The sequence below is a fragment of the Pelmatolapia mariae genome, linkage group LG16_19 (genome assembly GCF_036321145.2).
Source record: "Pelmatolapia mariae isolate MD_Pm_ZW linkage group LG16_19, Pm_UMD_F_2, whole genome shotgun sequence".
Taxonomy (NCBI): domain Eukaryota; kingdom Metazoa; phylum Chordata; class Actinopteri; order Cichliformes; family Cichlidae; genus Pelmatolapia; species Pelmatolapia mariae.
Genome location: NC_086241.1, coordinates 53,711,438 through 53,769,951, shown reverse-complemented (window position 1 = coordinate 53,769,951; position 58,514 = coordinate 53,711,438). Strand labels below are relative to the sequence as shown.

General features: G+C 39.6%; 4 protein-coding genes across 4 annotated transcripts; 1 reads left to right on the top strand and 3 right to left on the bottom strand.

Moving 5' to 3' along the window:
• Window positions 1-20,770: 20,770 nt before the first annotated feature.
• Window positions 20,771-22,771, top strand: LOC134644442 (procathepsin L-like). Its single transcript, XM_063497499.1, has 7 exons — window positions 20,771-20,870; window positions 21,010-21,152; window positions 21,277-21,474; window positions 21,566-21,757; window positions 22,141-22,303; window positions 22,414-22,519; window positions 22,672-22,771. The coding sequence occupies exons 1-7, from the start codon at window positions 20,771-20,773 to the stop codon at window positions 22,769-22,771; spliced, it is 1,002 nt and encodes a 333-aa protein (XP_063353569.1).
• Window positions 22,772-36,053: 13,282 nt separating this feature from the next.
• On the bottom strand, window positions 36,054-38,148 carry LOC134646359 (procathepsin L-like). The gene is made up of 7 exons (XM_063500231.1): window positions 38,049-38,148; window positions 37,676-37,818; window positions 37,324-37,521; window positions 37,045-37,236; window positions 36,513-36,678; window positions 36,300-36,405; window positions 36,054-36,153 (listed from the first exon to the last, which is right to left on the bottom strand). The coding sequence occupies exons 1-7, from the start codon at window positions 38,146-38,148 to the stop codon at window positions 36,054-36,056; spliced, it is 1,005 nt and encodes a 334-aa protein (XP_063356301.1).
• A 6,709-nt stretch (window positions 38,149-44,857) lies between these two features.
• LOC134646360 (procathepsin L-like) lies at window positions 44,858-47,043 on the bottom strand. Its single transcript, XM_063500232.1, has 7 exons — window positions 46,944-47,043; window positions 46,551-46,693; window positions 46,198-46,395; window positions 45,918-46,109; window positions 45,384-45,549; window positions 45,163-45,268; window positions 44,858-44,957 (listed from the first exon to the last, which is right to left on the bottom strand). Exons 1-7 carry the CDS (start codon window positions 47,041-47,043, stop codon window positions 44,858-44,860), a joined length of 1,005 nt encoding a protein of 334 aa, XP_063356302.1.
• Window positions 47,044-54,359: 7,316 nt separating this feature from the next.
• Window positions 54,360-56,973, bottom strand: LOC134646357 (procathepsin L-like). The gene is made up of 8 exons (XM_063500228.1): window positions 56,872-56,973; window positions 56,477-56,581; window positions 56,084-56,226; window positions 55,767-55,964; window positions 55,482-55,673; window positions 55,029-55,191; window positions 54,817-54,922; window positions 54,360-54,588 (listed from the first exon to the last, which is right to left on the bottom strand). The coding sequence occupies exons 2-8, from the start codon at window positions 56,574-56,576 to the stop codon at window positions 54,489-54,491; spliced, it is 1,002 nt and encodes a 333-aa protein (XP_063356298.1). The 5' UTR covers window positions 56,577-56,581; window positions 56,872-56,973; the 3' UTR covers window positions 54,360-54,488.
• Between the last annotated feature and the right edge of the window lie 1,541 nt (window positions 56,974-58,514).

The following is a 58,514-nucleotide window of genomic DNA, read 5'->3' as shown; positions in this document are numbered from 1 at the left end:
GCTGAAAAGTGTATTAACACTCATCTATGTGTCTAGTTATCTGTGCCATAACTACTTACCTTTCTCGGTGTCTGTGTTTGTCGTGAAGACTGAAGTATAACCACCTATGGGTGATATAGGTCTGTGTTAGAGAGGAGCTCTTATATAGCTGACTACAGGACTGATTGCTACACTCCAATTAGGTACCTGCTCATAAACAAAGAGGAACAATGTCATAAAAAACAAAAGATGGAGCAACAAATAAAGAGGAGAATTACAGGACACAGTTTTTTTAAACAACATATTTTATGGAGCTGCAATAAAAAAAATAAATGTAAGTGTAATAGATAATTAGTTTAAAATTAAATTTCTTTTGAGGACATGATTAGTTCCTCTGCAGTTTGTTGTAGGATTTAATGAAGTTCCAAAGAGCTTTTGGACATTTTCTTGAATGCTTGCCTTTAACCATGTCACACAGTTGTTCATTTGAGTTGAGATCAGGTGGAGAAACACTAAAAACAGATAGTATTACTTGGACTTTTTAGTCTCACCTCACCACTGCGCCTCAGATTTTTTGCAGATCTCTGAGGTGTGGCCTGGGAAGATTGTCCCATTTGAGTATGAGTTGAGAATTGAGCTGATGTCAGACAGTGTGAGAGAAGCAGATAAGCAATCCTCAGCAAGTCCAGGCTTGTTAAGCTATGCACGAATATGATGATATGAATTTAACACTTCACAGTTGAAAACTGGTGAAACATTATTGTGTTATCGTATGTTGTTATGGAAGTTTCCAATTAATAAAGCCTGCAGACAAATGGTGAGTCGTAGCTAACATCCTTTAATAAAAATCTTACACAAACCTTTACAAACCAAGAGGAGACATTCATTTAAAAGATTTCTTTCCAGTTTGTCTCATTCTTCTGAGGTTTGCAAGCTGAAGGCCATATAAGCAGCCAATGTTTCACATGGCAACTGAGTCCACATTTTAGCGTTTTTACACAACAAAATTGTTCATTTTTAATTATTTTTTGTTAACTGAAACTAGTTTATGTCAGTCCAGATAAGTACAATCAAAATTCTTGTTATTAAGCCCCTAATAATATGAGGATAAATTCTGCTCTCACTCACGTTACCCCAAAAAACTCAACTTGTTTTGCAAAATATTCTTTAACCTGATGTCTATGAAAGCATGACTGTAATTAAAATTTAATTTAATATGTAATTAATACATTTATACCAATTGGATAGTAAAAATGCATTAATCACCTTTAAGGTATTTTGAGCAAAACAAAAATCACTGTTAAATAAATAAGCTATGTATGAAAGTAGGTAACTGAAGCTACTGAAACAAATGCTTAATCTGCAAACTTTAAGTAATTAAATAATTACAATTCATAATCTAAAATCATGGAAAAATACAGTGATCAAGTCAAGTTGTTTATTCATTCTCACATTAAGCACTGAGAATGAATAAACCCACGGGGTTAGAACACATCATGGTGAATTAAGATGTGCATTTTGTAGTAATCTTCTGCACACTGTATTTCATCACTGCGGACATCTGCCATCACAATGTTATAGAGAATGTTACATTTTTTATTTCATCTCTCCTTCAGATTCTCTCACATTAATGAACCTCTGTAATGCATTGCTGAAAAGTGTATTTGCACTTGTCTATATGTCTAGTTTTCTGTGCCATATCTAGGATTCAAGGATTCAAGGAAGCTTTACTGTCATTCTCATCGCATGTTTACATGCGGTGGAATGGAATTACGTACCCATGGTCCCGGTTTTCCATAAAAACAACAGAATGACAAGTAATAAAATAGTACCAAATAGTAATAAAATAATACAGATAAGTAATACAAATAATACAAATGAGTGAAGTGCAACAACCTGAGTAACAACCTGAGTAACAGTACGGAGTAGATATAGAAGTGTAGGTCTAAATATTTTAGTATTAGTAGTGATTAAGGTGCTACAGTAGCAGTTTCTTGTCCATTATGCATTGAGAACTCTCACGGCTTCTGGAATGAAGCTGTTTCTCAGTCTGGTGGTTTCGCATTTAATGCTCCTCAGCCTCCTGCCTGAGGGGAGCGGGACAAAAAGTGTGTGTGTTGGGTGAGTGGAGTCCTTGATGATACAGGTGGCCCTGTTCCTGCATCTGGAGATGTATATTTCTGTGACGGTTGGGAGGCTACCTCAGACAACTCTCTGTGCAGCCCTCAGCACCCTCTATAGGGCTTTCCTCTCTGCCACAGTGCAGTTTCCGTGCCACGCGTTGATGCCAGAGCACAGAACACTGTCCACCGCACATCGATAAAAGGAGATGAGGACTGAGCTCTCAAGTCCCGCACGCCTCAACTGCCTCAGGAAATAGAGCCTCTGGTGTGCCTTCCGGATCAGACTGGACGTGTTGTTTTTCCAGGTGCATACCAAGGTACTTGTAGCTGGGTACTACTTCAACAGCAGAACCTCCGACGTGCAGGGGTGTGTATGTGTGTCTTCCCCTCCTGAAGTCCACAATCATCTCCTTCGTCTTCTTCCCATTTAGGCAGAGATTGTTTTTCCTGTACCAGTCCTCCAATTGTTCCACCTCCTTCCTGTAGCCGGTCTTGCTGTTGTTTGTGATGCATCCCACCACATCTGTGTCATCCGCAAACTTTACAATATGACAGCCAGGGTGGTTAGGTGAGCAGTCATATGTCAGCAGCGTGAGCAGACGGGGACTTAGCACACAGCCTTGAGGGGAGCCAGCGCTGAGGACTATGGAGGATGAGGAGACATTGTTGATCCTCACAGACTGTGGCCTGTTAATCAAGAAGTCCAGAACCCAGTTACAAAGAGAAGAGCTGAGTCCAGAGGTAAGTAATTTATCAACTAGGGTCTGCGGGATCATTGTATTGAAAGCAGATGTGAAGTCCATGAAGAGTATACAGACGTAAGACTTCTTCTGCTCCAGGTGGGTAATGGTGGTGTGAGCCACAGAAGAGATGGCGTCTTCTGTGGATCGATTCTTCCGGTAGGCGTACTGGTGTGGGTCTGAAGTGACACTGATGGTAGCTTTAATGTGGGCCATAATCAGCCTCTCAAAGCATTTTGTGACAATTGGTGTGAGGGCTACTGGCCAATAGTCATTTAGAGCTGTCACTGGAGAGCTCTTGGGAACTGAGATGATGGTAGCGGTCTTCATGCAGGTGGGGACAGCTGCCTGGATGAGGGAGGAGTTAAAGATGTCTGCCAGGACCCGAGGGAGCTGATCAGCGCAGTTCCTCAACACCAGCCTGGGGATGTTGTCTGGGCTTTAAGTGAATTTAAGTGTAATGAGTCATTCGTTTAGAGTTGAAATGTTTTTGACAAAGTTCCAAAGTTTTTGAATGCTTGCTTTTTTCCACCTCACATGATTATTCACTAGAGTTGAGGTCAATTGGAGAAACATTAATGACAGTTAGTATTTCAATAAGGAGAGATGATTGAAAAGATAAAACACGATTTACTGATGAATAGAATTTCGATAGAGTTGTTTGGCAGTTAGATTCCAATGGACTAGACCGGTAATGACACAAACAACTTGACAGCGTGGGAAAGTGGGAGTGATATAACGTAGATGGCAACACCTGTAAGAGCATAGATCTCTCCTAATGAACTTACACATAAACATCATTACTTGATCTTCTTTAGGCTCAAGTATCTTTTGCAGATCTCTGAGGTATTTCTGGGGACATTGTTCCGTTTGAGTATGAGTTGAGCATTGAGCTGATGTTAGACAGTGTGAGAGAAGCAGATAAGCAGTGCTCAGCAAGCCCAGGCTTGTTAAACTATGCATAAACATGATGACATGAATTTAACAACTTCACAGTTGAAAACTGGTGACATATACTGACAGTAATTAAAGTCAAAATAGTTACCACTAAAATCCATACTCACTTGTTGACACAACACACAAGAGAGTCAACTGGAAAATTTCAGACTGAGGCTAATTATTGTATTATTGTTTATATTTGTTATTCAAAACATCTTTCATTTTTAATCTTTATTTTCTGTCTCCCTTCTTGCATTTGTTGAATGAATTTTATATAAACTTGTGTAAACCAAGAGGAGACATTCATTTAAGTCTTTATTTCCAGTTTGTCTCATTCCTCTAACATTGTTTCAGTGTTTCTCATAGCTACATTTCAATGTTTTTTTTTTAATATTTATGTTAAATAAAACTAGTTTATGTCAGCCGAAATAAGTACAACCAAATACTCCAGGTATGACATTAAGCCCCAGTAATATGAGGATAAATTCTGCTCTCACTCACATTATCCAGAAAAGCTCAACTTGTTTTGAAGCAATATTCTCCAACTTGATGTCTATGAATGACTGACTGTAATAAATAAAGTTTATTTATAACATTTATGAAGCCTGTTTGAGGCTAGGCAAAACTCTGGGTTAAATAAACATACTATGAATGAGAGTAGGTAAATGAAGCTACTTCTTGAAGCGCATGCTTAATCTGTATTCTTTAAAAATGTCATGTGGAGCAGGCAGGATGGAGGACCCACACGCAGGACTCGTAACCGAGAGGTTAACTTAAAGTGCGGTTTATTCACTGGGATGACTCATAAGAGAAATAAACATTACTGAAATACGACCAAAATCATGAACATGAAACCGGACACTGGAACCTAAACTAGAGAACCCACAGGAACAGAACCAAGAACTACGAGCATGAACAATTTCCAAACACAGCACAAGAAAGAAATGAACATCAACAACCTGACACAGAGCAGGAAAAACACAGGGCTTAAATACACACTGGGATAACGAGGGCATGAGACACAGAAGGGGAGCACAGCTGGGAGAAATTAGGGCTAACGAGACAGGGGGAAGTAAAACTGAATACACTGACATAGGACTGAGGCTATTAAAATAAAACAGGAAACAAGAAACAAAACACAAAGACACAAACTTGACCCTGAACTAAACCTATAATAATAATAATAATAATGATAATCAAAACAGCACAACTAAAGAATCAGAACATAAATCATAATACAGAAAAATACCAAAACATAAGAACTCAAAATGCTGGGTCAAAATGACCCAGAACCATGACAAGAAATAATTAAAATACATTAAATCCTTAAAAATAAATACAAATTATTTATTTAATTTCATTAGGCACTGATTTATTTTGTGACCGTGATTCCTCCATTTCCATGCCACTGTAACCACAGACTTGCATAACGCAACAATGATTATGCAACCCTGTGGGTTTCAAAGGGTGTGGGACAAATTTCTCCTGTTTGTCTACTTACGAAAACCATTTCGTTAATGCCACTAATCTCACATTAGCCTTTTCAGTAAAAAGGATTTTTCACCACCTGTTTCCACTCTTGATATGTGGTTTAGATGTGGTTTGAGCAAAGCTTAATGTATTGATCCTTTAATGACATATTCATATTTGATGTGCTTAATTGTACTTTGTCCAAAACACAGAAAAATAGTAAACATAACACAATATAAAACTACAACGTGACACAGGTAACATTAGGGGAGTTTTTTGTAATTTTCCCAATATATAAAAAACACAAAAAGAATCTCATGTTTAGTATTTTAGCATTCATGTTATACTTTACAGATAAAAATAAAACAAATACAATTACAGTACATTTAGACAAACGCGAAGGGTCATGAACGTTTTTTAGAGTCCCTCCCTGATAAAAGATCAAAATGTGATAAAAGACAAATGTGTTAAAGTTCAAAGAATGTTTCAGTGTAATGTTTCATTTTGTAACTACTCAATACCCGATGTCATTTGGTCATATTTATAATTCTTTAAATCTATTTTTAATGTGACATTGAAAATAAAAAATCAATGTCACTTTTACATTTCTGTGAAAATAAATGTTTGCATTTGAATTTAAAGATAGATGAGCTCTGCCTTGTCCAACCACAGAGCCGAAGAGTTGATTTCAGTTCTTTCATTGAACTGCTTTATGATGGCTGAACAAGCAAGCTTGGCAAAGTTAACTGTTTTCTGTATGATTACATGCTCAGTTTGCAAGCAGAAGACTCAAGTTGTATGTGCAACATAATACTGATATCTTAACACTGGAGATTTTGAAGTGTTATGTGGCAGGCTTATTACAGTGTAACTGAGTACAGCAACCTCAGTATTGCCTGAATTTAGAACAAGGAAGTTAGAGGTCATTCAGGTCTTTATGTCTCTAAGACTTTCCTGCTGTTTAACAAATTGGTCTGTGTTATTTGGCTTTATAGGTAAAGTTCTGCATAGCAGTGACAATGCATGCTATGCCTTCTGATGATACTGGCTAAAGGAAGCATGTGTAAAGTAAAACACTCGGTCCTAGCACAGAAAGCACTTTTATTCTTAATCAATAAATAAATATAAATTAAAACATAAGTCTGATCAATATATAAATAAGAAATGAAGTTTGAGTAGCAGAAAATAACTGATCTAATGTCTGGGTTTTGTGGTGGTGGTGGTGTGTGCACATGAGTCAGCTTCAACACTGGCAGGCCCATGAAAAATGATGGGAGAGACACCACTTAAACCATTGCTTAAACTAAAGTTTAAAGTAAAAACAAAAATTAAAAAAAAAAAATTTAGTTAATACAATAATTATAATAGTTGGATGGGTGATTGCATGATTAGTATGCATAGTGTTGTATAGTGTGAAATCTAAAGCAAGACCAAAGCCAACCAGACAAATAACACGTTGCATTGGTTATGCTTTATTGCAGAGTGTTGAAATCCATTACATTAAATTAGGTTCATGATATGTGCAATGATGTGACATAAAAGCAGTTTCCTCTTGTTGTTCATTTGATGTGAGTTAAAAAAAAAAACAGTTGTGTGACTTTACACAACTATGTTGTTGTGCTGCTTGTTAGTGTTTCATTAGAACTAACAAAAGGTAAATACATGTTAGCTACTGATGTTTTCTTTTTCTTTTCTACTCTGTTTATAGTTTAAAAAGCTGTGTCATTGTGGTATTTTAAAATGCTAGTTCATCATTAGGAAATGCTCCGGAACAACAATGACATCATCAAAGTTGCTTGCGTAAACCAGAAACGCAGCACAAACACTCACTTTCTCAAAGCGCCTTGCTTAAGCAAAGTTGTAATTTCTGTAAGCAAGGCATTTTGAGGAAGCTGGTATTACTTGTGTGTTTCTGGTCCAAGCAAGGTATGTATGTAAGTCATTGCATTTCTGGCTGATGAAATTGAATTTTAAAATACCTGTGGAATTAAAAGATGGTGGGATAAGTATCTCCCCTGTTTGTCTACTTTCATTGAATTGCCACTAAGCTCACATGTGCATTTTTCAGTAAAAAAAAAAAATTATTTTTCACCTCTTGTTTCTCCTCCTCAGACATTGTATAGAGGCTGCTCCTTGTTTGGGCAAAACTTTACGTATTGATCTTCCAGTGACATATTCAATTTTGGTGCACTAGTTTTTTGGATACTACTGATCCTGTTCCAAAACGGTTGTTTTATTCTGATGTATTTTGTTCCTCTATCACATGGATATGTATTGCACAACTTGATTTCACGACATGGAAACATTTTCTGCTAAAACATTTTGTGCCTTGTTAATGATTACCTCTGATCATCTTGTAAAATAGAAGAAAACTGATTGTTTTAGTTTTTCTCAAATGCTTTGGCACAATTCTCATAGTAAAGAAGTTACTCTCACTACCCTTAATTTTCAAATCAGTAAAATTAGCCTTTCTCATTGCATTTACACACACTGCAATTTTTCTAGGGATACTTTACTACTAAGGATATTTGCTAATGCGATAATGCACTTCTCAGTATCTCACAACTCTACTACTTTTGTAAGTGTAGCGGAGGATATTTCAAACTGTTCAGACTTGGAGATATCTTTTAATATATGTGGTAAATTATATATATATATATATATATATATATATGGCCTCAGGATGTCTACAGGCAAGAATCAGTCGCATCCAAAAGGAATAAGTGCAGCAGTGGTGATGTGCTCAGCACGCAGAGGGAGAGTGAGAGACTAAAGCCTTCCCTTTTTATTCAGTGAATACAAGCACCACCCATTGTAACACCCATATGGTCATAAAACGCTAAAACACTGTGTGTGTGTGTGTGTGTGTGTGTGTGTGTGTGTGTGTGTGTGTGTGTGTGTGTGTGTGTGTGTGCAATTTCAACTGCATAAACACACAAACATGCATCCCCAACCTGATGCACTCAGGAAACCTTATACCTCACTCCGCCCACTTATATGTGGTGTTGCTGCATGCTGTTCTACAGTGCATTTAAAACATGGGAGGGGCATGTACCTCCCATGTTTTAATCCTCAACTCTGTCAGATAGCAGCTAGTGTCAGCACGGCCCCTCCCTAGAATCCTCAATGTCTACATGCATTTTTTTTTTTTTTTTTTTTTTTTTTTTTTTTTTTAACCTGTCCCGTTTGGTTCTTTTGCCATCAGAATTATTGTCTAAAGGCGAAGAAAGATGCCCAACGGATTTACTTTACCAAATGGACCATCCCAGCCTTGCCGTAATGGTCCATTTGATTCAACTTTTTATTGTTTATTTTATTTTCACTTGCTGAATACGGGACAGACTTGACTGGAGGAGAGAATGTGGAGAAAGAAAGAGGGAAAGAAAAAAACCTGAGAAGAGGGACGGGGAAAAAGGGCAAAAAACAAAAACCAACAGAATAAGCAGACAAAAAATACATATATCGATCACCTGGATCACCTGTTGAGAAAGAAAAAAGAAAGCAAGCAGAAGAAAACGAGAGTAATAAACAAGATCACAATGATATATGAGAATATGACAGTAAATACTAAATATTAAACATTATTGTGCAGCACGTGAGATCGACAGCGCACAGTGTGCTTTGAGGTAGGAGCCAAAAAGGGTGTAATTTGTGTGTGTGATCACCCGTGTGTACACCTGTGAGCATGAACGCGCTTGTTTTTAAAAGGTTCCTTCATGTAATGATCTGCTAGAGGGTGTGGGGGGCCACAGCCCCGTCCTCCAGGGCATGAAGCAGGTATGGAGGAGATCAAGACTCCAGACATCCAGAGGCCCCCAGAACACAAGAGACCAAGGAAGACCAACAGAGGGGCAGCCGCGCCACTATCCCAGAAAGAGCTGAGGAGAGTCCCAGATGAGGGGTCACTCAGCAGCCGCGGAGCAGAAGCCAGGGGGGGTTGCAGTGACGTGCCCGTGAGCTCCGCCGGCAGCCAGCTGTGCCTGAGTGGCCGAGCCCCGGGCCGTGAGGCCGAGGGCACCCCATCCCCAAAGTGGCCCGAGCGAGCCCCAGGCTCCAGGCCCCAATAAGCAGCCGCCAAGGAGTGAGCCGGTGGGTACCTGGGCGCCCACCCCCGGAGGCAGAGAACCACCAACGCACCGATGTCTGAGGGCGTCCGCCACCGGCAGGGGAAGTGGTGGGGGGAGATGGGCCTCCAAACCTTGGAGGGCCTGAGATGTCCTCAGAGAGGTGGCGTCTGATACCCAACCTGACATATAGACACAGACAAACAGGCACACACAGATACAAACATCTATTCCCACCCTCATGCTCTCATATACAATTGCTCAACACTCACCCAACGTGGAGACAGACATAGAGAGACGCTGTACACACAATCACACTCCCCAAGCGTACTCTAAGCCCCGAGTCTAGGTACCCTTGCCCCTGGAGGGGGAAACTGCACCCAGACTCAGGTGGTGTAACCCTTTTCCCTGCGGTGGGGAGAAGCAGACCGCCCCGACTCCGCAGCAGCAGGGAGGCCCCATACACCAGACCCCAGTCGGACGGCCAACTCCTCCTCCTAGCCCCCCTGCTCCAGCAGGCCGCAGAGAACGGGGGTGTAGGAAGACTCCAAACCTCCCTCCACCCGCTCATATGTACTGTTGATGTATGTGTGTTCTAAGGTGCATTTAAAACCCAGGAGGGCATGGAGCCACCTGCCAGAGCAGCAGGTAAGCATATAGCCCCTCCTGCTAGCCCTCAATGTCTACATGTATTTAAAATTGAGAGGTGGGCAACGACGCCAGGGGTGAGGTGTACACCCTGATGGTAGTTTGGAATCCGTGTAGCGTGCCCACCCCCAAGATCCTATATGTATGTGTAATGAGAGTGTGAGTAATGTGAATGTCTAAGTTGTGGGATAAAATTGAGGCAGAGGCAGCCAGAAGGGGACAGAGGGGGGGGATGTCTCCTCTGCACCCTGGTGACACACCCCTACCCCAAGGCCCTGCATGTGTGGGTGATTGTGGTGGAGCGGGAAGAGGGAGGCCGCTGGAGATGGGGAGGGAAGGAAGGGAGGGGCAAGTGACCCCTCCCTGGGGCCAGCTCCCCCGCTGACCCCAGTAGGCACCCCCATGCTGTGCAACCCGCCAGGGAAAGGGGGCCCAGGCCCATCCGGACCGGGGCCCAGTGCAGCAGCGCCCCCCGGCCCCACAGAGCCCGGGACAATTCACCCGACCCCACCACAGAGAAAACTGCACCCACCCCATCATCCACTCATCTTCCAGACTACACAAGACAATAGACGCCCAGGCTGAGATCTTCCTCCACCACTCCTGTATCTCCCCCTCCTGCAGAGAGAGTTCCTGAAGAGAGGAAAGCTCCTGCAAGATGTGACAACCTCCCCCACCAGTTGAAGAGCCCCCCAGGTGGCTCGATGCACCGGCGGCACCCCGCGCCAGGGCCGGGCCCCCATACACCCACCCGCCCACAACCTCGGCAACACACCAACCAGGACCCAAGCCCCTGAGGCCCGGCCAGGGCCCCAGCCCAGAGACGGAGCGCCCCCAGAACCTCACACCCATCCCGGACCCACCCAGGGGCAGCCAGGCTACCAGGTCAGTAACCCACGTCCGTCAGCACAGACCCTCCCCTAGCCCCGCTGCACGCAGACACGAGGAAACCGTCACCTAAGAGCCAACAGAGCCCCTAATTGGCCATGACCGCTACCCCGGGTTGAGCCCCCCAAGGAAGATGCTCCTGGGGAACCCCCCGACGCCCTAAGCCTGTCCCTACCCCCACACCAATCACAACAGTGAAGGTGGGACCAAACTATGGCCCCCCACCCCCACTAGGTGATGGAGCTGATCAAAGGAGCCCAGAGCAATTGATCTGATGTGGTGGCAGAGGCTGTATCAAGACTAATGTAATCTAATAGATAATTTCTATATTGGTTAGAATTAAGATTATTTTTATTTTTCCAGTTCATGAGGACTGTTTTCTTGGCTATGCATAGGGCAGTGAAAACCATATGGGCTATATTCTTTTCCGTAGTGACATTATCTAAGCTGCCCAGCAAACACACTAAAGGAGAAGTTGGAATGTTACATTTCAGACACTTTGATAAGTCTTCACATATCTCACGCCAAAACTTCTGAACTGGTGGACAGAACCAAAGAGCGTGGATATAATTGTCCGGTGAATTGGTTTGGCAGTGTGAGCAGTTGTTGGTAGACGTAAAGCCCATCTTGAACATCCGATGACCTGTATAGTGCACTCTATGTAGTATTTTGTATTGAATTAATTGAAGACTGGGATTTCTAATTAAATGAAAGGTTTTTAAGCAAATCTGAGACCAGAAGTTTTGGTCTAAGTTAACTGATAAATCCGCTTCCCATTTTGCAATAGGAAGTGATATTGATTCATCTGTTTTAGAAAGCATTCTGTATATTTTGGATAGTAATTTGGGGGTTTTAAGAGTAAGAAACTGAACCACACTTGGTGGTGTTTGTAGTTCAACTTGACCCGGTTTAAATCTCTTTTTTACTATGGATTTAATTTGTTGATATTCTAAAAATCTTTTCTTGTTGATCCCATATTGTGTAACTAGTCTGTCAAATGAAATAAATTCTGTTCCTTCTAGTATATGTTCTAAATATTTGATTCCTTTACTACTCCAATCTGAAAAGTGTATCATATTATTGTTTTGTAATATGTCAGGGTTGTTCCAGATAGGTGTACGTTTGCATGGGATTAATGGAGACTCTGTCAACTTCATGTCTACATGCATTTAAAATTTAGAGGTTTGCACCAGCAACGGAGGTGAGGCTGAATAAACAGACTGTCCTCAGGACCCCATTTAGTGTGCCCACTCTCAAGGCCTTATATGTATGTGTCATGAGAATGTAAGTAATTTGAGTGTCTAAATTGTGGAATGAAATTGAGGCACAAGTGGGCAGGACAGGACACAGGAGGAATGCCCCCCCTGCACCTCAGTGAAGCACCTGTACCTCAATACCCTGAATGTGTGGTGGTGTGATTGCATGGGAGGAGGCAGGCAATTGGGGATGGGGAGGGAAGAACTGGGGACCAAAGTACCCGCTCCCTGAAGTCAGCTCCCCCCCCTGACCCCGGTAGGCACCCTCACTCCCCGGAATCCACCAAGGGCCTACGGCCCGTGCCCATCCAGACCGGGACCCACAGCAAGAGCACCGCTGAGCCCCACAGAGCCTGGGGAGGCCCAGGTGAACCCACCGCAAAAGAAAAACTACACCCACCCCAACATTCAGTCAACTCCCAGACTACATAAGACAATAGACACCCAGGTTGAGTTCATCCTCCACCAGCAGAAAAACCCCAGCCTGAACCTGCAAGTAAGGAAAACATAATCTCCAATGAACTTACCTTAGTTACCTGCACCTTACCCAACCAGTAACCTCTTCTCCCTCTGTTGCAGAATTCCCCTCATTCCCCTTTTCCTCGCTGCTACTCCCTTTGTGACCAATTGGAGAATGTCCTGTAATTTAGGGGTTTTGAGATTAAGGAATTGTACTACATTTGATGATGTTTGTAATTCAACTTGATTAAGTTTAAATTTCTTTTTTACTATAGATTTAGTTTGTTGATATTTCAAAAATCTGTTCTTGTTAATACCATATTATATAACTAGTCTGTCAAACAGAAGAAGTCTGTTCCTTTCAATATATGTTCCAAGCATTTAATTCATTTACATCTCCAATCTGGGAAGTTAATCATATTATCATTCTGTAGTATGTCAGGGTTGTTCCAAATGGGAACAACCGGTATCTTTGCATGGGATTAATGAAGACTAAGTCATTTTTAGAAACTCCCACCATGCTGTCACAGAGGAGCTGATGTGGCCTCCCACATCAAAACTATGATGTGGGAGGCCGAGAGCCACCAAACAAGCCTTGGAGGAGCGGCGCCATCTGTTGGAGGGAGCAGAACGCCCCTTCACCATTTTCACAGATCACAAAAACCTGACTTATCTGAAGTCAGTGTTGTGGAAAATTTAACAATAACCTGCAACACACCCAGTGAGCTTGCTTTGAAGTGGGTTTAATAAACACATTGCAATGTGGAGAGAGCATCCCAGTGAAACACTAGGACCATCTCTGAATTGTGGCCACCGCCCTTACATCTTATATACAGAGACACAGACAAAGAACATTCCACAACTCTCACATGTTGGCCCCTCTCACGGGGGGGCTATATCTTCTCCCTCACAGAGAGAATTATGACCTTGTTTTCTTGTGCTCTTACTATAGTAAAGTGAGAAAGTGATATTACTATAACTAATGTGATATGATTAAATATGTGATTAATACATGAGAGAAGAAATGTGCCTCCACATCAGCAAAATGACTAAACACTTGCCAAGCATGATGGTCATTATTTTTTGACCGTTTTAAGTTCTGCATTTCTTTTTGCCCAGGAACCAGGAATGCTAAGGCCGATCTCCTGTCCCGCTAGTCTGACGCAGACTCGGGTCCCCCAGAGCAAGCCACCATCATTCACCTGTACAGTTCACTTGAAACTTACTTGAAACTTATCCGTGGCAATTATCAGAGGGTATTTATGACCGGTTTCGCCATCTCTTCACTGCCAGTTCGTCAGCTTACCCATGTTGGTAACAGGCTCACTCTTCTTGCTCTATGTCCCACATTTGTGTGCACTCACCTTTGATTTCTCTATGCTACAGTTTCCTTGTCCCGCCACGCTCCAGTCTCCAGGAAGGATATCCTCACCACACTCACCTGCCTGCCTCCTGCTTCTGTTGTTCACAGGAAGTCGCCACTCGGACCTTCACCTCCCCTTCCAAGCCCAGTTCTCCATCTGCACAGTAAGCCACACTTATTAACAGCTTTTTTTTGTTTGGAAACAAAACACACTCCCTACATGCCTTTTTTTTTTTTTAATTTATTTATTTTTTCTGTTTTGCTTTTCTTTCTCTTATTTTTTTTTCTTCTTCTTTCATTTTTTTCGCATGCATATCTTAGTTGTTTAAATACAGAAAAAAGAAAAATACATGTAGTGACAAATTGCTGAAGTTGATGGTATTGTACAGTGATTCCAAAATGTTAATAAAAAAAAAAAAAACAGTTTTTTCCCCTGGACTATGAATCCACTAACCCCCTTCTAATCTTTCTCGGTGCAGCTCTAGATCACCATGCCACCAGCCACACTGAGCATGTCACTCTTAGTCCACACCACACTAGGTTACCTAGCCCCAAAACCCCTTGCCAACTTTAGCTTGGCGTTGTGTTACCAAATAAAGGGTTGCGTGAATTTAACTCAGCACAAAAGTTTTTATTACTTAAAGTTCTTCAGGTCAGTCAAAATGGCCTCTTGACTCAGTTGCTTCAAGTCGCTTTATATAGTTACGTAAAGATCCTACTGTATTACATATTTTACAATATTACAGAGAAAACCCAAACAATCAGAAAAACCCCATGTGCAAGCACTTGGTGACAGTTGGAAGGAAAACAAATGTTACATTATTAAGCATTACTAAGGTATTAGTGAATGCTTAATTCAAAATTTATAAAGCATTACTATGGTATTTGGTATACGTGATAACTTGGTATGTAATTTGCAGAAAAAATATAAATCTTTATTCTTGAATAATAAGCTTATATGTAACATGTCTGTGGTATCATTTATGGAGTCCTAGTAAGTGATTATTAAACTGTTTAGATACACATTTATATATGTAATATTTCTAATATGAGTGCGTTGTTTGAGATGTGCTAATAGAGGTTTTACTACTATTTAATTCTGCTATACTTATTTCTTATAATTAGTATGTTCTGCATCTCTTCGTGCTTTGTCAGTGTCATTTTTCTGTTGTGAAGAGAGGTGAAACTTGTTTGAGATATGAAGTACATTTAATTTTCATTTATAAACGTTTTACAAGTCAAAAATAGTCCTCACTAGATGATGTAATTCAAAATACTTAACTAACAACTATTAAATGCCTAAATTAACTATAAATTACAATATGAAATAAGCATTAATAAAACCTCTGTTAGCGTAGTCACAGTTAGCTCATATCTTAAACATTACATATATAAATGTGCAGTTTGGTAATTGCTTACATAGACTTTTTAAATGATACCATGAACAATTTATAAATTATATTATTAATCAAGAATAAATGTTTACATCTGCATTTATAAATTACATACTGTGTACAGTCATATGAAACCATTTATGAACTTCTCTTAATTTTTGTTAATCATTGGCTGAACTTTCAAAATATATATTACAACTTCCTTTTCATATATGTAATGCCTTAACAAAATTGGACAAGAGCATACATTTGGGCCCCAATCAGAGACCTTACATCAATACTTAATTGAGCCACCTTTTCCAAATATAACAGCCTCTAGATGCCTCCTATAGCATTTCATGAGTGTCTGGATGTCTGGATGGAGGTATGTTTGACCATTCTTCTATACAAAAACTCTCCAGTTCAGTCAAAGCTTCAGTCAAACATCCCGTACTTTTTCAATGACATTCAAGTCAGGGGACTTTGATGGCCATTCCAGAACATTGTACTTCTCCTTCTGCATGAATGCCTTTGTAGACTTCGAATTGTGTTTTGGGTCATTGTCTTGTTGGAATATCCAAAACCTCCAGAACTTCAACTTTGTGACTGATGCTTGAACATTGTATTGAAGAACTTGTTGATATTGGATTGAATTCATCTGACTCTCGATGTTAACAAGGGGCCCAGTCCCTAAACTAGCAACACAGCCCCACAGCATGATGGAACCTCCACCTATTGGCCACCTTAAATACCTTTTACCATGATTGAACACATGTGTCTATGAAGTTCAAGGCTTAACAAGCTAATCCAACCAATTTGGGGTCGCAAGTAATCAGTTTTGAACAGTTACATGCATTCAAATCAAAGAAAATTACAAGGTTGCCCAAATTTTTGTTTGTTGGTTTGCTGCCTGGTTTCTCATTAGCTTAACAAGAGCCAAATAAATACACTGAATGTAAATGACTGTATAACTGACTACCTAGATATATTTTCCCTTCATATTATTATTATTATTATTATTATTATTATTATTATTATTATTATTATTATTATTATTATTATTATTATTATTATTTTAGTTTACAAGCAGAGTCATTGTGCCATATTAAAATGCTCTTTTATTAGCCAAAAAAAGCTGCACTTTCCTTACTGGTTTTCTCACCAGCTCATTTGAGGAACACAACCAAGGCATTTGAGGAAGGCAGTGTGTTTCAGGTTAATGAAATAGCATTTCATGGTAATGTCATGAAAATAGCATTTCATCAGCCTTGTTTAAGCAAGGCATTTTGTTCACTTCACTTGTACTCAGCCAACTCCACTGACTTCCCACGTTACTGTTTTATTGTCAACAAGTAATCATACAGGAATATACAATTACAAATACACGTGTCAGTCTTAAGCAGGCATATCTGAGCAACATCAGTGCCTGTATTCTGTGTGGGTGCATGTCTGTGTGCGTTTTCAGCCATACCATACATAGACATATGACCTTATCAACCTTTGCAGTTGCACCAAACAGGATGTATGTGACCTCCCAATGAACTTAACAAGCATATGAAGTATGCTGAGGTATGCATCTCGCTAAACTATGAAATCAGGAACTTGCAATAGGTCATATCTCAAATGAACATTTAAAGGTGTGAAGTCTTAAAAGAACAGAACAGTCTGGTTTCTAAATGGAATATTATAACGTTGAGGCTCATGGTGCACAGAGTACACACAGAACCTAATAAGGCAAAACATTTTATCATCACACATGGACAATGATTATATATGTCTAAGCACAAATGATTATATGTTTCTAAGCACAAATGACATTCATTACATTATCACTCTCACAATTCAGCTTCTCCTTTTCTTTTGCTGAAGTATACTTGGGCAAAATGTTAACACCCGAGTTGCCGTAAGAATTTAAAAGCCATCACTGTAGTGTTTGAGTCCAACCTGCGGCCCTTTGCCGCATGTCTTCCCCCTTCCCTATCTGCCCTCGCTTTCCTGTCCTTTCTTCACTGTGTCTGTCAAATAAAGGTGAAAAAGGCCAAAAAAAAATTTTTTTAATGCTCTTTCATCTGTTTCTTCACTGGCTTCCTGAAAGCAAGAGAGTTTGAGAAAGCCAACGATGAAAAGCTATTTTATCAGCCTTGTTTGGTCAAGGTTTAAGCTTGGTTTTGCCTCAGTACCAGAAAGGTTGAAAACTCTACAGTGCAGAACATAGCAAGTCAACATCCCTTGTGTTTTACTGAAAAAAAAACCTGTAATTGTTTTAGCTTTTAAACAGAATGTCATGTTATATAGGTTTCTAGCCTCCAATGACCTTCCAGAAACCACTGTTTTCCATTGCTTCTTCTCATTCTTCCTATATCAAAGGCAAATAAAACACCAGCAAACATTGCGGCACACAAATATCCCAGTGACATTTTTTTTATTCATATGCAAACTCAAACCAGAACACAACAGAATTAACAAAATGTTCTTATTAACTATAGTTATTTGCATATGTATATATGCATTTTTATTTTTACAGTTTAGTTATTTCTTTGCTTTCTTGTTTTGCTATTGCCAAATCACAACCACAGTCACCTCAAGGTACTTTACATTGTAAGGTAAAGACTTTACAACAAATCAGAGAAAATCCCACCAATAAAGTGACCTCGTGTGACCTTGTCCCATGTGTTGACAAGGAATAACACCTTTTATCAGGAATAAACCTCTGGCAAAACTGGACTCAGAGAGAAACACCCATCTGTCATGACTGGTTGGGGGTGAGGGGAGGAAGACAGGATAAAGACACACAGTGGGAGATAGCCAGAGATGAATAACAACTAATGATTAAATACAGTAAAAGAAGCAGTAAGTGAAGAAGAAATGTTTCAGATCATCATAGGCAGGCCCAGGCTGCTGTGGGCCAGCCCTAACTGTAAGCTTTGTTAATCGTAAAAGTACAGACGGTGTCTGTCTCCCACACCCATAATGGGAGCTAGATCCATTGGAAGGCTCTGCCCCTCATTCTCCTTTTACACTTTATAATCTGAGAACTACAAATAAGCTAGCAATCTGAAAGCAAAATCTTACACACCCCCAATAGAATACACACTCTTCCATGTCAGTACTCTCGCTGCAAAATTGTGGTATCGATTCTCATTGGGTTCTCACTGGCTCCACTTTAAGAGTCACCACTGTCTCTAAGCAGCATATCAAAGACATTACTTCCATGTTGTGTAGTCAAATATTTGGACATGCTGGAGGTATTTCCCCTCTTTATTGTGGTCAGTGTTGAGGTTGTTACTTAAAAAAATATTGTATTGCATATAATACACAGAACACTTCTTTTAAAAGTAATGCAATATGTTACTCAATAACTCCCAGGAAAAAATTATTAAATATAAAGGTTGGTAAATTACTTCCACATTACTCTGTAAAGTGCCCTAAAACCCACTCCCATGTAGCACGCAGGTCTGGGCTGGATCTGGACTGCACTGCTGGCTGACTTCTGGCATGGTATGTCATCCAGATATGTGCCAGGCCTGGCATAGATGGCACTGTTTATGTGATGGCATGCCATGTATGGCTCAATTATGGTTTGGTTTATGTGGCCCAGGCTCATGGAAAATGGGTCTGGCCGGGATCCAGCATCAAGCTGGCACATCTGACTGGCTGGTGTCATGGCGGGGTGTATGTCAACCAGATGTGGGTCGGGTCTGGCAATGATGGCACTATTTATGTTCCTATTTTCCTATATTAGTTAGAAGACCCAAATGCCATGGTACAATATTATACTACTATGGTAACCAACGAATGCAGGTTTGACAGGTTTGTGAGTGTACACTTTATCCAAAACCTAGTGAGGGTTTACTCATGTTTACCACCGAGTGGCAGTAGCTCAGGACGTAGAGCAGGTCACCTACTGATCAGAAGGTTAGTGGTTTGATCCCTGGGTCCTCCAGTCTGCATGTCAAGTATCCTTGGGCAAGATACTAACCCAAGTTGCTCTCCGATGCATCAATCGGAATGTGTATATGAATGTAGTTAAGAAATACTCAGTTTAGAGAAAGTGACTGGGTGAATCTGGCATGTTGTATAGAGCGCTTTGAGTACTCTGGGAGAGTAGAAAAGCACTATATAAGAATCAGTCCATTCACTGTCTGAACAGAGTTTTGTCATGTTACTTTTGCACTATTATGTTCCGGCACATGTTGTTATTACATGGCTTGATTAAGGTACACATTAGGCTGACATCTGGGGCCAGAGCTGAAACTGTTCTGGGCCAGCACAGGACCACCAGTGTGTCTGTAACTGGCAGATATGGCTTTGCTTCAAATTACTAGCTGAACATTGGAGGAACACATGGCATCAGAATTAAGCAAAAATGTTGTACATAATCTGTTGCGTCTAAAGCACAGTTAAGCAGACCAAAAGTGAATATGTCATTGTAAGATCAATATACCAAACTTTGCTCAAATAAGCCAGGGTCTCTAAGCCATCTCTCTGGAGGGTAAACAAGGGATGAACAGTTTCTTTCACTGAAAAATACAACTGGCATTAACAGAATGGTGCTTGTAAGTACAACAACATAAGAAAGAATTTTCCCAGAACTTTTGAAACCCATGTTACGTAATCATGATTGCATTATTCAACTTTGTGGTTACAGTGGCTTGCAAAAGTACAGAAGGAATCAAGTTACAAAACAGGTTGGTGGTCAAAGTCAAACTAAATAACTTGACTTGACCATGTCTCTAAAGTGTGTATTTTTATTATTTTAGATTATGCATTTTAATTATTTCAAAACATTGCAGATTAAACTTGTTCCATTGGATTAATATACCAAATGAAATTGTTTGTACTCAGCTGACTTAAACTATTTTCATTTGACATAAAGTAATTCAAAATCAACAATGGAGCATCCAGTGATATCTCTAAAAGCTCTGTACAACTATGTCAAATCATACAATAAATTGCAGATTTAGTGATTATCCCACAAAAAAATTTCAAAAGAATGACTCATGATACTTAAATTAACTAGTTCTCCTGTTTTTGTTAAATAAAATGTTATTATGCGATCTTCTTCTAAATGTATAGCTCCACCTCTTTCTATATCTGACATTCTTTCTGTTTGTTTACGAGCAGCTGGAATAGCTGTAGTCAGCTATATAAGCACTCCTCCCATGTGCTTATACTTCAGTCTTCAGGACAGACGCAGACACTGAGACAGGTAAGTAGCTACAACACATAACATGCAGGCAAATGTAAATACACTTTTTAGTATTGTACGTGAGAAAGGAAAAAAACAGAGATTTATTCATTTGAAAAACATTTAGAGAGCGAGAATTTAAAAAAAAAAAGAAAGCAGGAAATAGAGTGCATACTGCAGTAATGGAAAGCGACATCCAACATCATGACAGAAAGCATTTTAAAGCTGATGTTGCACGTCACAAAGGATCTGTGTCTGTTTCACCTTGTTTTTAGTCAAGATGAAGTTGCTGTTTGTTGTTGCTGCTGTTCTGGCTGTATCCAGCTGTGCCAGCATCTCTCTGGAAGACATGGAGTTTCATGCCTGGAAACTCAAATTTGGTGAGAGAGTAGACTCTTCCTTTCCTCTTCTATTTTAGCCTTTTACCAAATGCTTTTAATCATGTTTGGCAGGAAATCTGTTACCTGATTGATTTTATTAGTTAATGATGACATTTAATTTTCCTTTTTCAATTGACAGAAAAATCCTACGATTCTCCATCAGAGGAGACTCAAAGGAAGCAGATCTGGCTCAGCAATCGTAAACTTGTCCTAAAGCACAATACTTTGGCTGACCAGGGTTTGAAGTCCTACCGCCTTGGGATGACCTACTTTGCTGATATGGTATGTGCAGAAAAAAGATGTTTTGGTTTTACCCTTCAGCATTTAAATTTTCATCAATATGGTTAGCTGTAATTCTAGATGCCATTTGTAAAACAAAAACATCATAAATGTCGTCCCTCTACAGGAAAATGAAGAGTACAAAAAGCTGGTTTCCCAGGGCTGCCTTGGCTCATTCAATGCTTCTCTACCTCACCATGGCTCTACCTTCAATCGGCTGCCTGAAGGTACAGTCTTGCCCGACACTGTTGACTGGAGGGATAAGGGATACGTCACTAAAGTCAAGAATCAGCAGCAGTGTGGCTCCTGCTGGGCTTTCAGTGCAGTAAGTGCATCTAACTTAGTGTGTGCTACTTTTGTAACGTGGAAAACTTTGCTCAGCTGTTGTCTGGTTTAAAACTGACTCATCCATGCAGACTGGTGCACTGGAGGGTCAGCACTTCAAGAAGACAAGAAGGCTGGTGTATCTGAGTGAGCAGCAGTTGGTTGATTGCAGTCACAACTTTGGCAACCATGGCTGCAATGGAGGCTGGATGAACAATGCCTTCTGGTACATCAGATACAATGGAGGAATTCAAACTGAGGCATCATACCCTTATCAAGCTATGGTAAATCAATATTTCAAAAACATGTCAGACCACATTTCTTGTTCATATAAATCACAATAGTTGAATGTACACTATCACGTATTTATCACTTGACCTTCCTATCTCTTCCTAGATATCAAGGTTGGAGCTGCAGTTTAGCTCATTTAGAAAGTTTTATTAATCACGAAAGTATATGAAGTGGTGTACAATACTGCCAAAATACATAGTAGCTCCAAGTCCTGTATAGCCCACAGTACAAGCTATTTTATTAATGTCTTAAAAATCCATCTTCTACAACATAGTACTTTGTAAATACTCTGTTTCCTATATAACTTTGATCACCACTTCATAATGTCTCACAGTAACAAAATGTAATGAATTATGAGATATATTCTCCCAATTAGGATGGACTATGCCATTACAACCCCAATTCTGTTAGTGCCAAATGCAATGGTTATGTTGATGTGAGTCCGGATGAAGAAGCCTTGAAGGAGGCAGTGGCCACCATCGGACCAATATCTATAGCCATGGATGCTTCTCATGAGTCCTTCCAACTCTACCAATCAGGTGCAGTCATTGACACCCTTTAAGAAAAGTGCCAACAAAAATGTCTTCTAAAAGAAAAAGACAGTGTTTCTTTTTTTGTACTTCTCAGTCTGACTGACATGTATTTCCAGGAGTGTATGATGAGCATAGGTGCAGCGACTATTACTTGAGCCATGCTATGTTGGCTGTGGGTTATGGTACTGAAAATGGACATGACTACTGGCTGATCAAGAACAGGTAAATACCCACATGTGATGGTAACTTTTTAATTGATGTGCTTCACTCTTTTGAAAATTGGTGATCATTGTGTCTCTACATGATATTGAATCATAGTGTGAACATTATTCATTCTTAGCTGCTAAATGTTGTTAATTTGTTTCTTTCTGTAGCTGGGGTCTTGGATGGGGAGAGATGGGATACATTAAGATGGTCAGGAACAAACGCAACCAGTGTGGGATTGCTACTGCAGCAAGCTACCCTCTGGTGTGAAGAGGTGGAAAGTCCGATGTAGTTTTTTCCTTCTGCTTTCACCAAAATGTGTTTAAAGTCCCACTGAAACTTAATAAACTTCTGAGCATTTAAAAATGTGTGTGCACATGTGTGAATCTCTCTTTTCTCTGGTTCGTAATTCAATAAATACTTTTTATTAATACGATATGTTGAAATGTGTTTTAACAGTGCTTGTAGTGTATAGCTTAATAACTATTCTGTGCTTTTGGCATTAGAAACTGTAGACCACAGCTTTCCTTGTGGATGTTGTGTATGATTCTCATATGGACAGTTCTTACAACAGCATCTTCCCCTTTGCTGTGGTATTGAAAAAGTTTGAATTTTGATTTATTCACACTTGAAACCTTATGGATTACTAAGTCCATATAAGTCCGCTATGTCGCTCTTAAATCTATTTTCACCTGTTTAGCAGGAGTGGAGCAGTTGGAAATTTGCAGACCTTGCAGAGCTTTGAGTTCAAGTTGGATGATGAGAGCAGCACATTAGTTACGCTTGACAATCCCAGGTTTGTCAAAATATGCTTAATTATGACAATATGAATTAGCACACTTAAAAGTTGAAAGTTGGTCAAATATATTGAACATAATAAAACTTAAAACCTGCACCACTGAGATATTTCTCTAAAATCTATATTGGCTTGTTAACACAACAGACACGAGAGTCAACCAGTCTTAGGCGCTATTATTATGTTAATATGTTCATATTTGTCAGTTAAATCACCTTTTATTTTCCCCTCTTTTTCCCCACATTTGACAAATGAATGTTAGATAAACAGTCACAAAGCAGAACGAGATACTCCTTTAAAACGTTTTCCAGTTTTCTCATTTCCCCAAGGTTTCCAATGTCAAGGTGTGTGCTGTGGCAGGCAGGATTAGGATCCAAACAGGACTCGTACATGGAATGAAACTTAAAGCAGCAGCTTTGATTGCTCGGAAGACTTTTCATAAAAATAATCTTTACAAAAAACAAACCAAAACCTCGAAGATGAAAACTAAACTAAAGTGGACACTAGAAAATAAGAAACACGAACTAGGAAAACAAACCAGGAACTGAGAACTAGAAATTCATCAGATACATGAAGGGAGAAGAAAAGAGAAAACAAACAGGAAAAAAACCCCACAAAAGATAGATAATACAAAAGTGTAAACTTATTAACTATAAATAAAAGTATTTAATAGTTAATAAGAACACTTGTAATTCTGTTGTGTTTGGTTTTCGTTTTGCATATAAATAAAAGAACTATTAGAGTGTTTCTTTAAACACATTAATCAAACTTTCTATTGTTTTTCTCGTGTTTCTTTTTGTTTTCCTACTAAAACAAAACAAAGAAATTATACTCTTCTTAAAACCAGTTACTCACTAGTTAAAATTCGCATCTCCTTTTCTATAAAATACATAGAATTTGTGTTAAAAAATTATTTACATAAAAATAATTTACCACATAAAAATTTCTTCCAGTAAAAAAAATAAAATAAAATAAACACCCATCATTCTGATGTGAATTAAATAACATTTGTAGCCTTAAATTTCATTTAATTATATGCTAATTGGACCCTTAGTTATTGGCCATGTGATTTTGATGTTATTTTTTCTTTCCACAGTGTTCCTACAGGAAAATCATGACTGGAATTAAAGTTAGCCATTCAGTTATTCAAGGAAAATGAGAATATACTTCTTGTGCCATCAAACAAAAATATAACCCAACAAACAACCATGAGGGGAAAAAAAAGAAATACTTTGACATATGAAATGTCTATTCAAGAATAACAAACAACTAAATCACTTTTGCTTTTAGTCATCTTTAATAATTCAGCATTCAGCTGTGATAATAGAGGCCAAGTTATGCAGGTCAGTCACTTTTGATGAAGAATGTGAATTTAACAAAGAAGTCGATAAAGTAGATGGAAACTACAGGGCTTTGAGCTGTTATACTACATTATGGCAGTTCTAGTTATCACTCGACCTTGAGGCATTACCTCTGGACTAGGACAAAAAAATTGCACAGCCCACCATGGTCAGTCAAAACAGCGTAGAGTATCCAGTTATGTTCACATACTTGTGCAATTATTCAAAGCAATAATGAAGTTGACTGGCTCGTGCAAAAAAAGGAAATTGAATAATTAGTCACATAGTTACATTATTTTCTGTTTAAAATTTGCAATACACTTTTACAACACAAAGATTGCCACATTACAATAGTAGTTTCTTCAGTAAGTCACTCTTCTCTACTACTATGTCAGGAAAGCTATCATTATCCAAAACCACGAGTAACATAGAATGTGCCATAATATGTTGCATAGTCTTTTTCCGCTACTTCTACCTGAACAATCTTGCTTCATTCAACAGATAGAGAAATGTTTTGATATCAATTAATGATGTTATTCCCTAACAAACACAAAAACTTCATCCTTCAAGCTTGAGTCCTGTAAAAGAGGCCTGGGAGCTTGAAAGTCCTGCAAAGGATCTTAGCTGTTCCCAGGATTGCGCTCTCTGGACAGATCTCATATGTCATTCCTGAAATCTGCTGGAGCCACTTGCTCAGTTTGAGGGTCACTGCCCTGAGTGTCCACGTATCACTGGGACCATTGTTCAATTTGTCTTCCATATCTTCTCTAGCTCTTTTCTCAGCATTGTTGTTGCTATCACTTGGTATTGCTACATCTACCACTACATCTTTCTTCCTCTGCTATTCAACCATGACTATGTCTGATTGGTCAGTTATCACCATCTTGTCTGTATCTGGAAGTCTCACAGGATCTTAGCCTGGTCATTCTCAACCACCTGTGGGGACATATCCCACTTTGTCCTTGGGGCTTTCAGGCCATACTTGGCACAGAGTATGTTCCTGAGTATACACAGAGTGTTCCTGTATACTAAGCCAGCATTCCATGCATGGCCTGCCAGCATCTTGTACCCTGCTGTTATGTGCTGATTTGTCTCAGGAGCATCTCTAAACAGCCTGCACCTGGGGTCTTGCATGGTGTGCTAGACCCTTTATCGACCTTGTGCTTAGTGCTTGTTCCTGTGCTTCCATGATTAGTGCATCTGTGCTGTAATTCAGTCCAGCTTTGTCTAGTCATTGGTTGGATTTTTCATTATCACCCTGTAACAAACCCACAGCAGACCCGGGTGCATGTTCATGCTTTCAAGCATCTTTTTATTACAACTCAAGGTTGCTGTTCACGACACACACATAGAGCTGCAGCTCTCCCGTTGCCAGCTCACCATTACCACACAACCAACAACAACAAACACAGGACCGATTACAATATTTAAGTCGGCGGGGCATAATTGCAGATGCCGTGCAGGTGCGTCCGCCTTCTCTGCACGGCACCGCAAGCCATGCCCCGCCACACACCCACTTCTTCTATCTGCTGGTGCTACATGCCATACATGGGCCTGTCCTTCCACCGTGTTTCCTCTTCTTGCTTTTCTTTTTTCTTGGGTTTCTGCTGTTTCTGAGGTTTTTACTGAGCACATGATCAACTGTGGCCATCTTTGTGATGTACTCATGGATGTTATATTGTATTATATCATTGTTTAATCCTGGATGGTGGTCCTGAAAGGCACTAGTCTTCTTCCTCCTTCCCTTCACTTACTGTACCATAGAGTCTCAGTCTCAGGATGCTAAGGAGGTTTCTTGTCTTGATGTCAGTACTTCCATCTCCTTCTTTGGTCCCAGCACTGATGACTCGGGGGATGTACATATTGATTGTTGTTCTTTGTCTTTAACTGACTCCTCTGCACTTGCCTTATACTCTTCAGGTATTTACCTGACTCATCAAGGAGAGTGATGAGTCTGCATACAGATGTGGGTTTGAACAGCTGGCCCTATGGGCCAGTCAGAACAACCTAGATCTGAATATGCTCAAAACTGTAGAGATGACAGTGGACTTCAGGAGGAGCCCCTCTCTACTATCCCCCTTCACCTTATTCAATGGCACTGTGTTTGCTGTGGAAACCTTTTGGTTTCTGGAATCCACAATCTGCCAGGATCTGAAATAGGAACCAATATACACACCATCATCAAAAAGGCCCAGCAGAGGATCTACTTGTGTGCATCCACTCAAGAAGTTGAGCCACACAAACAGCGTGTGTGGCTCAATTTCCTATTGAAAAAGAACTAATCAAAAGATGTCTGAGAGATAAGCATTGAGAAAGAAAGTGGTTCTGCGGAGACTCCTTATATACAAGGACCAGAGTTCTGTGCTCTGTTCTGTGCCCCTGTTTCCAGACATATGTCAAAGAATTCTATTTTCAAAGAAAACATAATTTTATAGCCAGTTACTTTACATGCAATAGGCTCTACTATATGTTCTTTCAAGTGGGATAAAAAGTTCTCTCACTGTACAAATTTGCCGCTCACACAGTACTGTATAATGGCAAATCTGAAGACTGTAAAAAGCAGTCCAACTGGGGACTAACAACATTGCAAAAATGATAGAAATTAGCTTTGAAAGCCTCAAAGTGTGCAAAGTGTCCACTTGCAGTCGGTACTGATACTGACAATATCAAATCATGTCTCAACTCATATTCAAGTGTTTCTCCATTCAGTGCTTCCCCAAATCAGCAACTCTACTTGACCTCAACTCCAGTAAACAACTGCTAGATGTGTAAAAAGCCAAGCATTCAGTGAAATCTCTAAAAGCTCTGTGTAACACGATCATATCCTACAAATTAAACTGCAGATTCATTCATTGTCCTCAGAAATATTTCACCTCTAAACAAATGACCCATCATACTTAAATTCACTGTTTTTGCTCACATTGCATAAAATGTTTCATTAAAAGTGGTGTCCTTCGAATCTCTGCCTAATATAGAGCTCCACCTTTTTCCATTACTAACATTTTCTCTTTGTTAATAAACTACTGATAGTCACCGGACCGGAGTGAAGCAATCATACCACAGTCAGCTATATAAGAACTCCTCTCTGACATAGACATATATCACAGATAGGTATCATGTGTTATACCCAAGTCTTTGTGACAGACACAGATACTGAGACAGGTAAGTAGCTACAGACAACTCAACACAGAGACAGGTGTAAATGCAACAAACTCAAAGAAACTGGGACAGAGAGCAGCTACTGTGGTTGTGAGAAAGTGACATCCAAAGACAGAAGCATTTTAAAGCGGATGTGAAAAATATCATAATCGATCTCCTGCAAGTCAAAAAAGATCTTTTCATTTTGTGTTCAGTCAAGATGAAATTGATGCTTGTTGTATCTGCTGTTCTGGCTTTATCCAGCCGTGCCAGCATCTCTCTGGAAGATGTGGAGTTACATGCCTGGAAACTCAAATTTGGTTAGACGGTAGACTCTTTCTTTCCTCTATTATCTTCACATTTTCTCAAATGTTAAGGATTATGCTTTGTGGAAAATCTCTTACCTGAAATGTCTTTATTCATATTTATTAATATTTTTATTTAACAAATGTTCATGGATCATTTTAATCTGTTCTTCTTTTGATGATTTCCTTTTCAACTAGCAGAAAAATCCTATGGGTCTCCATCAGAGGAGGCTCAAAGGACGCAGATCTCGCTCAACAGCCGCAAATTTGTGTTGATTCACAATGCTTTGGCAGACCAGGGTTTGAAGTCCTTCCGCCTTGGTATGACCTACTATGCTGACATGGTATGTGCAGAAAAAGATCATTCAGGTTTTACTCTTCACCATTTCAATTGTCATCAGTATGTTTATTAGAAATTGCTGAAACGACATTGTCAAAAACAACAACAAAAACTTAAAACATTTATTTTATTCCACTTCAGGAAAATCAAGAGTACAAAAATCTGATTTCCCATGGGTGCTTTGGCTCCTTCAATGATTCTCTACCTCGCCGTGGCTCTACCTTCAATCGGCTGCCTAAAGGTACAGTCCTGCCCAAAACTGTTGACTGGAGGGATAAGGGGTACGTTACTAAAGTTAAGGATCAGCAGCAGTGTGGCTCCTGCTGGACCTTCAGCGCAGTAAGTACATATAACTTAACTGGCTGTTAAAAAGAAGAGAGGAAGAGTCTATTGTCTCACCAAACTTGAGCTTCCAGGCGTGAAACTCCATGTCTTCCAGAGAGATGCTGGCACGGCTGGATACAGCCAGAACAGCAGCAACAACAAGCAGCAACTTCATCTTGACTGAACACAAAAAGAAAAGATCTTTTTTGACTTGCAGGAAACTAAACAGCTTGTTTTTGATGTTTTTAACATCAGCTTTAAAATGCTTTCTGTCATAATGTTGAATTTCACTTTCCCATTGCCACAGTATACAGTTCATGTCCTCTTTTTTTTTTAGTTATTTCATTCATCTTTTCCCCTAAATCTTTTGCTGCTTGTTCTTTTTACAGGTACAATACTGAAAAGTGTCTATATGTTTATACAGTTGTCTATATGTTATCTGTGTTGTAGCTACTTACCTGTCTCAGTGTCTGCATCTGTCCTGAAGACTGAAATATAACCACATCGGAGGAGTTCTTATGTAGTTCACTACAGCTATGTCAGCTGCTCGTAACAAACAGAAAGAATGTCAAAAATGTTTCTGGAGGTGGAGCTATGCATTAAGAAGAGGATCACATGACACCACTGTTTTAAAACATTTTATTCATTAAAAACTAGTAAATTTAAGTGTCATTGAATCATTCTTTCGAGCTTAAAACTGTTTTGGCAAAATCACTACATTTACACTTTGTGGTATGATTTCACAAAGATGTACAGAGCCTTTAGAGATTTCACTGAATGCTTGGCTTTTCCAACCTCACAATTGTTCACTGGAGTTGAGGTCAGGCAGAGGAACATGATGACAGTCAGGAGTCCTTGGTCTTCATTGTTCTCCAGTAACTTTCTTGAGTTCTGATGTGTTTGGCAACATTGTCCTTTTTGAGCATCAGTTGATCCATGAGTTGAAGTTGGATGATGAGATCCCAGCTTTGTCAAGCTATGTTTGATTATGACAATATGAATTAGCATGCTTAAAAGTTAAAAGTTGGTCAAATATATTGAACATAATACAATTTGAAATCTGCACCACTCAGACATTTCTCTAAAGTCCATATTGGATTGTTAACACAAGAGACATGAGACTCAACCAGTCTTAGGCTCCATTACTATGTTACTATGTTCACATTTGTCAGTCAAATCACCTTTTATTTTCCCCCTTCTTTTTCTGTCTACTCACATTTGACAAATGATAAACACTGACAAACCAAGAGGAGACACTGCTTTCTATCCAAGGTTTTCAAGCTGAAGCCATAGAAGCTGCCAGTGTTTCACACAGAGTCCACATTTCAGAGTTTTTGACCTACAAAACTGTCCAATTTTGGATTATTTCCTGTCAAATTAAACTAGTTTAGGTCAGTTTAGATTAATACAAACAATGAATCCAGGTATATTAATCCAGTGAAATATGTAATATGCAGTCTATAGGAATCATTAAAAAACTCACTTTGGAGACATTGTCGAGTTGAGTTATTTATTTTTATTTAATTTCAGCCACCAGCTTATTTTGTAACTTGATGCCTATTGTACTGTTGCAGGCCACTGTAACCACACAGAGACTTGCATAATGCAACCACCATTATGCAACAAAATGGGTTTGAAAGGTTGTGGGAAGATTCTCTCTCATGTTGTTTTACTTACAAGCACCATTCTGATTGAATACTTGCTTTTTTGAGTAAAAGACACTTTTCACACCTTGTTTCAGCTTGATGTATTGCTCTTGCAATGACTTGTTCACTTTTGGTCTGTTTAATTGTGCTTTATACACAACTGATCCTTTACAACAAATGTGCATAATTATGATGTCTCTATTCAGTGTTAAATCCAGAATCAAATACAAAATTGTGTTCCTCACATACATGATCTTGAATAATCAGATCACATCTTATTTCAAAGACCTCACAGCAGTGGCAACTAGTGATATAAAAAAAAGGTTGCTGTTTTTGTTTTTACTTCTTAAACCTTCTTTTCAAGTTAAACTTGAAACAGCAGACACGGAAAGTAAAAGAAGCCATTTCTCACCAGATATCCAGTTAGCCACCTATGCTTGTCATAAAGCATCCTGGAGAACATCGGTGTATATGCTCTCCCATGATCCATTGCTTGCTGCTGAATATTTAAATCTGGTCGGTCTGGTCCAAGCTCTTGCGAGCCTTCCAGCCCCTCTTCTGTGGAACCAGCTCCCAGTGTGGATTTGGGAGACACACCCTCTATACTTTTAAGATTAGTCTTAAAACGTTTGTTTTTGAGAAAGCTTATAGTGAGGGCTGGATCAGAGGACTCTGAACCCAGATCTATTAATAACTCACCCAGAATATCTACAAGACCATTAGACTTAAGTTTTTGATAACACTGAAGGAAGACTAACAGAAAAAAGCTTTTATGTCACATGTTAAATATTTCTAACTGTGCAGTAATCAGTGTTGGGGAGTAACGGAATACATGTACCGCCGTTACGTATTTAGAATACAAAATATGAGTAACTGTATTCCGTTACAGTTACCGTTTAAAAAGGTGGTATTCAGAATACAGTTACTTTGTTGAAATAAATGGATTACACGGCGGTACTTTCCTGTTTCATATTGTCGCGGGTCAGGACTGTTTGGGTTTGTTTGACAGCTACGCTCTGTTGTTCCAGGCGGAAGCGTTACGGTTGCCATGGTTACAGGGTGACGCGCTCTCTCTCTCTCTCTCTGCGTGTTTCCTGGGTGAGAGAGCGCTTTTTTGTTGTTGTTGTTGTGCTAAGCTAAAAGGCAGAATGCTACAGGCATGGCCCTAAAGAATGTAGCCTCATGGGCAGTGTAGTCCGTGCTGCAGCGAGAATGGACTACCATACACGTTATGTGTCTGTGAGCGAGGGAGGAAGAAAAAGGAAAAGTCCGAGCTGGAAACATGTAAATATAATAATAACCACTGCAGCCAAGAAGAGTGGCTGACGAGCCCATTTGTAAGTAAGCTATTAAGTCTCAACTGTACGCTGTGTTCGTGTTTTCCTCCGTAAAAAATAAGTTCCGTTGGAGCAGCCTTTCAACGCCTCTCTCTGTCTCTGGCAAGCAAAGTTGACCCAGACAACAAAGACTGCGGTCAAGTGAGCCGCAGTCAACAAAGTAAAGCTATTTTTCGGCTACGAGCCCGACACGGAACCCACCGTATTAGCCAGAGGTCCCTTTACTACGGTTCGGAGCCGCGGACCTTCAGTAACAGTAATAAATCACAGCAATAGTACATTCACGTAGTTGTAAACAGCACGATAATATATTAAGTAATCCAAAGCATTCAGAATACGTTACTCTCATTGAGTAACGTAACGGAATACGTTACAGAATACATTTTGGGGCATGTATTCAGTATTCTGTAATGGAATACATTTTAAAAGTAACCTTCCCAACACTGGCAGTAATGTAGTAATGAAGGTATCATAGATGTTTATTAAATGTGGTATACAGACAGTTCATTATTGACTCCACTAATGACCACTAGAAAATGTTGTAGAGACATATGGATAAAGAAAGAGAGGGAACAGAGACTCCTTATTCATAGGGTCCACAGTTGTGTGCTGTGCCCCTGTTTCCCAGACATATGAGTAAAGAATGTTTTCACAGTGAACACATATTTATAACCAGTTACTACGTATGTAATGGGCTCCTCCTCAACTATATGGTCTTTGAAGTGGGATTAAAAAAAAGTTCTCTCTGTATAAAACTGGCGCTTACACAGTGCAAACATTTAAAGTTTGCAAAAACTGCGTAAGTGCAAAATATCCACTTGCAGTCAGGATTGACACTCACACTCCAAAAAGTGCACTTGAGACCAAGGAAGACCAAGCAATGCTAACTGTCATCAGTGTTTCTCCACCTGACCTCAACTCTAGTGAACAACTCTGGGCAGCGTAAAAAGCCAAGCATTTAGTGAAATCTCTTAAAGCTCTGCACAAAATGATCAAATCCTACAAAAAACGGCAAATTGATTCATTGTCCTCAAAATTACTTCTGACACTCCTTAAATTAACTGTTTTTGCAGAAGTTAAATAAACTATTTTCTTAAAACAGTGGACTCACGTAAAAATATAAAGCTCCACCTTTTTCCCATTCTGTCATCCTTTCACTTTGTTTGTTTGAGCTGCTGATCGTCACCAAACTGGAATGAAGCAATTATAACTGTAGTCAGCTGTATAAGAACTGTGTCTCTCTGACACACACCTGCATCACTCACAGCCACTGAGACAGGTAAGTAGTTGAAACACAGATAACTTTACACAGACAGGTGTAAATACAACAAACTTAAAGAAACTTGGATATAAAGCGCCTACTGTGGTAATGGGAAAGAGACATCCAACATCATGACATGAAGCATTTTAAAGCTGACATGAAAAACATCTTTGCTTCGTTTTCTTGTAAGTCAGAAAAGATCTTCTAATTTTTCTGTTTGTGTTCAGTCAAGATGAAGTTGGTGCTTGTTGTTGCTGCTGTTCTGGCTGTATCCAGCAGTGCCAGCATCTCTCTGGACGATCTGGACTTTCATACCTGGAAACTGAGGTTTGGTGAGAGAGTGGACTTTTTCTCTCTTCTTTTATCTTAGCTTTTTGTCAGAATGTGTTGATATTGTTTTGTGGAAAATTTCGTACCTGAATTTTTTAAAAATCCATATTTAATATGATTTTTATTTAACAAATGTTAGTTGGTCATTTTCCTTTCTTTGTATTTCATTATTTATTTTTTTCAATTGGCAGAAAAATCCTATGCCTCTCAGAGAGGAGGCCATGTAGTGGTCTGTTGTGCAATCCACTATTATGCAGACAGAGATATTGAGCACCCATGGGATGCATTTTAATATTGTTCTCTGCTGGTTTTGTTTTTCACAGAGAATTAAGCCAACTGACTCATTAATCCCTGGCTTCACCTTAGGAGCTCTGTTTTAATGGAGACCTGTTTTTGTTTCACTTTTTTGTTGTTTTACTTTTTTATTCCTTTTTGGAATAAAAGTTAGCACAAGACAGTCATGTGAGACAATTTTTGATTTTTTTAGATGGCAGACTCTTACTCTGACAGTTTTTCCTATCAGGTCAGCATTTAAATAAATTCAAATTTTAATTGATTTGAAATTAAAAAATATTAACTGACAGTCAACAAAAATAAAGTCAATTATTAGTAGTTCTTGTCACATAGATCGGTGGACTGTATTTATTTCAGTGGCGGCTCATCAATAGAGCACTAATGTCCTGGCCCTGTGAAAATATTGCGAGGAAAAAAATCCATCAATTAATTACAAAAGTACAACATTACAAATAAGTAAAGTTTGCTCATACCGCGGTTCCATGTGTCTGTCAGAATCCATTTTGTGCTAAAACGTCATTGAATTATGCATGAAATTGTTGCAAATAATATTATCCTTCTGTGTATGGATGCTGGCCAAATCAGAGTGCATGGACAGACCAAAGGTTTTTCAGTGACTAGTGGCAAAGGTTCAATCTGAGCTGATTGGACAATACAACATCACGCATCGTCACAGCACAGGCACTTTGTCTAGCTGAACAACTTCAAGTACTGCAGAAACAGTAAAGTTAAATTCAGTTGTGTATTTACAGCAACATCCATTTTTAAGACAGTTGATCGAAGGAAAGAAAAGAATCAAAGCATTTGGATTTGACTGCCTGGAATTAAATATCCTGCAGCAATCCACAGATTGTGGGAGAGTACGTACACGGACCTTCTCCAGCACACTATATTACAAGTGGAGTAAGCTAAGTGGATGTGGGTGAGAAATGCCTTCTTTTGCTTTCAATGTCTTCTGTTTCAACATCCGTGGTACGAACATGGTACCAAAACGTACTACACTTTTAAATAGTATTTTTATTTTTCAAAGCCTACAATGACGGTACTGCAAGTACGCTGTATATTTTAATTATGCTACTTTTGTTTGTATTTGACAAGGTTTGTGCTCTTGCCACATATGTCAAAAACTGCATCTCAGCAGTTTGTGGAGCTGAAATAGCTCCACACATGGCTCTGCTTATAATCACCCATTATTGTCAACTAAGTGAGCGAGCACACGTGAGCTGTGATGCATTTATACAGGAAGTTTTGCGTATCACTATGACAGGTGGGAAAAGAAGTAGTTCCTACCAATCATTTACACAATCCCAGTAATACAGTTACTTTTCCACTGTTTTTGAGTTCATGATAAATTACTAATTTATCACAAATGACTAAAATATCAATATTTTAATATGAGAATTGATTCTAGAACATAAATATCTTGTATCAGAGGAATCAATATTTCAGTATTGATCCACACACCGCTACTGAATGGCCCAGTCCATCAAACCGTCATTGCACCACTGTTTCCATGGTTGCTAACCAGTCAACTAACTGCTTCTTACTTAGAGCCACCAGCTCTCTAATCTTCCTGAAGTTCTGACCCTCTAGTGTGCAAGTCTGCAATAAGGATGAGTCATTTTAAGCCAGACAGGAGTTGAGTAAAGTTTCTTACGTTACAATATGAACAAGTAGTATCACAGTATCCACTCTGCTCCATTTTCTTTGAACTTTTAGGGAAGAGGAAGCACATGGGAACATAGTAGGATAAATTAGACTTACGAGACTGGGAAGCAAAATCAAACACACTGAACACGGGATGAAAGACTGTCAAAATAAAACAGGAAGTACACGACACAGAAATGGGGAAAAGCAGACAGGGGGACAAAAGATGAAACACAAGGAGAGGAAAAAGGGAAAAAGGTAAGGAAGATGAAGCACAGCGACACTACTAAGGCACACAGAGCACTAGGGACGCAACAGACTCTCACAAGTGACACAGAGGTGAGACAAAGACACAAGAGAAACATCACAGACACACAAGAAAACTTAAAAACATAGAAAGAACTAAACTTGATGCTAAACTTTAAAAACTTGAACTTAAACCATCATAATACAAAGAGTCACAAAACACAATAACCTCAAAATGCTGGGTCAAATGATGCATCACCCTCATAATTGGGGAACACAAAAATCTGCAGCTTCATTCCACAGGTGCTAAACATGTATGTCCAGATGATGGATTGATGAACAGAACACAGTTTCAAAATTTATGTATTTATTTTAACTTGTATTTGTCTTATTTATGAATTTATTCCATTAAACACGTGTGCAGGAAAAGAGAGCTTCTTGACACCACAAATAAAATTATGTTTAGTTACATAACACGGTTAAAAACTTTAAACTAAATTTCTGTCAAATCAGAAGGAAAAAATGAGGGTGGGTTTCTTCCAACCTCTTCAGACCAGAGGGTATGTTGCATCAGAAGCAATCCCACACTGGTTGGATTTGTTCCTGCTCATCTTAATGTATCCCTTGTCTCCCCATCTGAGACCCCAGCTACAGAAAGAAACAAATCGCATAGTTTAACAACATTTAGCTGCTAAAAACATATAGTGTTCACACTACCAGTATCAGCACTCAATCAATGTTAGAGGTAGTGAAGTGCATGAATTAAAATACGAGCGTAACATGTGAGTAAATACCTGTTCTTGATCAGCCAGTAGTCATGTCCATTTTCTGTACCATAACCCACAGCCAGCACATCGTGGTTCAACACTGTCTTGCTGCAGTCGGGCTCATCATACACTCCTGCAAATACATGTCAATTAGACTGAACAAAAGAACAAATGAAGCATTTCACATTTCTTTTCCAAAATGTTTCTCTGCACTTTACAAATATGTTTCAATGTCTCCACCTGATTGGTAGAATCTGAATGAATTATGAGAAGCATCAATGCCAACAGATATCGGTCCGATAGTGGCCACAGCCTCCTTCAGGGCATCTTCATTACTGGGTTTCACTTCAACATAGCCAGTGCATTTGGCACCAATACCATCAGGCTTGTAACGGCATTGTTGACCCTAATACAGAGAACATATGCTATTATATGTTTTTACTGTTGTGACACATTTATATTAGAAAACAGAGGGCTTTCCAAAAGCTGTTAAAAATAGATTTTGAAAGAAGTTAATAAAGTAGCTCATGCTGTGAGTTTTACAGGGCTTGGAGCTACCATATGTTTTGGCAGTACTGTACAGCCTCTCATGCATGGCCATTATTAACACCACTGTCTGAATGAGCTGATTTGCATTTATAATTCTGATATTTACAAGATGATGATAATCAGGTGATAAAGACCAGACTGCATATATTCAAGGTTCGTGATTTACATCAAAGAAGAATCAGGCATGTGTGTGTGTGTGTTTGATATATTGCTATCTATTTACCTTAGCCTCATAAGGGTAGGATGTCTCAGTGTCAATTCCTCCATTGGCTTGGATGTACTGAAAGGCCCGCTTCACTGATCCTCCATTGCAGCCATTGTTACCAAAGCTGTGAGAGCAGTCCATTAACTGCTGCTCACTCAGAGACACAAGCTTTCCTGTCTTCCTGAAGTGCTGACCCTCCAGTACACCAGTCTGCAATAAGGATGATTCAGCTTCAAACCAGACAACAGTTTTTGTTCCCCAAAGTTTCTTGAAGAACACAAAATTTTATGTACTCACTGTACTGAAGGCCCAGCAGGAGCCACATATCTTCTGATCCTTGACTTCAGTGACATATCCCTTATCCCTCCAGTCAACAGTGTCGGGCAGATCAGTACCTTCAGGCAGGCGAAAGAAGGTAGAGCCACGCTGAGGCAGAGAAACATTAAAGGAGCCAAGGTAGCTTTGGGGAATCAGCTGTTTGTACTCTTCATGTTCCTGGTAAAGAGGGAAGAAATTCATGGGGGTTTTATCGAACAAAGTTGTTGTTTGGTTTTTTGTATCCTCACACGCTAATTGCATCTAAAAAGACAGATAACAAATGAATTGGTGAAGGGTAAAATCTAAATGATCTGTTTTTTTGTACACATACCATGTCAGCAAAGTGGGTCATCCCAAGGTGGTAGGATTTCAAACCCTGGTCTGCCAAGATGTTGTGTACTAGCACATGTTTGCGGTTGTTGAGCCAGATCTGCTTCCGGTGAGCCTCCTCTGACTCAGAGTAATATGACTTTTCTGCAAGTTGGAAAAGGAAATTATGAAAAACAGAACAAAGAAAAATCAAATTTTTTTTTTATTTGCTAATATATTTCCTTTGATTTGAATCTTATAAACTTTTACATAACTAAACATGAGGATGAGGCAAGTTTGAGGCTTGGACAGTGTCTTAAAGAACACAAAACATGACCAGAAGCTTCTGAAAAAACACAAAAACAAAAGAGGAGAGAAAGAGTCTGCTGTCTCACCAAATTTCAGTTTCCAGGCACGAAACTCCAGATCTTCAAGAGAGATGCTGGCACAGCTGGCTACAGCCAGAACAGCAGAAACAACAAGCAGCAACTTCATCTTGACTGAATACAAAGAAACAGATCCTTTGTGACTCATAGGAAACCACATCCGTTTTAAAATGCTTTCTGACACTTTGGATGGATGTTGAATGTCACTTTCATAGTACAACAGTATCATCTATCTCTCCAATTCTTTTTCAAATTAATAATTCTTTCTTTGTCTTTGTTTTTCTTTGTTTCTTTCATCAGTACATTACTGAAAAGTGTATTTACATACTCGCCTATGTGTCTAATTACTTGCTGTAGCTACTTACCTGTCTTAGTGTCCGTGGTTGATATAGGTCTGTGTCAGAGAGAACGTCTTATATAGCAGACTACTAGTATGACTGCAGTATTCCAGTCAGGTCAGGACAGGAGTAAAGTAGAGAAAGCGAAAGAATGTTAAGTACTGAAATAGAAAAAGGTGGAGGTGTCAGGGTCCCTCAGTCCTCCTTGGCTTCTGCCCTATGATTGGGTCTTCTGTCTGTCTTTTCCCATTTTCTCCTCTGTCTGTGTTTCGTTTGTGTGTCTCTGTGTTTGGAAACTAAATCCAGGATATCACTTACAAAACAAAACCCATCTCACTCACTCTGTTGGATAACCCCACCAAAGCTATCAGTTTCTATCATTTGAAGCCCCCATCACCCTGTTGGTCCGTGGTCATGCTTGGTTACAACCCCACAATCCGCACATCAACTGAGAAAAAAAAAACTGAGTCTGGATGGAGGCTGTCTTGCCATAAGAACTGTTTAAAATCCACTCTTCCTTCAGATTATACACCCACTGAGCCAAACCCACCTGAGTTTTCAGATGGGTTTGGTTCAGGGTTACAAACTGTTTATCATGATTTGGCTGAAGTTTTCAGAAGGGATCTCACTCTGTCTCTTCCTCCACATCTGTCTGTCACTTGATGAGGATTAGGTAGGGGGGTAAGTGGAAGACGGCCTTCATTACCCATCACAGACACTTCAAATACCTGGTAATGCCCTTTGGACTAACTAACACACCCACTGTTTTTCAGGCCCTAGTTAATGACGTTGTCTGGCATTTCATAAATCGTTTCATGTTTGTCTACCTGGATGACATCTTATTTTTCTCACGATCTCTCTCAGAACATAAAATCACTTAAGGTTAGTCCTGCAGCAGCTGCCCAAGAAGCTGTTTCTAAAAGGCAAATTTCATGTTGACAATGTATCTTTGCTGGGCTACAGGAAAGATACATTGCTGGGATACCAAAGGGGCATCTCAAACCAGGCCCAGCAAAGGTGCAAGCAGTCATGGACTGGCCAGTGCCTGAGAACTGGAAATGTTGCAACGTTTCCTTGGTTTTGCTAACTTTTACCATTGATTCATCTGGGACTTCAGTAAAGTTGCCATGCCTCTAACCCAACTTGATAAGTCACAGTACCAGTGGGCCCCAGCAGTCCTCAGTCCTCCTTCGACTTCCTCAAACAACACCTCACTTCTGCATCCATCCTTTCTCAACCAAACCTCTCACAACAGTGGATGTGGATGCATTAGATTCTGGAGTGGGAGCCGTCTTGTCTCAACATAAAGAAGGTCAAATGCATCCCTGTGCCTTTTTCTCTTGTTGTCTATTCCCTGCAGAGCAAAATTATTACGTTAGATCTGGAGCTGAAATTCTTGCATACCTCAAAATGGCGAAAAGACTCGACACTTGACACGCCAAGTGAGCTTTGTTTTCTACCCTCTTTAATTTTGCCACAACGTACAGGCCAAGCTCTTTAAACAAGTTAGTCCACTGTGTAAACCTGAATTCTGTGTTGCAGCTGAACTCTACGATGTGTAGAGACCAGTTTTCATTTTTTTAAACTAGTATCTATTTGCTGATTTGGTAATCTTTTTTTTTTTTTAAATGTAGTATTGTAGTCTCAAATGGTTTATTGTTTTTTATTAAATTAATATGTTAAAATACAGATTACACATCTTGACTTGATGGTGGAAACTGGATTGGCAGTCTGTCCAACAAAAAAAACACGTAAATGCAAATTTATGATTGAAACAAAAATGTCATCCATGACAGCTCTACAGGAAAAGTGGGGACCCCTCAGCTTTATTCTTTTGGGAACACAAAAGTCTGCAGAAAACTATAAATGTATCCCACACACGCTTAACATTTCTCTGTTGATACTGGATGATACTGGATTGCTCAACAGACCATTGTTTCTAATGCTAAAAACCACTTCATGGGTAATAAGCTACACACTACCAACACAACATAACATAACAATTAAAAAATTTTCATCTTACTATAAAGCATTCTATTTATTTATTTAACATGCATTTGACATCTTTATGACGTTATTCCATTAAGCACCAATGCAGGAAAAGAGTGCTTCTGTCACGGTTTGCCGGGGCAAGCCGTATGGAATTATTAATGGACCCAAGATGCAGCACAACTGAGGTGAGGGAGCTTTATTTGTGGAGCGTGCACATACAACAAATGCGAGGGTGGCGAGAACAGAACAGAAAACCTAAACTGGGAAAACTAAGCAAAAACAAACCTGAAAACAGAGAAGCAGGGAGACACAGGAAAAAATGCAGAATGACTCAGAGAGTGAACACAGAAGGACGGACGGCGATAACGCAGACGAACCAGCAACTACCAGAGGCAGACACGAGGTACAAATACACAGAAGGATAACGAGGGAATGAGACACAAAAGGAGGGCACAGCTGGGAGTAATCAGATATGATGAGACAGGGGAAAAGTAAACTGCACACACTGAGATCAGACACGGACCTTCAAAGTAAAACAGGAAACACACACACACACACACTCAAGGACACAGACTCAGAGACGCGGGCTAACACAGAGACCTTACTACACAAAAGGGGACACAGGCAAGGATGACACCAAACAGAGGGAACACACTAAACCCAGGGAAACCAAAACACAGTCATAATACATAAAACTATCAAAAGTAAAAGTACAAAAACCAAAAACACTGGGTCACCGACCCAGGACCATGACAGCTTCTTGACACCATAAATCAAATGATGTTTGGTTACATAACTTGGTTAAAAACATTCATATACATTTTGGTCAAAGCAGAAGGAAGAAATGATGATGAGTTTCTTCTGACCAAAGATGTTGGAATTGCTTTGGAATTAGCAATTCCAGACTGGTTGGTTGTTCCTGCTCATCTTAATGTTTCCTTTCTCTCCCCATTCAAGACCCCAACTACAGACTTGGTTTGATAAATGAGACACTCTGGAAAATATGTTCTTACTCCAGGACGTATCTCAAAAACTAAGAAACTTTTACACCACACAAATTATATTATATTTCATCTGTGTTCACAAGTTTCTGGATTTCTTTTTTGTAAGACTGAGACTGAACTTTATTTTTGCATTTCTGGAAAAGTTCACATTCTCTGTGTCTTAGTGTCAGTTAGCACTATTCCTCCAGTCAATAGTGTTGGTTAGATCAGTACCTTCAGGCAGGCAAAGAAAGGTGGAGCCACAGCGAGGCAGAGAAGCACTGAAGGAGACACGCAGCCCTGGGAAACCAGCTGTTTGCACTCTTCATGTTCCTGGTAAACAGGGAAAAATTATGGGGATTTCATCCAAAAGTTTTCTGTTTGTTTTTTTGCATCGTTGGTAGGACTTCAAACCCTGGTCTGCCAAGATGTTGTGCACTAGCTTGCGGTTGTTGAGCCAGACCTGTTTCCGGTGAACCTCCTCTGACTTAGATCAGAGTTATATGACTTTTCTACCAATTGGAAAAGGAAATTATGAGAAAAAACAGAAAAAAGAAATTAATCATTATTTTTTTAATCCGCTAACATGTTTCCTTTAATTTGAGTCTTATAAACGTTTACACAAGTAAACACATGGGTGAGCATTTCTTTGTTTGAGTTTGAGGCTTGGACAGCATCTTTAAGAACATAAAACATGATCAGAAGCTTCTGACAAAAAGCGAAAATAAAAGAGAAGAAAAAGAGTCTGCTGTCTCACCAAACTTGAGTTTCCAAGCGTGAAGCTCCAGATCTTTCAGAGAGATGCTGGCACAGCAGGTTACAGCAGAACAGCAGAAAATTGACTGAAAAGAAGCAGAAAAGGACAGAGGCATGACCAGCTTCTCTGCACTTTCATGGCAGGATTTGACAATATTCAAAAGAGGTAGTCACCGAATGTTTGGCTTTTCCACCTCCAACAGGAGGCTAGATGGTCAGGTGCAGAAAAGTTCATGACAGTCAGTCAGACAGCTAATTTTCTTTGGTCTCAAGTAATTTTTGCAAATCTCAGTTCCATAAAATCCTTATCTTCAGTTTAGTTTAATCTAAGCAGCATATTTATTTAGTATTTAAAATCAAATCTACATTATGTCTGGGCCAACACTGGATACATTTACACATGGAGAGATATTTCACTACCAGGCCATGAGCTAACCATTACATGTGTTTACAGAGATTCAACTTTAATCTTTATCACTAAATATGAGCAAAAGTTCATGAGCAGGTCTATTATTAGGTGTAATAATAGAAACTGATGATTATGTATTTCTGTATTTTTATAAATTACATAAAATTGGTATGGATAAAGTATGAACGGATAAAACAAAAATGATTTTTCATAAACTGTGTTTTTATTTTGTGATGTACACTTGTTATTTATAGCGTGGTTTCAAAGCACAATATGAATGCTGAAGCTCTACTCTGAGCAGTGGTCAGGGTCCATGGTTTGAGTGATGAGCTCTGTCCACTCAGACTGGCTTCATAGCTCACTGAGCCCGCCTTCCTCCTCTGGTCTGCAGAGAGGCTCAGGGTGCTGCTCCAGCTATAGCAGCCATCTGTCCCTAAGACCTCCAGGCTGGTTGAAACCCCTGAGGATGTGTTGATACTCCTGTCAGGAGACAGACACACGCTCTACTTTTAAGATTAGGGGTAAACATTCATTTTTGAGAAACCATATAGTTATGGCTCGATCAGGTGACCCTGAATCCTCCCTTAGTTATGCTGAAATAGGCATAGGCTGCTGGGGGACTCCCATGATGCATTGATTTTTTCCTTTTCAGTCACCTTTTTCACTCACTATGTGTTAATAGACCTCTCTGCATTGAATCGTACTTGTTATTAATCTCTGGCTCTCTTCCACAGAATGTCTTTATCCTGTCTTCCTCTCTCACCCCAAATGGTCGCAGCAGATGGCCGCCCCTCCCTGAGCCTGGTTCTGCTGGAGGTTTCTTCCTGTTAAAAGGGAGTTTTTCCTTCCCACTGTCGCCAAAGTGCTTGCTCATAGGGGGTCATATGATTGTTGTGTATTTCTCTGTATGTATTATTGTAGGGTCTACCTCACAATATAAAGAGCCTTGAGGCGACTGTTCTTATGATTTGGCGCAATATAAATAAAATTGAATTGAATTGAATGACTTTTGATGACCGAGCCTATGGTACTTTTTGAGGATTGTAGTTCTCGTTAATGCTCATTAATTGTGTAAATGCTCAGAAAATAAAACAAGATTGGCACATTAATGCACTTTCAAACCCTTTTAAAAGTACCCATCTTGCTTCAGGTGTGGCATCCTCTGCCATTCTAGAATCAGCGATTGGAAAGCATTCAGTGAAGCTTCCTGCTTTCAGGATGACAGCTGCTCCAAGTTTGTCAACCAGCTGGTGCAGGTGTTGAGCCGTGCTTTTCCTCACTGCAGCACAGTGATGACTGAGAAAGGACAACATTAGACACACAACTCTGGGAACTGTATCGCTAGTTAAACAGAGCGCTCAGAATCCAAACATGGATGCAGTTTTCCACCTTGGCATCAAGCGCCCGATTGACCTCCTGATGAATAAAGTCACTGGAAGTCTGTGCAAGCTTCAGCAGTAGAGTTCGGCCTGCTTGAAAATATTCAGTGTTGAAAATTATATATACAGATTGCATGTATATAAATAATATTTTCTGTTATTACAGAAATACCAGAAATATCAAAATTAAAGGTAGCTTATTATCTGTAATTATGATTTTTAATGAACAAATTTAATCATAATTAATACACACTGTGAATTTCATATGTATAGAAGAACTCCTGTGACGTTTGTTATTTTTCAAGAAAAGTCATAATCATTGTGTTATAAACCTGTTCTAACTATCATTTGCTTTATTTCGGGTTTTCCTTAGCTTAAAAAAGTGTTTGGTTAGAGTATCTATCAAGTTTTGAGGTCACCAAAGAATCTGTTTGTCTCCATCAGCTGAAGAAACTGGAAAAATGTGATGTTTGTCACACACATTTTAAGCTAGCTAAATGCTGAAAGATATTGTTACCTTAAAATAATTGTTATTTTAATAATGGAGTGGAGAACAGTATGTATGTATCAATAATAACCATAGAAATTCTGTAAGTAATGCGATATCAAACGTCTTAACAAACTAAACCTGGACAACATTGGCTTTATTTATTGGGGAACACAAAAGTCTCCAGAAAACTAGGAATGCATCCCATGGGTGCTGAACATTTCTGCCTGGATGATGGATTGATCAACAGAGCACAGTTTCACAGTTTATTTATTTATTTTTTTACATGTATTTGCTGTACTTATACATTTATTCCATTAAACACCTTTGCAGGAAAAGAGAGCTTCTTAACACCACAAATAAAATTATGTTTAGTTACAAAACTCGCTTAAAAAGACTGAAATAAATTCTGGGCAAACCAGATTTTCTGTAAAATCAGAAGGAAAAACTGAGGATGGGTTTCTTCCGACCTCTTCAGACCAGAGGGTAGCTTGCTTGAGAAGCAATCCCACACTGGTTGGATTTGTTCCTGCTCATCTTAATGTATCCCTTGTCTCCCCATCTGAGACCCCAGCTGCAGAAAAAAAGAAATTACACAGTTTAACAACATTTAGCTGCTAAAAATCAATAGTGTTTACACTAACAGTCCAAAAGCATGTAGAGAAATAATGATCTGCATAAATAAGATGCCTTTACATATCTTTGTATCAGCACTCAGTGAATGTTAGAAGTAGTGAAGTGCATGAATTAAAATACGAGCATCACATGGGAGTAAATACCTGTTCTTGATCAGCCAGTAGTCATGTCCATTTTCTGTACCATAACCCACAGCCAGCACACCATGGTCCAATACTGTCTTGCTGCAGTCAGGGTCATCATACACTCCTGCAAATACATGTCAATTAAACTGAATAAAAGAACAAATGAAGCATTCCACATTTCTTTTCCAATTTAAAAATGTTTCTCTGCACTTTGCAAATATTTTTTTCAATATCTGCACCTGATTGGTAGAATTGGAATGAATTACGAGAAGCATCAATGCCAACAGATATCGGTCCGATAGTGGCCACAGCTTTCTTCAGGGTTTCTTCATTACTGGGTTTGACATGAACATAGCCAGTGCATTTGGCACCAATACCATCAGGCTTGTAACGGCATCGTTGACCCTAATACAGAGAACATATGCTATTATAAGTTTTTACTGTTGTGACACATTTATATTAGCAAACAGAGAGTTTACCAAAATACTGTGATGTTAAAAATAGATTTTGAAAGAAGTTAATAAAGTAGCTCATGCTGTGAGTTTTACAGGGCTTGGAGCTACCATATGTTTTGGCAGTACTGTACAGCCTCTCATGCATGGCCATTATTAACACCACTGTCTGAATGAGCTGATTTGCATTTATAATTCTGATATTTACAATATGATGATAGTCAGGTGGTAAAGACCATACTGCATATATTTAAGGTTCATGATTTAAATCACAGAAGAAACAGGTGTGTGTTTGTGTTTGACACATTGCTATGTATTTACCTTAGCCTTATAAGGGTAGGATGTCTCAGTGTCAATTCCTCCATTGGCTTGGATGTACTGAAGGGCCCGCTTCACTGATCCTCCATTGCAGCCATTGTTGCCAAAACTGTGAGAGCAGTCCATTAACTGCTGCTCACTCAGAGACACCAGCTTTCCTGTTTTCCTGAAGTGCTGACCCTCCAGAACACCAGTCTGCAGTAAGGATGATTCAGCTTCAAACCAGACAACAGTTTCTGTTTCCCAATGTTTTTCCAAAGAACACAAAATTGTATGTACTCACTGTACTGAAGGCCCAGCAGGAGCCACACTGCTTCTGATCCTTGACTTCAGTGACATATCCCTTATCCCTCCAGTCAACAGTGTCGGGCAGATCAGTACCTTCAGGCAGGCCAAGGAAGGTAGAGCCACGCTGAGGCAGAGAAACATTGAAGGTGTGAAGGCAACCCTGGGAAACCAGCTGTTTGTACTCTTCATGGTCCTGGTAAAAAGCAACAAAGTTCATGGGTTTTTATGCAAAAAGTTTTTTGTTTTTGTTTTTTGTATCATCACATGCTAATTATATCGAAAAATACTGATGACAACTTAAATGGTTAATTGGTAAAATCTAAATGATATGTCTTTTTTTGCACATACCATATCAGCAAAGTGTGTCATCCCAAGGCGGTAGGATTTCAAACCCTGGTCTGCCAAGATGTTGTGCATTAGCACAAATTTGCGGTTGTTGAGCCAAACCTGCTTCCGGTGAGCCTCACCTGACTCAGAGTCATATGACTTTTCTACCAATTGGAAAAGGAAATTATGGGGAAAAAAGAACAAAGGAAAGTTAATCATTTTGTATTTTAAACCCGCTAACATATTTCCTTTATTTCCAGTTTTATAATCTTTAGCACAAGTAAAAATACAGGTGAGCTCATCTTTCTTTCTAAATTTGAGGCTTGCACAGTATCTTAAAAAACATAAAACATGATCAGAAGCTTCTGACAAAAAGAAAAAATCAAAGAGGAGAGAAAGAGTCTGCTGTCTCACCAAATTTCAGTTTCCAAGCGTGAAACTCCAGATCTTCCAGAGAGATGCTGGCACAGCTGGATACAGCCAGAACAGCAGAAACAACAAGCAGCAACTTCATCTTGACTGAATACAAACAGAAAAGAAAGAAATCCTTTGTGCCTTACAGGAAACTTATGTTTCTGATGAAAACTGATTTTATTTTTTATTCTTTCTTGGTAATACATGTTTTAAAATGCTTTTGGTCATAATATTACATGCCACTTTCATTTGACAATATCCACTTTGTCCCATTTTATTTGGGAGTTTCTATGTTACCTCCTCCAGAAATGTTTTTCTGAAATTAATAATTGTTTTGTTTTGTTTTTTCCATCATAATAACTGAAAAGTGTATTTACACTTTTACAACTAAACTACATGTTTAGTTATCTGTGCTGTAGTTACTTACCTGTCTCAGTGTCCGTATCTGTTGTGCAGAGTGTAGTATAATCACCTGTGGTTGATATAGGTCTGCGTCAGAGAGGAGTTCTTATATAGTGGGCTACTAGCATGACTGCAGTATTCCAGGTCAGCACAGGTGTTTGTAAAGAAAGTGAAAGAACGTGAAGCAGTGGAACAGAAAAAGGTGGAGCTGTACATTAACAGTCTGTTACAGTCTCAGTCTACATTAACTCAGGCATCCAGGACACTGTAGTTTAAAATGAAGGCAACAACTTTTTGGTTAACAAAACCAAACAAAAGAACAAAACATAAAGCAAAAAGAAATGCAATTGCCTTCATTTCAAGAGTTTACAGAAGATCACATGACATTACTCACTTAAGGAAACATTTTATTTATGCTCACTCAGCAATAACAAGGAGCGCAACAGTCATGAATGATCTCTTCTGTAATTTGTTACAGATATTGACAAGTTTCAAAAGAGGTTGTCAAAGAATTTTTGGCTTTTCCACCTCTCACCATTGTTGAATGGAAGTTAGATGATAAGGTGGAGGAACCTTCATGACAGTCAGCATTCATTATTCTTCTTTGCTCTCAAGTAGTTTTTGCAAATCTCAGTCCCAGACTCTAAAGTATTATTTCGTATTTGAGAGAAAGATCAACTGAGTTTATTTGACATTTAAGAAGCCATAGAAACAATTATTATCTGAGACCCCATGTCAAGAACAATTTATTTTGAATTATTTAGCAAGCTGGAAGTATTTTATGTCAGACAAAATATAAATTACATGTGACATATTGCCACAGGAAATGAGGTTGAAATGTGCTCTGTCTCATGTTATCTATAAAAGCTCAGCTTGTCTTTAAACCATATTCTCAGCCAACTTGATGTGTCTGAAAAACTACGAGTAAAATAAAACAAGTTATTCATAACATTACAACACCTTTCACATATTTTGAGGAGATTACAATTTATTGTCAAACACAAGGGATGGGAAGTTAATCTAGTTCATTAAACACAATTAATCTGCAACCTCGAATACTTTGAGGACTTCCTTAATCCCACTGACACGTCTTCCGTGGAGGAAGCAGAGTCAGGGGACGAGGGAGACAACTCATCTATATCTGGGGGTGAGGTCACTGAGGTAGTTAAACAATTCCTTGGTGGCAGAGCCCCTGGGGTGGATGAGGTTTGGCCTGAGTTCCTGAACCCCCTGGATGTTGTAGGGCTGTCTTAATTGACACGCCTCAACAATGCTGCGTGGAGATTAGGGGCAGTACCTCTGCCCCTGGTGGTTCCCATCTTTAAGAAAGGGGACCGGAGGGTGTGTTCCAACTATAGGGGGATCACACTCCTCAGCCTCCCTGGGAAAGTCTATGCCAGTGTGCTGAAAATGAGAGTCTGTCTGTTAGTAAAACAATACAGTTTTCATCCTGGTCATGGAACACAGGACCAGTTCTTTATCCTCTCGAGGATACTTGAAGGTGCATGGGAGTTTGCCCAACCAGTCTACATGTGCTTTGTGGACTTGGAGAAGGCATTCGACCATGTCCCTCAGACTGTCCTGTAGGAGGTGCTTCAGGAGTATGGGGTCTCTTGCCCATTGCTATGGGCCATTCGATCCTTATAAAACCGTTGCAGGAGCTTGGTCTGCATAGCCAGCAATAAGGCAGACTTGTTTCCAATAGGTGATGGAGTCTGCAAGGGCTGCACTTTGTCACTGATTCTGTTTGTAATTTTTATGGCTATAATTTCTATGCGTAGCCAAGTGGCGGAAGGCTTTCACATGGGTGGTCTCCAAATCTCATCTCTGCTTTTTGCAGATGATGTGGATCTGTTTGGTTCAACAGGCGATGGCCTCCGGCTCACACTGGAACAGTTCGCAGAGTGTGAAGAGGTGGGAATGGTAATCAGCACCTCCAAATCTGAGGCCATGGTCCTTGGCCAGAAAAGGGTGGAGTGCCCAATCTGGGTCAGGGACGCGTTCCTGTTCTAAGTGGAGGAGTTTAAGTATTTTGGGGTCTTGTTCACGAGTGACAGGAGAAGGGAGCGGGAGATTGACAGACATATTGGTGCTGTGGCTGCAGTGATGTGGACGCTGTACCAGTCTGTTGTGGTGAAGAGACAGCCGAGTGTAAAAGCAAACTTTTTTTACCAGTCGAATTACGTCCCTTCCCTCACCTATGGTCACAAGCTGTGGGCAGTGACCGAAATAATGAAATCATGGATACAAGCGGCAGAAATGGGCTTCCTCCGAAGGGTGGCTGGCTACTCCCTTAGAGATAGTGGAGTTTGGCCATCCAGGAGGGCCTCAGAGCAGAGCCACTGCTCCTCCACATTGAAAGGACCCAGTTAAGGTGGTTTGGGCATCTGATAAGGATGCCTCCAGGCCGCCTCCTGGGTGAGGTGTTCCAGGCATGTCCCACAGGCAAGAGGCCACGGGGAAGACCCTGGACACACTGGAGGAATTATAAGTATCGGCTGGACTTGGAATGCCATGGTGATCCCCTGGACAAGGTAGAGGAGAGAGAGGAGGATAAAGATAGAGGATAAAAGTAGAGAATAAAGTCAAAAGTTCTTTCCCCAGGTGCATGACCAGTCATTCTTTCCCCTCACCCCTAACTGGTTGAGGCAGACTGACATCACCCCTTGAACCAGGTTCTGCTGGTAGTTTCTTCCCATTAACAGGGAGGCCTTAAGGTGACCAAATGGCTTTACTCAAGAGGCCAAACACCCAATAATCCCATAGTGCCACCTATAGGACAACCTGAGAGACCAGGTCAAATCCCTTCTCTAAGCCCACAAAACACATGTAGACCGGGTGGGCAAACTCCTAAACTCAAAAAGCTGATTCAACATTCTTTGACCAGGAACCACATTGTTCCTCTTTAATCTGAGGTTCAACTAACAGGTGAAATCTCCCAACATTAAGCTTCCCATGGAGGCTGAGGAGAGTGATGGAGAGATAGATGTAGCACATCCTCAGGCACCACTGCTTCCCACTTAGAAGCATGCCAAGCCAACTCTACAACATCCTGAGCCTTTAGGAATTCTTTCCCCTACTCATTCGCCTAACAATTTTCCAGAGTCGCTTTGAGACTATCGCTCGAGTCACGTTCCACTTGGCAGCTGCCTCCATTCAGACTCAGTTTATCCATTCTCCCTCAGAATGCTGTTGAAGTTTTGCTGGGGGTAGGAGTTGAAGATCTATCAGACCAGGGCTTCTTCCAGACACTCTCAGGGCACCCAAAAGGTCCAGCATCCTCCCACGCCATCTGATCCAGCTCATAACCAAGTAACGATTAGTTGGCAGCACACCACCTCTCTTCTCCTGAGTGTCCAGAACATAAGGCGTATCTGATAATACAATTACAAAGCTGATCAACCTGTGGTTGTCTTGGTGTCACTTGTGGGCATCTGAATGTGGTGTTTGTTATGGAAAACTGTCATTTGCACTGAAATCTAATAAACAGACTACCATTCGGGTTCACATCAGGTAGGCTGATCCATAACCATAGAAGGGCCTACCTTTAATGGCTTGTTTTAATTAAGTAGGAGTGTCATTATGGTATTTTATAATGCTATTTCCTCAGGCAGAATCAGATTTCTCAAAATGCATAGCTAACCTCACCTGATCCAACAATAACGGATAGAGTTACTTAGTGAGAGTTGTTAAGCTTTGAACTGAAAGTGGAATAATTCTTAGTTGACAATAATATGAGCTTCTGTCACATAATTTAGGGAGGGTGCTGCTGCTGCTGCTTCGCTCTCTCCGGCTTTTTTTCTGAATGATGCAAACAAAAAAAACCTTTCATTTCACAGTTGCCAGGGCCCCTCTTAGGTGGTGACTTCCACTTCACCCACTACAACCACTGATAACAAATGTGAGAAACAGCTTCTTCTCTGAAACTGTCAGACTTAAACTCTGCCAAACTTTTTCTCGAACAAATACAGACATACCAGGGACTCACTATGTGCAATAACAATTTTCAGGTAATAAACCCTTGTTGTGTGCAATAAAGATCTATATCAGTACACAGGTTTTTGCACACCAACAACCATTGCATTTCAAATTGTTCATGTGTTATTTATATCTTTTTTCCTTATCTCTTTTTTTTTGGGGGGGGGGGGGGGGGGGGTTACAGTTAGGTGGGGATATGTGTCTTCTCTTGTGTTGCGTTTTGTTTTGATTTTTAAATTTTTATTTTATTTTATTTATGATTTCGTTCTCAATATGTTGATAACATATAATATATATTATAATAATTATAATCTAGTATAATATATAATAATAATTTTACCTATAAAGTAAATTAAGTAATTACAAGAAAGCTTTCCATTTCCATTTTATGAAATGTCACTTATCAGTTATAAGATTAGATTATTTAAAAAAAAAAAAAAACCTCATCAAATCTCCATCTCTGAGAGTGCCACAGAGTCGCATTTCTTTTTGCGCTTTGAAAAATAAAGCAACACGTTTGATGAACAACCTCTAGCGCCCTCTTGTGACGCCCCCTTGTATTGCCTTTAAGATTGCACTAGAAACTGCAGAATGTGACCATTTTGTTATTTGTTTCTAAGGCTATTTCACCACAGTGGCAAGTTCGCATTATTCAGCTATAACTGAGCCAAGCCAAATCTTCATGCTGCTTACAACTGCATGTGTCTTCTCTCTTTTCCATTTTTTTCTGGGATAATTCAGTGTTCTCTCTCTGACTTTGATGCATTTTCTCTCCCTGACTTATTCTCTGGCGAATATTTGAATTTCATCACTTTTAAACATGTAGATAAATCTCTTTACCATCAGAGTTTTATATGACATTTCAAGTGGAAGCAGGATTGTTCAACAGGAGAAGTCCATCTGCTTTATGACAAACTATTCCACCGTGTAAAACTGAATTGTGTGTGCAGCTGAATTGTGTGTGCAGCTGAACTATATGGTGTGCAGACCACTGTTGTGGAAGTTTTTCCACTTAAATAAAGCCTGCAGACGAGCGGTGAGCGGTAGCTAACATTCTTTAATCCAGACACACAAAGACAACGGACAACCAAGCTTGTGGAGAGCCTGCATGTCCGCGGGACAGACGGTCAGCAGAGTTCTCCCTGAGCCTAGCATGGCTCTCAGTTTAAATACCTTCTTCAGGAACAAAAGGCAGTACACAGCTGTTTCACACCTTAAGGTTCACACTCCCTTGCTACCTCCCAGAGTCCTTGAAGAGACAAAAGACTCTTCCTGTGGAGTGGTCTGCTCCCCCCCAACTTCCCTCTTACAGTATGGGTGTCAGACATGTTAAAATCCAGTGGCACCAAGGCATTATACAATAAAACAATGTGATTAGTACATAAGTGAAAGAAATTCCATTACACCACAAACTATTATCTACCATCAGATCCTGATGGTCACTGTTTTTTGTTTTGTTTGGCTTTTTGCTTTTGTTTTTTGTTTTTGGGTTTGTTTGTTTTGTTTTGTTTTTTTGTTTTTTTTTGTTTTGTTTTTGTTTTTTTTTGGGGGGGGGGGGGGGGGGGGGGTTCCATGACAGCCCTACTTACCAACACTGACCTGTCCAGGATTTTCATCTAGATTTTGAAAAACACAAAATTGTTCCACTTCACTTTGTTTAAAAGGCTTTTTAGAATTTGAAAAACATAAATCCTGCAACCAGTCATAAGATTATTGGGTATAAAAAGAGCATTTTAGAAAGACAGAGTTTCTCAGACGTAACAATAGACAAAGGTTGATCAATATACAAAAAATGTACAATTTGTGGAAAATTGCAGAAAATTGTAAAGACTTATCATCAAAATCTGGAATCTGGAGAAATATTTTAGAAGTCTTTTAGAATCTGATTAAGTAAAATAAACATTCCTTTCCCAAATCTGAGATGTCAACTCCTGATTTATTCTTTCTGCAGGAATGGATTACAGAAAATAAAACTAAATTGAATTGAATCAACTTTTAAATTTGTCAGGGTGACCCAGTGTTTTGAGTTTTGTACTCTTATTGAGCTTCAATGTCATCATGGTTGATGACTGCTAGTGTTTTGGTTTCTGTTCTGTACTTCTCGCTTTCTAGTTCCTTTTTGTCTTGTGATTGCTAGTTCTTAGGTTTTGGTTCCTGTGCCCGTCATGTTTAGTGTAGGTTTGCAGTTTCTTACTCTTGTCCCTGTCCTCTGTGTTCCCTCTGTTCACTGTGTAGTCCGTGCTGCTGTGCCTGTCATGTGCTTCCTGTTTTATTTTGATAGTCCCTGTCCTGTGTGCAGTGTGTCTAGCTTTGCTTCTCCTTAGTCTCATTAGGTCTGATTTGTCTCAACTGTGTTTCCACCTGTTCCCCTTCCTCTCATTGTCCTGCTCGCATTCTATGCCCTGTGTTTCTCTCTGTTTCTGGTTGCGTTGTGCCCTCACCGTGCAGAGTTTTCTCCCATCGTGTTCCTGTCTTAATTCTAATGCATAGTTCCTGGTTGTCCTGGTTCATGTTTCTTAGTTTTTAGTTTCTTGAGTCCACTTTAGTCCTAGTTTTTATGTTTGAGGTTTTGGTTTGGTTTTTTGTGAGTTTATTTTATGTAAAGTTTTCCCAGTAATAAAGCTGTTGCTTTAAATTATTCCATCTCTGAGTCCTGGGTTTGGGTCCTACAACCTGGCGGCCACACCACACAGCATGACAAAATTTGCCTTCCACTCTAAATACAAATCACAACTGTTTCAGAATATTATTATTCACTTGAAAAATCCTTTGCTAGCTGAGTTTTTTTTTTCTGGACCCTGTTTTCTGATTTGGTAATTATTTTAAAAAATGTAAAAAAAATAAATAAATACAATCTATCAATCTTTGTTGACAGTCTATAGTCTGAAAGTGTCCAAAATGTCTCCAGAAAGCTAGAAATTTACCCACAGGTGCTGAACATTTCTGCCTGGATGATGGATTGATCAACAGACCACAGTTTCACAGTTGATTTATTTTTGCATGTATTTACAGTATTTATAAATTTATTAGCACAATTGCAGGAAAAGAGAGCTTCTTAACACCACAAATAAAATGATTTTTAGTTACATAACCCAGTTAAAAACACTGAAATAAATTTCTGTCAAATCAGAAGAAAAAAATGAGGATAGGCTTCTTCCCACCTCTTCAGACCAGAGGGTAGCTTGCTTTAGAAGCAATCCCACACTGGTTGGATTTGTTCCTGCTCATCTTTATGTATCCTTTCTCTCCCCATCCAAGGCCGAAGCTACAGGAAAGAACAAATGAGCAACATTTAGCAGCAAAAAATGAATAGCGTCCACACTAGACATAAGGACCTGCATAAATAATATGCATTTACATGTGTGTGCGTGTGTGTGTGTGTGTGTGTGTGTGTGTGTGTGTGTGTGTGTGTGTGTGTGTGTGTATCAGCACTCACTGTTAGAAAAAGTGAACTGCATGAATTCAAATATGAGCATCACATGTGGGTATTTACCTGTTCTTGACCAGCCAGTAGTCATGTCCATTTTCTGTACCATAACCCACAGCCAGCATAGCATGGCTGAACCATGAGGTTATACATGAAGGCTCATCATACACTCCTAGAAATATATGTCAGTTAGACAAATGAAGCACTTCACATTTGATCGTTTTTAATTTAAAGGTTTCATGACACTTTCCAAGTATTTTTTTTTTCAGTGTGTGCACCTGATTGGTAGAACTGAAACGACTCGTGAGAAGCATCCATGGCAATAGATATCGGTCCAATGGTGGCCACAGCCTCCTTCAGAGCATCTTCATTCGGACTTACATCAACATAGCCGGTACACGTGGCACCAACAGTTTCAGGGTTGTAATGGCAATTTCCTTCCTAATACAGAAAAAAAGATGCTATAATTTATTGTGTTAGTCATAATTATATTCACAAAAAGAGCATTTAGAAACCACCGTGATCTTAAAAATGTGTTTTGAAAGAAGCCAGTAAAGTAGCTAATGCTGTGGGCTTCATGTGGCTTGGAGCTAATATGTGTTTTGGAAGTACACAACTTCATTCACTTTCATGATTAATAACACTGTCTGAATGAGCTGATTTACACTTCTACTTCTTATATTAGTATTATGATTGTCAGGTAAAGGTAATTATTTTTTCATAATGCTTACCTTGGCCTCATAAGGGTAGGATGCCTCAGTGTCAATTCCTCCAGTTGCTTGGATGTACTTGAAGGCCCAGTCCATCCAGCCTCCATTGCAGCCCATGTTGCCAAAGCTCTGAGAGCAGTCGACCAACTGCTGCTTACTCAGAGACACCAGCTTTCCTGTCTTCCTGAAGTTCTGACCCTCCAGTGCACCAATCTGCAATAAGAATGAGTCTATTTGAACCCAGACAACAGTTGAACAAACTTCAGATTTTACACAATTAAAGAACACTGGGGCTTATGTACTCACTGCACTGAAGGCCCAGCAGGAGCCACACTGCATCTGATTCTGGACATCGGTGACATATCCCTTATCCCTCCAGTCAACAGTGTCAGGTAGATGAGTACCTTCAGGTAGCCGAAGGAAGGTAGAGCCACGGTGATGCAGAGAAGTATTGAAGGAGCCAAGGCAGCCCCGGGAAACCAGCCTTTTGTACTCTTCATTTTCCTGGTCAAGAGGGACCAAATTTATCAGTTTTTAGTTCAAAAGTTTGTTTTTTGTTTCTGTTTTTTTAACCTTACAATTACAACTAAAAATATTGATGACACATCTTTTTCTGCATATACCATGTCAGCAAAGTGGGTCATCCCAAGGCGGTAGGACTTCAAACCCTGGTCTGCCAAGATGTTGTGCACTACAACAAGTTTGCGGTTGTTGAGCCAGATTTGTTTCCGGTGAGCCTCCTCTGACTCAGAGTCATATGACTTTTCTGCATATTGAAAAATGAAAATATGAGAAACAGAATAAAGGAAAATCTATTAATGAATTTTAGGCAAAATGCATATTTCCCTTTGTTTCCACAGTTTTCCAAGTTTGAGGCTTGTATTGTATCTTAATGTCAGCAGAACACAATTAAAAAACAAAAGGTTTACATCAAAGAGGAGAGGCTTGTACAGTATTTAAAAAGCACAGAAAGGGATCAACAGCAATAAAAAGACTAAAAGAGTCTGCTGTCTCACCAAACTTGAGTTTCCAGGCATGAAACTCCAGATCTTCCAGAGAGATGCTGGCACAGCTGGATACAGCCAAAACAGCAGCAACAACAAGCAGCAACTTCATCTTGACTGAACACAAGCAGAAAAAGACAGAAATCCTTTGTGACATACAGGAAACCACACAGGCAGTTTCGATTTTTTTTTTAATGACAGCTTTAAAACGCACTCTGTCGTAATGTTGTATGTCACTTTCATAGCGTCACACTATTCACTTTGATTTTTTCTTCGACTATTTGTTTCACATTTCCCACCAGTTCTTTCCAAAATGAATGATTCTCTGCTTTTTTTCATTAACACATTGCTGAAAAGTGTATTCATAATTGTCTACATGTCTAGTTAACTCTACTGTAGCTACTTACCTGTACCGCCTGACTCAGTCTGACTGATAACCACCTGTGGTTGATATACGTCTGTGTCAGAGGGAGCTTGTTTATATAGCCGACTATAATATGACTGCAGTACTCCAGTCAGGTCAGGACAGCACGGAAACAAAAAGTGTCAAGCACTGAAGTAAAAAAGGGTGGAGCTAAACATTGAGAGTGAAAATAATTTTCCAAAGAGGAAGTCACAGAGTGTTTGGCTTTCCCCCACAGTGTTAACTGGAAGTTAGTCATGTGGACGAACCTTAATGACAGTCAGAATTCTTTGGGGGGGTTTTCTCTCAAGTAGCTTTTGCAAATTTCTGAGGAGTGTTTGAGATCACTGAAAAAACACTCCCAAACTTAAATATGTTGTACTGTGTTTCTCTCTCCTGCAGGTCTACTTACAAAAACCATGCTGTTACTTTGCTAAAAGCCACAGAAGCAGTCAGTATGTGTCCACATTTCAAACTTTTTGAACAACATAAAATGTTTATTTTGAATTGTTTAAGCCAACTGTATTATGTCTTATGGTATATATAAAGACACTGAGTTCTTATACATAACATGTATAAAAACTCAGCTTGTCTTTGAGAAATATTTTTAATTGATGTGTCTGAAAAACTACAAATAAAATAAAGCAACTCAAACAAGCAAGTGGACATATATTGAATCTACTACATGAAACGCAGTTGTAAATCAAGTTGTTTAATTAACAAGTCGCAACCTGACTTTGACCTTAGATTTGTTTTTTTGAGCAGAAATACCTTCCTCATGTGTATGACTCGTGATTATTTCCCATCACCTCAAACCAGTCGAGGTAGTCTGACATCAGTCCCAGAGGTTACTTCTGCTGAAGATTTCTTCCTGTTAGGCAACTGTTGGTATACAGCAACACTAGCTGAATGATTTGATTTGCATCTCCAACTGCTATTTAGCAACATAACAATAGTCATTTGTTATGAAGACCTGTAGAGTCAAAGATTATGATCAGGGATTTTTCTGCACATATCAAATGACCTACGTCACCTGGCCACATAACTGTTTGTCAGTGACTTGTCCAAAATGTATGAGGCTCTAATTAAGAACTATGTATAAAAATTACTATAATTAAAGTAAAATGTTTCTTAAACTCAATGAATTAAAGGTGAAAGTCTGCACTTCAGTCACATTTTGAGTGTTTGATTTAAAATGATATGGATGGACAAAACCAGATGAATTGTGTCTCTGTCCAACAAATTACGTGTATGTGACATTACTCTGACATAGAGTTTGCTTCATCTGTGTAGAGAATCTGTTCTTAGTCTTCTTCTTTCTCAGGTTTCTGATGCCTGAGCTGTTTACTAAGCACACAGTCAGTGTACATCTCATGGATCTTTGTTGTTTCATCCTGGACAGTGTTTTTGACACTCACCAATCCTCAGCCACCTTCCTTCTGCTTAGGAGCTTCCTTGTCCTCACATCTGTGGCTTCTATCTCCTCCTTTGGCCAGGTTATTACTGTAGAGGGTATCTCACAACTGGCAGGGCGTAGGTTTTGATTGCCCAGATCTTGTCCTATCCATTCAGTTGACTGACTAATAATAGCAACTTCGTTGTGGTTCCCATTCACTGTGGGATTTCCAGGTACTTCTAGCTATTCTC

What these genes read in the sequence shown, in the direction of transcription:
- LOC134644442 (XM_063497499.1), top strand. Translation starts at nt 20,771, where the DNA reads ATGAAGTTGCTGTTTGTTGTTGCTGCTGTTCTGGCTGTATCCAGCTGT. An exon ending in CCTGCTGGGCTTTCAGTGCA is followed by an intron (nt 21,475 to 21,565) that starts GTAAGTGCATCT and finishes TCATCCATGCAG; the next exon opens with ACTGGTGCACTGGAGGGTCA. An exon ending in CTTCCAACTCTACCAATCAG is followed by an intron (nt 22,304 to 22,413) that starts GTGCAGTCATTG and finishes ATGTATTTCCAG; the next exon opens with GAGTGTATGATGAGCATAGG.
- LOC134646359 (XM_063500231.1), bottom strand. Translation starts at nt 38,148, where the DNA reads ATGAAGTTGCTGCTTGTTGTTTCTGCTGTTCTGGCTGTAGCCAGCTGT. An exon ending in CCTACCCTTATGAGGCTAAG is followed by an intron (nt 36,679 to 37,044) that starts GTAAATAGATAG and finishes TCTCTGTATTAG; the next exon opens with GGTCAACAATGCCGTTACAA. An exon ending in ATTCAGATTCTACCAATCAG is followed by an intron (nt 36,406 to 36,512) that starts GTGGAGACATTG and finishes ATGTATTTGCAG; the next exon opens with GAGTGTATGATGAGCCCGAC.
- LOC134646360 (XM_063500232.1), bottom strand. Translation starts at nt 47,043, where the DNA reads ATGAAGTTGCTGCTTGTTGTTTCTGCTGTTCTGGCTGTATCCAGCTGT. An exon ending in CCTACCCTTATAAGGCTAAG is followed by an intron (nt 45,550 to 45,917) that starts GTAAATACATAG and finishes TCTCTGTATTAG; the next exon opens with GGTCAACGATGCCGTTACAA. An exon ending in ATTCCAATTCTACCAATCAG is followed by an intron (nt 45,269 to 45,383) that starts GTGCAGATATTG and finishes ATGTATTTGCAG; the next exon opens with GAGTGTATGATGACCCTGAC.
- LOC134646357 (XM_063500228.1), bottom strand. Translation starts at nt 56,576, where the DNA reads ATGAAGTTGCTGCTTGTTGTTGCTGCTGTTTTGGCTGTATCCAGCTGT. An exon ending in TGCCTGGAAACTCAAGTTTG is followed by an intron (nt 56,227 to 56,476) that starts GTGAGACAGCAG and finishes TTCAATATGCAG; the next exon opens with AAAAGTCATATGACTCTGAG. An exon ending in GTTTCAGTTCTACCAATCAG is followed by an intron (nt 54,923 to 55,028) that starts GTGCACACACTG and finishes ATATATTTCTAG; the next exon opens with GAGTGTATGATGAGCCTTCA.